We start from the raw sequence: 72089 nt of genomic DNA on the forward strand, positions 1-72089 counted from the left end.
GAGAAGAACCATTAAACGGAATACATGGTGGAGGATGAGAGAGTGAGGGAAAGAATAATTACAAACCTGCGGGTTCTAGGGTGCTGGCCACGGATTGCAGAGGAGATCAGAGGGAGAACGTTTGAGATCAAAGAAGAAGATGAAGAGACCCAACGTGAGCGCCGATTGCAGATAAGATCAAGGGTAAACATGAGAGATGAAGAAGAGGGAAAGGTCAGAGACGAAGAAGAGGGAAAATTTCTGATCTACAGAGACGAAGAAGAATAGGGAAAATGGGGAAAAGAAAATTAGGGAAAAGGCCAGAGCCAAAATGTTTCACGAGTGACCTAGGTGGGTCACCTTGAAAATTAAAAAAAAAAAAAAAAAAAAATCTTCAAAATTTTTTTTTTAAAAAAGTTATTTTAATTTTTTTAAAATAATGTTAATTAAAATTAAGTGTAAATTTAGAATTTTATAAAGGTATAAGGGTATAAAGGAAATTTTATCATTTTTAGGGAAAAAGATAATTCACGTGATATTTATCTTATAATTACTTAATAATGTGATATTTATCTTATAATTAATTAATAATTTAACATTTTAAGATAATATATATTTCACATTTTAACGCCAAATCCTAATGGAGGGAGATATTGCGTCAAATTATATGTTCGATGAGTGAAATATTAAATATGTTTTTATTATTAAAATATTAACTACAAATTTAAAGTTAATACATTTTTAGTATAAAAGATCATTAAGGTGATATTTATCTTATAATTAATTATTAGCTTAAATTTTTAAGATATGTAGTAATTTAACATTTTAACGCCAAACTCGAATGGAGGGGGATATTGCATCAAATTGGTGAAATATTCTTGAACTTGTCACTATTGATATAACTAATATATAAAGATAATACAAAATCCAAAGAGTTTAATAGATCATTTGATCGCATTACGATCGATTCGACTAATGTTGTACTAGTATCGATTGGAATTGATCTTATTAGATGTTGATTGAACCTTCAATCATGTCAAGTTCTATTGATTGTATCCCAATCAATATAACTAATGCATTAATATAATATAAAATGCTTAGAGTTCAATTCAATGTTCGATCGAACATTTAATTTGTTTGAAGTTTGATCGATTATTGATCTTATCACAATCGATCGAACGAATGCCCTAGCTAGGACCAATCGGATGTCTGATCAAACATTTACTTTCAATTGCTTCAATCATTTAATCCTATCATGATCAATCGAACTAATTCATTATGATTGATCGGATATTCGATCAAACCTTCAATTTCAATTGTTTCAAGTTTAATCAATCATTTGATCCTATCACGATCGATCGAACAAATGCACTAGGAACAATCGGATGTTTGAACGAGCCTTAATTTCAATTGTTTCAATTTGGATCGTCACTTGATCCTATCATCACTTGAACCTTCAATTTGTTTTAAGTTTGATCAATCATTTGATCTTATCACGATCAATCGAACTAATGCACTAAGATCAATCGGATGTTAAATCGAATCTTCAATTTGTGTCAAGTTTATTGCGTGACTATAATAAATTTAAATTAATTTATTTTTTTTCATTTTTTAAAATTAATTTTAATTTCAAATTAAGAGAAAATGTATAATTTTATAAAAAGTTTTGAGGGTATAAATGACATTTTATCATTTTTAGATGTTCAACTGAACCTATAATCTTCTAGTTTTATTTGTTTTTTATTTTTTTTTTTTATTTTTCTACAAGTGCATTAGCATCCACTAAATTGGACGCTAATGACATTTCTTCAGCGTCCACTTTCAAAGTGGACGCTATTGATCCATCATCATCGTCCACTCTCTGTGGACGCTGTTGATCTTGTAATTTTATTTGTTTTTTATTTTTTTATTTTTCTACAAGAGCATTAGCGTCCATTAAATTGGATGCTGATGACATATCTTCAGCATCCACTTTCTATTGATCCATCATCAGCGTCCACTCTCTGTTGAAGCTGTTGATCTTATAGTTTCATTTGTTTTTTATTTTTTTATTTTTCTACAAGAGCATTAGCATCCACAAAATTGGACGCTAATGACATATCTTTAGAAAGTGGACGCTATTGAGCTTCTAGTTTCAATTTTTTTTTTTTAATTTTTTAATTTTTTTTTATTGTTATATAGGACTATTAGCGTCTACTTATAGTGGACGCTGATAGTTTTATTATTAGCGTCAACTTTTGTCGATGCTAATAGTTATTTTGTCGCCCCTACTTGTTTTCCCACCTCTAGTATAATTCCCGCCGGTATATTAGCGTCTACTGTAAGGTGGACGCTAATAATCACCTATTAGTGTCGACTTTTGAAAGTGGACACTGATGGGTGGTCATTAGCGTCCACTTTGCAGTCGCCCCTAATGAGATCGCCCCTGATGAGTAGATTTTTTGTAGTGATTGTGTAAGTCTTTAGCCCTTAGTTGAGAAACCAAAAGGTTATCTACTAAAGCATTGATTAAGTGATGAAATTTATCTCTTCTTACAAACTTAATCTTTTGGGATAAGTAATGATTTAATATGGTATTATAGCCAAAGATCTTGAAATCAAACTTTGACTCCAGCAAATCACTCATATTTAAATTAAATATTTAATTTCATGTATTGGGCCTCACATATTCAAAGGAAGTTTGAGCCCACATGTGAGAGTGAGTGTTAAAGCATTGATTAAGTAATTAAATTTACATCTTCTTATTAACTTAAACTTTTAAAATAACTGGTAATTTAACATTGTCATGATTAAAAAAAAAAAAAAAAAAGTAAAAAAAGTAAAAAAAAAAATCAGCCTAATGTGGACAGACTGCTGCATATATATGAAGAAAAGATGACGCTTCGTTTTTTTTTTTTTTTTTTTTTTTTTAATGACATTTTTCGTTGATTTGAAGTAGCTAGCTAGGGTAATATATATACAAATATAAGGCTTGTTGGGGTGACCCAAAAATCCAAAAGTTATATTTGTCCTGAATGATCAACCAAAATACAACTCAACGGTCGACAATTATTGCATATAACGGTGACGTTGCTTCATTGACTTTCTAGGGAAAGTGGCTAACTAGTAGCTAGCTAGGCTTAGGGTGCGTTTGAGAGTGCGTTTTTAAAAAAATAATCTGCGATTTTAAACCAAATCGTAGCTTTAGGGTGTTTGGGATTGCGATTTTAAAAACGCAAATTTTAAAATCGCAAAAAAATCTGCGATTTCCATAAGCTGATTAGAGGGTGCTTATTTGAAAAAGTGCGAATTTAAAACAAAATCACGATTTCTATTAAAAAGATATTTGGCACAATAGTTACCTTTTTTAGAACGGGAATGAAAAAAATACCAAGAATATCCACTTAAAATATATTAAAACCCTTCTTTTCTCTTTTTTTTTTTTCTTCATCCTCTCTGTCTTGTTCATCCTCATTGGTAATTTGGTCATGAAACCGCAATTATATGCTAATGTTATCCAAACACTCAATTGATAAAAAAAAGTAATTTTTAGTATGTTTTACCAAACGCCTGTGGGATTTTAAAAAGTAGAGATTTAAAAAACGCAATTTTTAAAAACACAATTTTTAAAATCGCACTTATTGAAATCGCACTCCCAAACGGGCCCTTAAGCAACTTCAAAGCCTACAATTTCATTTTAGACATATTGTGGACATTATTGCATATAAATTAGGATTGTTTGATTTAATAAATCAGCTTATGACAAAAAATGGTGGACTCATATTGTTGTTGCCATTTCAATGATGTTATTGTATTCTTTAATTTGCAATTGTCTGAAAGACCACTTTTAAGTCTATCTTTTTGTTTTTTCACTAGGCAATCACCATATATATCCAAACTCTTCTCAAGGCAACAAAGTGTGTATATATAAGATTTGACGCGAATCAAATACGATATTAACAAGTTATGGTCGAGGGGACTAAGAGTGTTTAAGTTAAAAAGTACTTTTTGACAAAAGCTTCAATTTTAAACTTTTATCAAAAGTACGTTTTGACTATTTTTAAGTTTTTTAAACCCTTAAAAGCGTTTTTAATTTTTTTTTACCAAACAGGTATTTTTTTCTTTAAACGAATTTTTTGAGTATTAAGGGTTAAATACCTCAAACCTCCCTAGGGTTTAGCAACTTTATTTTTTCCCCCCTAGGGTTTTACTTTTATCACAGAACCTCCTGGGGTTTTGATAAAGGAGCAATTTAGTCCATCCGTTAGTTAACCGTTAGTTGACCATTAAGACTGACACGTGGACCAATCAGATGTTGACACGTGACACCTATTTAATTTTTTTTAAATTAACAAAAAAAAATGTTTTTTTTTTTTAAAAAAAAAAGAAAAAAAAAAGAAAAAGAAAAAGAAAAAACTGGGGGTGGCCATGGCCAAAGGGGGTGGCTCCAGGGGGTGGCCGAGGTTCCAAGGGGGTGGCCGAAACCACCCCCAGAACCCACTGGGGGTGGCTCGGCCACCCCTATGGAGCCTTGGGGGTGGCCGAGCCACCCCCAGTGGGTTCTGGGGGTGGTTTCAGCCACCCCCTTGGAGCCCAAGGGGGTGGCTCGGCCACCCCCATCCGGCCAAATGGGGGTGGCCAGGCCACCCCCATGGCCAAAGGGGGTGGCTCGGCCACCCCCAAATGGCCAAGGGGCTGGCCCAGTTTTTTCCTTTTATTTTTTTTTTTTAAAAAAAAAAAAAACATTTTTTTTTTAAAAATTAAATAGGTGCCACGTGTCAACATCTGATTGGTCCACGTGTCAGTCTTAACGGTCAACTAACGGATGGATTAAATTGGTCTTTATCAAAACCCCAGGGGGGCCCTATGATAAAAGTGAAACCTCATGGGAGAACAAATAAAGTTGCTAAACCCTAGGGGGTTTGAGGTATTTAACCCGAGTATTAAACATACTTTTAAACCCATCAAACGCACACCTAAATAGACCCTAAACCGTTTTATTACATGAGTCGAGTTATATTTTTAACACGACACATATTAACACGAAATTACTACCCTAACTAAAAATGCCTTATCATATACTAGTAATTGAAGTGATTACATGGATTTTAGCCGGCTTAAGTATAGGCTGGCGGCCGGCCGTACAACTCCCTAATTTCTTCACATAGCCTCCTTTATAAATATATTTAACTTCAATTGATGGGCTCACACCAATCTTATAATCCTATCTTTCTTGGCCAAGAAGATCATGAGGCAAGCCGGAATATATTCAGGAGTAGTCTCCGGCGGCAGAAGTGGGCCGCACTTTTTGCCGTTGGCGAGGATAAAGAAGATCATGAAGAAGTCTGGGGACGACGTCAAGATGGTATCTGGGGAGGCCCCGATTGTTTTCTCCAAGGCTTGTGAGCTGTTCATAGAGGAACTGACGCAAAGGTCTTGGACGGTGGCCATGCAGAGAAAGAAAAAGACCCTTCACAAAGAGGACGTGGCCTCAGCTGTTCTAGCCACTGATATCTTTGACTTTCTTGTCAATTTGGTGTCTGATTCTAATAATCCTCTGGACTTGGCCCCTGTGGAAAGAGAGACATTGGTGTCTTAGGGTTAGGGCCAAGATCTCTTCTTTCAAGAGCAAATCCAATGCCATTTTTTTTTTCCTTCGTATTTAACAAAGCATGTATGAGCTAAAAGCGTGTGCAGTGCTACGCCACGCGCGACGCCTCGTTTCCTCTGCTCTGCCACCCGGCCTCCACCATTGCTACCAATCTCCCGAAGCCTTCTACTGCTTCCTAGCATCCATTGCTGGCCCGTGGTCTTCATGCGTTAGTGAGTGGCTTACATTCGTTGGCCTTCAACCGTTTCCGTGTTGCCTTCCCCCATACTGCCCTCCACCGATGTTGTTTTCTGTATTTATTTTCGTGTTTATGTTGCTTTCTTGTTGTCTTTGCCTCCCGTTGTTAGATGTTACCCAATAGGCGTTGGGGTAGGGTTCAAGGGTATTTTGAGGGTAATGTCCCTATTTACGTCATTTCTCTAGAGGTTTGGATATGGTTGAAGAATCTTTAGATGGCCATGTCCCTATTTACGTCATTTCTCTAGAGGTTTGGATATGGTTGAAGAATCTTTAGATGGCCATGTCCTTACCCGAAGAATGCATAGGATTACGTCATTCATTTAATACATTTCTTCTTTTCTTTTATTTGCTTTGTTTTTGTTTTTAACCTTATTGTTGAGTTGTCCAACTCTCTGTTGTTTTTCATGTTTGTAATCTTTATTTGATCTACTTATAAAAAACAAAGCATGTATGAGTTAAAAGAATTATGTTGATTCATATATAATTGGGGTTGTTAATTTTAGGTGTATTACAACCTTTATTTTAACTTCTTTACTAATTGACGTGACAATTCATATATATAACATTTATAACATCAATTACTAAACACTTAAATTTATATGTCAAATTTTTTTACCATGTCATGCCGCGTGACACTCATGTAAACTACTCATTCTTTCTATTTGGTCAAGTTCTCGATTAAAAATTTAAAGGTAATACCATTAAAAAAATAAAAAATAAATAAAAAACCTTCCATTGAGCTTCTCAATTGTTGTTTCACCTCCCAAAGAGGAAAGTTGGCTTGACGAGCGCAGATGTGAAGAAGCACTTTTGCTACTGAGAAAGTGAACAATCATTACCAAAGGGTCTACCAATATCACCGGCCACATATATAGCTCAGGCCACTGAGAAACCAGTACAAATCCAAAGAACATAACCCACAAGGAGATTCTCTAGAGATCCTCCTTAAACAGTGTAAGATTTGGGTGCAATTTTGTTGAGAACATGAGGTCACGCAAATTTGAAATAATAATTGTATTACTCCAAGCCGTGGAAGAGGTCTTAGAATCTCATTAGTTCAAAAAAAAAAAAAAAAAATTCAAACTCATCTCTTTTCAATACCAAACAACTGTTTTCATTTTTCTCAAACTCTTTCATGTTTATATTACATCAATCAATTCTTACTTTTCTCTTAACTTTCTCTCACAAAAAATTCAAAACTCATATCATATCAATCAATTCTTATTACTATTTCAAAAAATAAAAAAAAAATAAATAAAAGAAATTGGAAGTTTTGTTTCACACATACAAACACAAAAACATACTATACGATGACAAAAAACACTCAAAACCAACTTTAGACTTGCAGATGATACAACAAATGAAAAACCAAGCCAGAGAAGAAAATGGGCAAACTCAATTCCGATGGACTTCTCTTTTATTATTGTTGTGTGTTATTTGGCAGAGAAGCTAGTAGCTGAAGCATCCAAGGATTTTCTTAGGTATATATCCAGAAGCACGGAACTTTGTAGCTGTCTCCTCTACCTTAAGGAATTCTTCTCTTCGTTTAGCATCAATTGTTGCCCTCTTTTCTTCCGCTTCCTTGTGTAAATCAGCCACTTTGTTTTTCATTTTCTCAGCATACTCTGCCTTCTTTTTATCGAATTTTTCCTGTTACACAAGAGGTTTGCCAAATGCTTGTTAATCAAGTGATTCTATCGATGGTATAATAGGTAATTCATATGCTTGAAGATATGCAAAGAAAGTTAGAAACAAAAAGGCCATAGGACTTAATCTTATGGGAACTGCAAAATGGCACTTTAGCATGATATATTGCCAACAAAACACAAATGCAGAATCTATATGACCAGATTAGGGCTTGGAGTCGGATAATTCGGTTACGAAAATGAGATTTTCACATTTTGCATCACCATGGTCGGTAAAGTCGGAATTTTCACAGAATTATTCCGCCAACTTTATTTTCCATTACTGACATGATTATGGTGACAGTCGGTAATGTCATTAAGTAAAGAAATGGAAAAGTTGGTCGGTAAAGTCGGTTTGGTTAGAAAATGTTATTTCGCCTACCAAACTGAGTTTGTTAGAAATAGAAAAAGTTTACCGCCTACCGGCCATCGGTTAAATGGCATTGGTAAGTGTCGGTCGGTTCTCGGTCGATACTCGGCCAGCAAGCGGTAGGCGGTTATTTTGCACAGCCCTAGACCAGATTATAGAGAGAAGAATAGCACCCTCCTAGTTTTTCACTTTGGTAACTTAGTAAAATAATCCATAAAACAATCACACCAAAGAAAAAAAAAAAGGAATAATCATTGTCCTTATCCGAGCTTGCAGTGTTTTTGTGCATCAGGGAGCAACAGACACAAATAATGAATGTAAACAATCCAACAGAGTTTATTACCTCAATCTTCTTGAGTTGTGCTTCTACAGAAGCTATGTGGCTGTTTTCCCATGATCCAACAGCGGAGAGCTTTTTATATGCCCTGTTGCAATGCTGAGTTATTTTAATCATGTAGAAAAAAAGTGCATCATGGAGAAAGACATCGAGAATGTATGAAACTAAATTTCAGGTTTTGATTCCTGGAATCACTTCCTTTGATTCTAGGATCAACTTGGACTAAAATAAAAGGAAACGATCCTTCTGCTTAGAAAAGATAATGCGAGTTGGCCATGGCCAGCAACTTAGATAGTTTAACCAAAATCTGGAACAATTAAACCTTTCAAGTCCACCACAAACTATATAAGTAGCATTAACTACCAAAGCATATGATCAGCTTCTTATGAAGAGCATAATGAAATTTGACAAGACAAGTAGAAAGTTTTATCAAATTTGTGGAGACCAAGAGACCTGAAGAATGTGATTTAGTGCAATAATACTTCTGCCAAACCAAAATTAACTGATAGAAAATTTGAGATGGCCTCTTACTTGTTGTCTGCCTTTGTTTTTTCACTTTCTTCCCATGCTTTAATTAAAGCAAACCTTTTCTCAGTTGCAACCTGTGCAAGCAAAGCATCTGAAAAAGCATATGATAAGAGTCATCTATCTCTCTCATAATCAAGTAATTAATGCATAAAAGCAGAACTTTAGGCATATACCTCTGTCGGCCGAACCCCCTGTACTTTTGATAACAGCAATATCTGTAACCTCTGCCATGATGAGAGTTTCAAACAGAATTAGATAAGGAATGAAGAAGCAACACACTGATGGAGACTTGAATCATTAAATGGTCTCACCTAAAAAAATAATGGAAATAAAATAGTTGGTTAGCTTTAGCTGCAAACTCTTTGTTAGCCGCAGCAAGTTTTCGGTCACATTGGTTGAGTGGCTTGCATACTCTTTGTTTCAATGAAATTCCAATGTTCTAAAACACTTGAAGAAGACAACTTTCACCCATGTTTATAGTAGAGGCTTATACTAGAACCCATTTTCTAAGAACTTATGATCTGGGGGCAATTGGTTCACATCCTAGTTTATTGGCTTTCCTTTTACTTTCAGTTTCCAAGCTTTCCAGCCACCAAATCACTGTTAGGAATCTGAATATACCCTATCAGCTGAAAAATTTTACAACAACACTACCCTTGTGTTAAATTCCTCGGGTGCTTAGCAGTCGATCGAAGACCGAATCTCTGCAAACCTCTTCGAATAAGTCATGGAGTAGCATTTGGTTGGGTCTCTCTGTGTTTGTTTAATTGGAGTTGGGAGTCTTTGAGTCTTCGTTATGGCTTATGTCTGTTTAAATCAAGTTTTTGAATAAAATTAAGAATAGAAGTTTATTTTCCAAACATATGTTTCAAGGAGGCTCATGTTTCCTCTAAGAACCTAAGATGTTACACAGTTGATATTCAGGTTCATAAGACCTTGTCTCCAATGAATTCCTACCTTTGATTATCAATGGAATGATTTCCCACATCTATAGCTTCGAAAGGAACAAAGATAAGGAACTCATTATGAACAGAGTATTGTAATGTTAAGACTTGTCATCATTTAAAATAGCATTTTCATAGGATAGTTCAATCGGCTGGGAAAGTTCGAATCGCCCCTCCCCACTCCCCTTGGGGAAAATTCCTTATTAAAAAAGAAAAAGAAAAAGGACAGCATTTGCAGTATTATCCTACTCAAGCAAATCAAGACAACCTGTTGCTTATCTCAATAGAAATACATAAGAGTGCTACTGCTACAATGGTTGTTTATTTTTTTAAAGAGCCACTGTAGTTTTACATGGTTTAAAGTTTTTAAAGAGTCTTTTGGAATGGAGTTTTGGGGTCTTAATAGATAGAATTCATAGATTTTTTGGTATTTTGGAGATGCTCTTGCATGACAATTTTGCATAAAAGCATTCTCAACTAAAAGACAACCCTCGAAAGGAACCTGGCTCTGCGAACCAAATCAACCATGTAATTGGGTAGAAGTATCATAAAATGAAATGGGAAATTATCACTTATCACAAAAACTTAAGCTTATAGAAAATGATTGATTTAATCATTTAATTAATATTTTAACATACACCGACGTGGGAGCCCAAACTTTTCCTTAATAAGATAGACCCAACAAGTGAAATATTTAATTGAAATGAACCATGATTGTGGAGTAGGGTTCTTATAGAAAATAATTGATTTAATAATTTAATTAATATTCTAAATGAAAGAATTAGGCTAAATAAGCAGATTTTTTTTTTTTAATTTTTTTTTATTGTCCTTTGCTTTATCAAACATGTAAAACCATGATTAAGGTTTTGAGGCCTCAAAATCTCCTCATTTTACAAAAAGAGTTGGCAAAGTTACGATCTAAATGGTAAAAAAATTAAAGCTTTATTGAACAAAGCAGAAAATTAGAACCCAAAAAAAAAAATCAAGGAATTGATCGCATAATAAGCAAAGAATACTAGCACTAGCAATCCGTTTGGTTGCAAACAAAAGAAATTGAGATAGAAGAAAATAATTCAAACTTAATTACTTAAAGCTCAAGGCCTAGACTTTTCCACAAACTACAAACAAGAAAACAAAAAACTACGACCCAACTCAGATTACAACACAAATATTCAATCAAAAGTTCCATTTTCCTGGCTCAGTTTTCTCAAGAACCAAACAGAAACAGAGACAAAGACAGAGACAGAGAACACATACTTTCATTAACTGCAGAAACGGCCTTCTGTTCAGGAGGTGGGATCACAGCCTTCTCTTCAGCTACGTCGCTTTGAGCTTTCTCTTCTTCTACTTTTCCCTTTTCTTCAACCGATGGTGCAGGCTCTTGATGATCAACTTTCTGGGTCCCCTCTTCTTCCATAACGTATTCTTTTAATTTAGCCACGGTTCAGAAGCACCACCCCAAAAGAGCAAAAGAGCAAAAGAAAAGCTACAGTAACAGAGTAATTGAAACAGAACACCAAGTGGCACCAATTACAGAGAAACTCCTACAAGATGGATTGGAAACAGAGGAAGCAACTCTTGCAAATGTTGCTGGAAAGTACACTTGCGAGGTGGTTGTAGTTGTTGGTAGATATAGGACTCGCTTCCTGACAAAATACCCGTTAACAATTTCCCAAGAAAAGATATTCTTTTTCTCTCTTTTATTTATTTATTTTTGAAAAATGTTTACCTTATATATGCCAATGAGATGCATTACTTTGTAAAGTCTCGATATGGCCGGCTCTTACATGATAGTAATTAATAATATTGGTAATATTTATATAAAAAAAAAAAAAAAAAAAAAATTATGTGGTTAATCTAATAAAAACAATTATGGCCCCTTCCATTTAAAAATAATAATTAAGGTCCCATTTATACTACACTGCAATTTTAAGAAAAAAATAATAATAAAATTGATTTTTAAATAACTGTATAAAAATGAAAATTAATATTTTAATATTAAAAAAATATCTCAGTTAAATTAATTAATTACACGTCAAAATCTACCCAGGCCCAGCCGGCCTTGAATTCCACGGCTTACGAAAGAGTGATAACTTTCGAAGGCTTAAGAAAGGCAACGCAATTTTCAACGAAAGGAAAGAAAGCAAGTGGAAATTTGCTTGTCAATGACAATATGACTCATGACAAACTGTCCATTTCAAAGGTTACACGTATTAATGGATATTTATTATTTATATTCCAAAGATGGTATTGGTATGTATGTATGACATGAGGCTCACGAATCACCAACATGTAACATTCATCATTTTAGTTTATTATTAATTATTTAGAAAAATCGAATGCATGACTCATCAATTTACAAGATAGTTTTTAATGTATAAATTACCAATCAGAAACTAGCTTGTAGGTAAGATTGAAACATTAACAAACAATTTATATCACAGAAAAATATTTTTTTTATGGGTTAAATACCTCAAACCCCCTTAGGATTTAGCAACTTTATTTTTTCTTTCCTGGGCTTTCACTTTTATCACAGGACTCCCCTGGGTTTTGATAAAGACCAATTTAGTCCATCCGTTAGTTGACCGTTAAGACTGACACGTGAACCAATCATATGTTGACACGTGGCACCTATTTAATTAACAAAAAAAATGTATTTTTTTAAAAAAAAAAAAAAAAAAAAAGAAAATGAAAAAACTCGGGGTGGCTCTTGGCCATTTGGGGGTGGCCTTGGGCTCCAAGGGGGCGGCCGAAACCACCCCCAAAACCCACTGGGGGTGGCTCGGCCACCCCCATGGAGCCTTGGGGGTGGTTTCGGCCACCCCCTTGGAGCCCAAGGGGGTGGCCGAGCCAACCCCTGGTGCCCAGGGGGTGGCTCGGCCACCCCTATCCGGCCAGATGGGGGTGGCCTGGCCACCCCCATGGCCAAAGGGGCCACCCCCAAATGGCCAAGGGGGTGGCCTTTTTTCCTTTTCTTTTTTTTTTTTTTAAAAAAAAAAATTAAATTAAATAGGTGTCACATGTCAATATCTAATTGGTGTACGTGTCAGTCTTAATGGTCAACTAACGGATGAACTAAATTGGTCCTTTATCAAAACCACAGGGGGTCCTGTGATAAAAGTGAAACCCTAGAGAGGAAAAAATAAAATTACTAAACCCTAGGGGGGGTTTGAGGTATTTAACCTTTTTTTTTAAAATTAAAGATGAAAAATACTCACAAAACACAATAACAAACAAAATCATGCTTTTTAAGGAAGAAGACAAAATGTTATCAAACAAAATCATTTTATTTCCCATTTCTCAGACCATAAAAGTAAAAACGATAGATGAAATTTAGAAATTTTTTTTGTCTCAAATCAACAAACGAGTACAAATTTATGATATTCTATAGTTATTACTTTATAATACATATATTCAAGGGATATATTCAATAATACCTTCTATAAAGAGCTATTGTAAACCAGCTACTTTGTGCCCACCAATCAACCATTGATACCTCAGCGTATCAGGAAAATCCTAAGTTTAAGAAATAAATACTATCGCACCAGATTATACAAAATATAACAAGAAAAATAATTAAAAAATCAATTAATTTTTTTTAAAAAAAAAAAAAAAAAAAAAAAACAAAGGGGTGGCCAGCCCCCACTTGGGGTGCCCAGCAGCCACGCAAAGGGAGGTAGGGGCGGCCTTTGGCCATGGGTGGCTGCACTATCCACCCCAACCCATCTGGGGTGGCCGGCGAGCCTCCCCATGGGCAGAGGTGGTTCGCACGGTCACCTCCAGCAGATTTGGGGTGGCCGGCGAGCTACCCCATGGGCTGGGTTGGCCCGCTCGGCCACCCCCACCCATGGAGTGGCTCGTTGGCCACCCTAAATGGGCTGGGGATGGCCGTGCGACCATCCCCAGCTCATCTCCAGCCACCTCAGATCTGCATGGGTGGTCCGCGTGGGCCACCTCTGCCCTCTTGCAATTTCTTAAAAATAAAAAATAAAAAAATGAAAAAACGTATATAATTTGGCGTTTTGGTGCCTATTTGAAATGGTGCAATAATCTTAGGTAGCCTATTCTTATTGGTAGACACAAAGGAGCTGATATTATAGAAGTTATCCTCTTCATCAATATTCAATACCTATAAGCTGCATTAAAAACTCTCTTTCATAACGCTTTCTGAATCTGCCGTTACAAATGGCACTATTAAAGTGTTATGAAAATACTCTTTTTAAAGTGCTTTAAATTAAATATGCCCAAGACCATAAATATATATGACTTTAGTGTATTTTTTTCTCACCAGAAAATGAATTATCATTCAAAAAAAAAAAAAAATTATCATTAGAAAATAAACACTAAAATCCATATAAATAACCTAAAGGACACAAATTTCCTCTAAACTGGTTCGGAAGAAATTTCTTTCAACCTACTCTAATAAGTGATAAGTGTCATTCAACATTTTTGAGTTTTTAAATCACAATTTTCAAGTAAATATGCTTATAAAAGAATTAAATCTTTAGAGTGTGCCAAACAATTATATTAGGAAGCCAAATTTTATGATTATATGATGTATCTAGACATGGTGGGATCACGCCTAATAAAGCGGGGGTCATTAGTTCAAATCTCCCTCCCCCCTGTTGTGCGGACATATCAAAATATATATATTTACACACGACATCCTCTTCATGAGGCATGGTTTCCAGCCGATTGAGGGGTAACTCAATTTGTGAATATTATAGTATATTAAGTACAAGACCTATTTTGATGGGTTTAGGATGAATGATTTATAATATTTTTTTTATGGGTTTATAAATATTTTTCTTTAAATTAGAATGAAAGAATTTATTTCAATTTAATCTATGGGCAGGGGGCAAAGGCCTTTGGTTTAGGGCCAAACATCAAAATACTATACATATATGATAGTGTTAAGAGGCAAATTGTGAGGAGGGTTCAATATTATATCAACTATGATGTGCTCTCAGATCCCTTCTATATGATGTGAGATTGGGAAGGGTTCTTAAATGAAATATATATCAACTAACTCAAATTGCATTTGCTATGTCTTACTCCAATGCTGTTGCTTTTGTCATTATATGAGATATTATTTTTATAACAACAAGGTAACGTTATTTAGTAGATTGTTATGTTATTAAATTGTATGACAGTTATATAACAGTATACTGAATAGCACTAGCTACGAAAGCAAATTTGTATCATAGGAAGATTACTGATGATCTTTTATGTCCCATTTGTGGTTTAGAAGCAGAAACTACAAGACATGTTTTATGGAGATATCTGTGAAAAAATAAGGTGTCCAAAAATTAGGAACAACCAATTTTCAAGTAATGCAACAAAATCACGCTAGCTCAAGGACTCACAACCAAAAGTAGAAGAAAGATAAAAAATATATGAGAAAATATACTTCTTACTTATGAAATATTACAACAATGGAAAAACTTGGGTTGGACCACACTTGCACAAGATAGGAGAAGGTTTTGTTGAGATATGATGGAATGAAAGGTTTGGAAACATGCCTAGGGTATATATAAGGGTTAGGGAAGGGTTCTAGAGTATTCTCACACTTAATTAACAAGATAAGTGTGACTTTTCATGAGACCAAGGAAGAGCAACGAATTTGTGCAAGAAATGGTAATAATGTCTCATGGGAAGGTGCAAGATTGCATTGGAAGATGAAGTGGGTTGAATGACGGTAGTGATAGTTAGATGACCACGATAGAAGGTGGTAAGGTGGAAAGGCTAAACAATGAGAGAATGATATGAGTCATCCATCATGTGCAAATGAGTTCCCCCACATTTAAACTTCCATAAATTCCTCACTGCATCACTAAAAACAAGAAGAATAAAATTATTAACTATAGATCCTAGAAAATACACATTAAAATTTAACATTTTTCGGTAGCTAAGGACATATGGAGTAGGTGCAATAGTCAAATACAAAAAAGGAGCATCAATCATGAGGAATTTGTGTTCATATGGGAGGAGCTTCAACAATGCATGAACATAGAAGACATAAAATTTGTGGCGGCGGTTGCATGACAATTATGGTTTCGACGTAATACCTTTGTTTATGGGAAAAAGATTAGTCCCTCTATCAATGTGGTTGGTTGTGCCACGGATTTGTTGGAGTCTTATCAAACAGCAAATTCTCAAAAAGATGAAGTGATCATAAAGGTAAACACAAAAGATCAAAGATGGAAAGCCCCTATAAAAATGACTTTGTTAAAGTAAATTGGGTTGCTGCTATGGACAAAAATAGAATGAAGATGGGGCTTGGGGTGATAGTTAGAGATGGGAAGGGAGAGGTTTTGGCAACTATGTCATCACCAAGAGATCACATCACCGAACCAGATATAGCAGAAGCAATTGCGGCTTTGAGAGCAGTCCAACAATGTCGTGAGCTAGGGTTTTATAGGGTGATCCTAGAAGGCAATGTTTTCCAAGTGATGCTTGCACTCAGGAAATTTGATAGGAGTTGGCGTCGGTATATATGGACATCTTATTTAGGAAGCTTGAGGGGTATTAAATTGTCTACAAAGCTAAAAGGTTAATCATGTTAGATGACACCTCAATAGAGCAGCCCATTGCCTTGCGAAAGAAGCGCTTACTCTCACCGTGGAGCAAGGGTTTATTGAGGAAATTCTCCCACTGTATTTTGAATATTATCATTGTAGAGCGTTGTGCTTAATTTGTTTTGCTATATCAAAGTCGCTTTATTCATTTCAAAAAATAATAATAATAATAAATAATAATTGTTTACATGTTTAAGTCATTAAGAGTAATGATATTCAGTCGACTGTTATATGAATGACATGCAACTAGAATAACATGTTGGTGAAAATCGGTCTTTAAATCAATAAACAACTTCGAATAAACAAATATATATATATATAAGGGGAATAAACAAAAATTTTGGAATGCTTGAATTAAAAAAAAAAAAAAAAAAAAAAAAAAGAGTGACCAATACATAACATATTTAATTAATTAAAATAGGATGCGAATTACATAAATATTTAATTATTTTGGAGGGTGATTCTTGGAGGTTATTCACACCATGAGGAAGGAAGGCAACTGTTGAAGCAAATATGGCTTGCTTTTGAATGATGCGAAGATCCTACTTGGAAGCTGCCAGCAATGAGAGATAAACCACGTCAAACGAGTAGGGAATGAAGTGGTGCATAGATTGGCTAAGAAGACTTTAACTCTTGGTGAGGACTAGAGTAAGAGTGAAACTTTTCCTGAATGTATTAGAGATATTGTACTAAATTTCTGAGAAATGTTCTATTTATTAATGCCAATTGATTCATTTTCAAAAAAAAAAAAATCGCATTATTCATCAAGATCTATGCTCTAATGTCAAATTAAAAAACCAGTTATCCATAAAATTATAAAAAGAAAATGATAATCATTTAATTACCGTAAAAGAATAGCATTTATCGGAGATCATTGAATCTAGAATCTAACTTTTAAACCCTGAAGAAAGATAACGAGCAATTTTCAAAGAAAGGAAAGAGAGCAAGTGGAAATTTGCTTGTCAATGGCATGACTCATGACAACTGTCCATTTTAAAGGTTATGGATGTTAAATTGTTAATGGATCTTATTTATTTATATTCCAAAGAAGGTATGTGTGACACGTCACACGAGACTCACGAATCACCAATAAATAACAATGTATCATTCATAATATTATTATTATTATTAACATTTAAAAAATTTAATGCATTACTCATCAAGATAGTAATTAGTGTGTGTAGGTGGTAGCAATTCGACAGTAAGGGTAGGCAAGGGAGTAGAGGGTTCAGATGTTGGTGAAGAAGAATGCCTTAAGGAGAGGGGGGAAGCAGGAGTGTTTGTTAGGACATGTACTTGTGTTGGGGAAGGCAAGATGATTGGGGATGAGGTGTGAACAATAATAGAATCAGAATTATTCACATGGTAAAAATGAGAAGGATCAAGAACAATACCTATAGGGGAAGGATATGATCCGTTAGGGGATGAAAATGATGCTCTACCTTGTGCAGGAAACACCAATTCATCAAAAATAACATGTTTAGAGACATATACACAATTGGAGCTAGGATCAAGGCACTTGTAACCTTTTTGGTGAGCATTGTATCTAAGAAAGATGCATTGTTTGCTTCTTAATTCCAATTTGTGTTTAGCATAGGGTCTTAAGAGGGGATAACAAGCACAACTAAAAGTTTTTAAAAATGTGTAATTTGGTTCCTTATTGTAGAGTTTGGTGAAAAGACTTGAATTTTGGAGAGTTGGGGTAGGCAGTGTATTGATGAGATACACGGCAATACTGACAGCTTCAACCCAGTATTTTGAAGTGAGGTGGGATTGAGCTAGAAGACTAAGACCAAATTCAATGATATGCCTATGTTTTCTTTCTAAAACTCTATTTTGTTGAGATGTATGTGGACAAGTGACTCGATGAAGATTACCATGTGTTGACATAAATTTAGTAAAGTTATGAGATGTGTATTCACCACCCTCATCTATTTGAAGTTGTTTGATTTTAAGGGAAAATAGATTTTCTATCAAACACTTGAATTTAACAAAGGTTTCAAAGACATCTGATTTGAGTTTAAGAGGAAATAGCTAGGTGTATCTAGATAAATCATCAATAAAAATAACATAGCATTTGCTTCCATTGATTAAAGATAAAGGAGAAATCTATACATCACTATGAATAAGATCCAATGGAATAGTGGTGACACGACTAGACTCAGTAAAAGGTAACTTTTTGCTCTTTCCTAATTGACATGAAACACAAATAGACTGACTGGACTTAACTGAAGACACAGGAAGGTAGTAGTTGTGTAGCAGATGCTGCAAGATTTGATGACTTGGATGCCTTAAGCGGTTGTGCCAAACTAAAGAAGACACCTTGATCCCAATTCGTGCAGTAAATGCTCTGACTTTATTTTTGGTGAAGTGCTATAGCCTTAATGGGTAGAGATCATCTTCACTTGCCCCTTGCAGGAGGATCCTCCCTATGAGGTTTTCCTTAATCAAGAAATATGTATCAGTTAGTTTAAAATGACAATCATTGTCATGGCAAAATTTATTAATTGAAAGTAAATTTGTTGTAGCATCAGGACAATGTAAGATATTTTTGAATGTAGAAGTTGATTTGACCTAAGATAAGAGGAAGAGTCAGTGTGAGAGATACCAAGTCTACTACCATTACCTACTGCTACTCTCTCATCACCCTCATATGGTTGCTGCAGAGTTAGATTCTCCAAGTCATTAGTAATGTGAGTATTGGCTCCACTGTCAGCAAGTCATTCATCTTCATCTTGTAGATTGTTGGATTGAGAAACCATTACAGCAAGCTCAGATGGTGGATGTCGTCCTTGGAAGGCATAATCCATGCGATGAAAGCAGTCCAATGCTTGATGATTGGAGTGGCCACATATCTGACAAAGAGGTATGTTGGATGAGAAGATACTAGGTTGAGAATTTCTCCTTGGAGTGTAGTTGCTGGGAGAATTTCTTCTTAGAGTGTAGTTGCTGGAGCTTCCAGTAATAGTTTTTCCTTGGGAGAAAGGAGGGGTTGGGAGTATACCAGAAGATCCGTTGAAAGTCAAGGAATTTCTATAATTGGAGAAAGGTTTCCTTTGGTTGTTCTTGAATCTCAGCTTGTAACCTGGCTTTTGAGCAGTCATGGCATAAGATTTTCGTTCGGCAGTGGCAATCTGATGTTCAAGGAGTTGTTCGTGTCCAAGTAATTTAGACTGAAATTCTTCAAGAGACATAGTGGCATTCTTTGTTATCATGGAGTAGGTCATGACAAAAGAATTGTAGGTGGAGCTTAATCCACCTATGATGTAGGATACAAGGTCATCATCGGTGATGGGGCTGTCGCGCGATAGCTAGCTGGTCTGCCAGAGATTTTGCACTACCAATAAAGTAACACATGGATTGTTACCTTGTCTGAGAGTCTGAAGTTGGCATCTCAATTGAGTGACGTGAGACCTTGATGGAGAAGCATAACGAGTGGTAAGGGTGTTCCATACTTGATTGGAAGTTTTACACCCATAAATAGTAGGCACAAGTGGAGCAGTTAGGGTTGCAATGAACCAACTGAGAATGCATTGATCCTTTCGTTCCTAGAGAATATATTTTGGGTTTAAGACATCCGGAGTAGTTTTGTCAGCGGCTAATGGAATAAGCTTTGGTGGGCATGACTCGGAGCCATCAATAATGCCCATCAAACCGTTGGTTTTGAGGATGGGTTCAAATTGAAAGACCCATCCGAGATAGTTGCTATCATTAAGTTTGGATTGACAAAGATGCGCGATGTTGGGCATCGTGAATGATACATCGGCAGTGTTACTGGATTGCGCCATGAGGGGGCTGTTTCTGCCGAGATAGGGGCTGTTTTTGCAAAAGAAGACGAGGTTGTTTCTGCCGAGGAAGGGAAGAGAGTCAAACCTCGAATTAAAAATTGATACATGGGTAGAGTCCAAAATAAGGTAGGATTCTATTCTGTGTTTATTTTTTTATTTTTTAAAATAAAAATTGATACCCGGTATATATGCGGCTACACTCTTTGTAAAAATACAAAAATAAAATGATCAAATATTAAAGAGTAACTTAATAAAAGGAAAAAATAATAACATATAAATAATGACTCAATGACAGGTTAGAATATATATTTATATATACCACCATTTTCTTTTTCCTTTTCTTTTTCTTTTCTAAGCCCCATTTTACATGTTCTAAATCCAAAATAATAAAGTTCAACCATAGCATGTCTTGGAAGCAATTCATTCTTTTTGGCAGATGGGGGAATGTGAAAGGCAAACCTTACAATGCATAAGCTGAATAATAATGCTATATGTATGGTCAAAGCCCAACTTTTATGTTCTTGGAAAATCGTGGGAATCAATGACAGGTTAGAATATATATTTATATATACCACCATTTTCTTTTTCCTTTTCTTTTTCTTTTCTAAGCCCCATTTTACATGTTCTAAATCCAAAATAATAAAGTTCAACCATAGCATGTCTTGGAAGCAATTCATTCTTTTTGGCAGATGGGGGAATGTGAAAGGCAAACCTTACAATGCATAAGCTGAATAATAATGCTATATGTATGGTCAAAGCCCAACTTTTATGTTCTTGGAAAATCGTGGGAATTGAAAGAGATACACTAGAATCTAATAAAAATTTCATATTTTATTCATAAAAGTTCATGTGGTAAAGTACCACATCATCTTTTTTTTGTCTTATCTTTTTTCCTTCACAAAAAATATGATATGACATCTTGCCATATAGACTTTTATGAATAAAATGTGAAGTTTTTATTAGATTCTAATATTTCTCGAATTGAAAAGCCCAAAGAATAATCAATGTCATAGACTCATAGTTCTGCTTTCCCTGTTGTTCACGTTGCTGGTTTTCAATAAAATAAAAAATTTAAAATTTAAAAATAATAATTATAATAAAAAAAAAAAAAAAGAAGAGGTCTGCCTGTAGTATGCAAGACTCTGGAAGAACAAAGAACAATTGATTAAAAAAAAAAAAACAATGACGTGTCCCAATCCAACTCCAACGCTAGCCCACTGTAAACATGACCCACCGTTTTAAAGGAACTACATAAGAAATTATATCCGGCTTTAGCTTTTAGCAGTGGCACTATAAAATTATTTTTAATGTCATATGACTCATATTTATGTAGGACTTTAAGTTGTGTATATATATATATATATATATATATATATAGATATGACCTGAACCTAACATATTAAAATTTAAAACTTGTAATTTTTGACATAATTTAAGAATTCAACATGAATTATAGTTAAAAAATTTAACTCATTTAATTAAATAAATTGAATTATATATATATATATATATATATATATATATATAATTCAATTTATTTAATTAAATGAGTTAAATTTTTTAACTATAATTCATGTTGAATTCTTAAATTATGTCAAAAATTACAAGTTTTAAATTTTAATATGTTAGGTTCAGGTCATATCAAAACATAAATATTAAATTATATATGTCAACCCTAATCCGATCAATTTAATTAAAAATGTTAGACTCTTTAACCATGATTTACTAATTTTATGTTAGATTCGTATTAATTAAATTTACGGATTGTGTCAAAAATTGTTAGGTCGTTATATGAGTTTAGCTTGACTATGTGAAAAAATTATTAAAAATTGTATTGTTCAAAAATAAATGGTGAAGATTATCTGTATTGTATATTTTTATACAAAATAAAAATCTCCAGTAGGCAATCCAAACTCATGATGCTAGCCTCTAGTAGGTCTAAAGCTAGCTACATGACTGATTAACTTTGTTCCTTCTAATCTCCTTTATCCTTTCACGTGCAAAAGCAGAGAGAAAATGGCATGGGGCGGTAGTTTATTAAATTATCTTTGAGTAAATCAATCTATCTGGAGTCATGATTAGCAGCACGCGTCGTGCGTGGCACGCCCACGCACGACAGTGCAAAAAAATTTTTTTTTTTTTTTTTTTTTGATATTTTCAAATTAACCGACCACCACATGCATTGGACTTGGGGATTTGAGACTACCTAACCTCACCAGAAATCACATGTTACAGCTTAATTTAACATGTAATTTACATTTTTCCTTCGCAGAACAAAGTAAAGGTTAGGACAACCATGGCATGTTCGTTATAACGTTAATACATGAAACCAGAAAATTATCTATGGATTGGATTTGTAGGAACAAGTTTTCCTTTAAATTAATGTATGTTTTTAGTTACATTACTTTTTTTCTAATTCAATTCAAAGAAAGACTTGGTCTGAATTTATATACATCTTTTCAAATTATAAGAAGATATCCTATATATTTTTCTCGTACTAAACCAAACTGATCTTTAATTAATATGAACATACCAATGAGTTTTAATCTAGTCACACTTTCTTTAATAAGTTCTGAAAGTAAGTAATTATATAATGTGATATACTAGAGATATCTACTCAGCTAACCCAAGTTGAGAGCCCATGACCAAGCCCAAACTGCATACCCCAGTTGGACCAAGAAGTTAACGTACCAGCACAACAGTTGCTTAAAGAACGCTGTAAGTGAGGCACAAAAAGTAATTAATACCCCAGTTTCGTCCTAACTACCAGCGAATATAAAATTTGACGTAACATCGTATTACAACCATAACTTTTTATTAAGCCATGATTTGACACCACACCTAGTGAGGGCTCTAATTCGGCGCCACACCTGGTTAAGACCGCACACCATTTATTGACAACACTTCGCCAAAGTCATACCCCGTTACTAAATGCTCCGTAGAAGGAAAGAACATGCCATCATTTCGAGTACTATCAGACAACCATTCTCTCTCTTACCTCTAATCCTTAAAAGGCATTCATCTTTACCTTTATGCATGCTATCTACTGCATATATCATCGATAATAAGGTAAATTACATTAAAAAAAAAAAAATACACATGGTCTCTTAATTATGATTATTAAAGTGAGATTAAATTTTAATTTTCTAAACAAAAGTTGTTTGTTTGTCACTTGTCGGGAGGGAAACTTGGTAGCTGCTTAATTTCTAGTACACATGCTCACACCCTAAAGCTGTACACAGCAAATGACAAAACAAACAACCTTTTTCGAAACTCGATTAAACCTCGGCCTCACAACTGGAAAGTATTCATGCTTGGTTTTCTTGAAAACATGGCACCAACGCCCATAGATTCCCATCTCTTCTTTCCTATAAATGCTCCTCACCCTCATCACCCCATTTACGTTAATTTCTTCACCTTAAAATTACTTTGTCGCCATTGCCAAACCTTGTAATTAAGTTGTAAACCTTTACCCACATTCTTTTTTCTTTTTCTTTTCATCCAATTGGGGAAATATAAAAGCCATTTATGGATGTATTTATTCCGGAAGAGTATGTTATGAGGAGGAGAAGTGAAAGAAAGGCGGCTGCCGGTGCCGGGAAAGTGTCTGAAATGGTATCTGCAGAATCAGGGAGGAGATCACTGGAGAAGGAGAAGAAGAAAGCTGCTCGGTCACCACCAACTTTTAGGCTGGAGAATGAGTTTTTAGTCTCAACCGGCCTGAGTGAAAATGTAGTTTTCAGCTGCTTCTCGGCCTAATTAATGCTGCCAATTGCATGTAACATTCGGTAGAAAGAGGCTCCCTAGAATTTTTGTATCGATTATGGTTTCCACTTTCTTAATTTAATACATATATTCCTTAGCAAATTGAGTAGTAATTAAAAAAAATAAATAAATAAATAAAAGGGTAAAAGTCCACTTATCCTCCTCAAACTACCACTTCAATGACAATTTACCCTCCAAACTATCAATTACGACAATTTATCTCATAAATTACCAAAACAATGACAATGTACCCCCAATTTTAAAAAAAATGACAAAATTACCCATACTAAAATAAAAATAAAAATACTAAAATTGATTTTTTTTTTTTTTTTCTCAAATTGTTAAGGATATTTTTGTCTTATTGAAAATTCTACAGGGGTAATTTCGTCATTTTGCTAGTATTGGGGGGTACATTGTCATTGTTTTGGTAGTTTATAGGATAAATTGCCGTAATTAATAGTTTGGGGGTAGATTATCATTGGAATAGTAGTTTGAGGAGTTAAGTGAACTTTACCATAAAAAAAAAATAAAAAAAAAAATTTTTTTTTTTTAAAAAAGCATTGAGCAATGGGAATTTATGGGATTGTGCTATTTGCTGATTAATTATATACTGCTATGGCACGTGTATGCATTACAAATTCTTCTAAATCAGTCATTTAATTAATATTTTAACAAATTTTTTTTCACTGGTGAATTATTTTAACTTCTAATAACATGCAAGATAAATCACAAATTGTTTTAAAAGCATAAACTAATATGAATTTGCGACTTTAATTATTTAATTAATATTTAATAGAAATTAGTACGTAAGAAACCATTGCTATTTAAACATGAAAACATTGATGTCTTCTTAAGTCAAAATTACAGATTATATAAGTTAATCCATTTTTACTGCGCGTTTTTTTTTTTTGAGGCATAATTTTTTTGTCTGGTAGTTTTCTTTTGGGCCGGCCTCCGTTATGGGGTCGTTTAACCGAGCCCTACTTTGTTAAAGGCAAAGCCCAATTCGCGTTTTGATCAGCCAGGCCCAGCATAGATAAAGTATAACTGATGTAATTGGGTTGGGTCCGAAGCGATAAAACTGCCGTGCATATGCCGAATGAGAGACCACATAGTTTTTATTTAAATTGGTTGGGAAATTTTTTTTTTTTTTTTTTTTTTTAATAATTTAGTCTATTCAGACTAAAGTAGGTGTGCTCAAAATGTACGTGAGAATCACATATTACTTTATTAAAATTGTACATGAAAATTACATAAATTTTGAGCATTTGTCAGTTTAATAAATTGACTAGGTTGAAAGAAGAAATAAAAAATGTATGTGAGAATACATATGAATGTAATTAATTGGGTTATCCTTTAACTTATTTTACAGGAAAATTTTATCCCCAAGAAAGATGGTTGCAAAGCTAGCTATTTGTTAAATCACCATATATCTTAAAAGCTTAAATTTTAATAAGTAAGATCTAACACATAAAATATTTAATTTAAATAAGAGATGACGGAATCACACAAGTTTAGGTTTTTACTCTCAACCACCTAAGCTGGAGCTGTAATATATATATATATATATATATATATATATATATATAAAAATCAAGATTCTAATGTATATAGAAAAGAATAATGTAAATACAATGCACAAGAAAGGTCTTGAGATTGAACTCCATCACCCTAGTTCACCGGTAGATAAAATCGAAACAAATCTTATACTAATTTGGCTTTTACCTCCAAAAAAGAAAGACAAAAGTGGGAGTACAACCCAGCAGGGTAAGGGGCGAAGAGCGTTAACAATTTTAAATGTATCACATGAATAGAATGTAATTTTATCTGTGTATACAAGTTTTTGGACACCTTTTTTTTTATAAACCAATTTTCAAGGATAATTAATTAAATTGTTTCCAAAAATTGTATCATATATTATGGTCTCACACAAAAGAAAAGCAAAGTTCATCTCAAGAATTGAAGGTCATGCATGCACATACAAATTAAATTAAAATTTACCAATATAATGAACAAGTGATTTTGCTCACACCCATTAATGGCAAAGGCTTCAAGCTAAATAATGCTAGTTTTGCTATATATATATATATATATATATATATATTATGCTTTGTAATATATGAAAAAAAAAAAAAAAAAAAAAAGAAGGAAAGAAAGATATACAGAGCGAAATGGCCTTAAGACTCCAGTACTGTTTCCATTTCCACCGGGGAGAAGTCCAGAGGATTGATAGAATTACCGAACGACACCAAATCGACACGAAAGTCAAAGATATCAGTGGCTACAATGGCGGTTGCCACGTCATCTTTGTGAAGCGTCCTTCTCTTTCCTTGCATGGCCACCATCCAAGACCTCCGCGTCAACTCCTCTATGAACAGCTCACAAGCCTTGGAGAACACAATCGGGGCCTCCCCAGATATCATCTTCACGTTGTCGCCGGACTTCTTCATGATCTTCTTTATTCTGGCCAACGGCAGCAGGTGAGGCCCAGTTCTGCCGCCGGAGACCATTCCCGAGTATACTCCGGCTTGCCTCATGGTGTCAACTCTAGCTAGCTAGCTAGCTTCTTTGTGTTGATTTGCAAGAGAGAAGAAAAGGTACAGATTGATGTGAGGATGGAGAGCAGATATCGTTGAAGTTTGCTTTTAAAGGAGGGGGTGGTGGTGGTGGAGGAGGCCAGGTTGGCGTGAAGAAAACAGGGGAGTTGCTTGCCGACCAGCCTACTAATTAAGCCGGCTAAAAATACTATTGTTAATGACTGACTACTATTGTTGATTGTAATTCAACATATTTCAGTATACATTTTGTTGCCTCCACAACATTTTGAACTTAATTAATTATATGGTCTGCCATAATATTTAATTAAATAATTAAATCAATCTTTTTATCGGTTTAAATTTGTTAGGCTATGTGGACCATAGTTTGTATCTGCTGGCTCGGTTTGCACCTGACCCGGTTCAACATTAGAGGCGCTATGATTTTTTCCTTTTTTTCTTAGACTTAGTCCATGGAGCGAAGGCTTGGGAGGAGCGCTCATGGACAAGAAATTATTTTGGCCCGTTTTGTTGTTTTGACCTAATTGGGGGTTGTTTATATTTAATTGTAGTCGCTTATGATTTTAGGGTTTTGTATGAATATAATTGACGCCTCTTATATTGTTTCTCAATAAATAGTGAAATTTCGTTCCAACTCTGTAAACATAGCCCTTAGTGGTGAACCATGTGAATCTCTGTGTTTGTGATTGCTTATTTTTGCGTTCTTCTTAGTACGTTTTGCATCCTAGTAATTCTAGGAATAGGATAAATTTATTAACAAAATTTTTAGAATAAGTGGTGGTTTACCATGGTATTTATAAGAGCAAATGTTTTAAATTCGAACTTTGTTTCAACCATTTATCCCAATATCAATTAAATATTATACTTGTTGGGTTTCATTTACCAATAAAGAGTTTGAATTCACACATAAGAGGGAGTTTTAGAATATTAGTTAAATGATTAGATCAATAATTTTTGTGAGCTAAGCTTTGAAAATAAACGGTAATTTGTCATGGTCCATTTCCAGAAAATTGCAACCTGCAAAATAATACAGTCTGAAGCCAATATGAAAAGCCAACAACATCAATATGGTATCTATTGTCATAAGGTGATTTGTTACATCAAACAATTAGTCCCTTTCTATAGTTCCTTTAATTAATATGTAGACGTTAGAATATTACTTTAATTATTGAAATTCACCATTTTCATTACTTTAAATTTTCGAGATAATATATAATTTAATATAGTATTATAGCAAATGTCTTATATTTGCAATTTGTCTCTTTGAGCCCATACTTTAAAAAAGGTGTTAGAATATTAATTAAATTATTAAAATTTATATATATATATATAATTGGTAGAATATTAAAGTTGCCTACAAGTTTCTTTTATGTTTGGCATTTTAAGGCTCGAGACAAATGATGACAGTTGAGATTAGGTTCTAACGTTCACTCAATAAAGAATATGAGTATAGTCGACCACGTTACATTATATATGTGGGATTTGTTGAGATTGCATAAATAATTTTGGTCAAATTTTATCAATTGGTTAGAAATATTGCAAGTGGGATTATTTACTCTTACAAGTAATCTTCTGGGGTGCATGCAGTACTCTTTGACCAGTTGAGTATTATTTATTTATTTATTTATTTTTATAAGTGAGCAGTGGAGTATTATTTATTGTCTAGTATTAATTATCTTTGGTCATGGTAGACTGCAGAGGATGTCCAAGTACATCAATGGAAAAAAACTAATGTCATGCTAAATAGGATTTGCACTCCTTACAATTTCATGTCCAAATAGGAGGGGACAAGAAAAATTGAAGTGGCTGTATTGTTGCTGATAATTTTTGACAAGACTCATTAATTGGATACAAACTTAACATAACATTAATTAGTGGATTAAGGTTGAGATGTCTTACTCCTTTAATTAAATAGGTTGGGTTAGAGTTGACCTATGCAGTCTTATATTCATGTCTCGACACAATCTGATATCGGCACATGACATTTAGTGCTAGTAATTTCGACATAACCCATAAACCCGACATGAAATTAGCTGACTAAGATTGAGATTTGAGGATCTAACATATTTAATTAAATGGGTTGAGATTATGATTAATTTATATAGTCTTATATTCATGATTCGACACAACCTGAACTTGATACACAAACACGAATTGTCACTCCTTAGAATGTGAAATGGCCTCATGCTTGGCTGGCTTACGCTTGTTAAGTCCTATGGACTCCCTACTTGAGCAAGAGCACCCTTTTACGGCCCTCAACCCAATATCTGAAGGCATGAGTAATAACAAGAATTCTTAACTGTAAGAAATATGGATCCATGCTAAATATATAGATTACAATTAGTAAATAATTATTTATGAGAAAAGCAAAAAAGAAAAGGAGAAAAACAAAGTTCAAGTTTGACCATAGGTGCGGCTCATGTGAGGGTGGACAATGATGGATTAAAAAAAAAAAAAAAAAGTGATGTTGAATGTTTTGAGTATTTTTCTTTTGTAAAAGGTACTTTTATAGTTTTTATTTTTTATTTTTTATGTTTTTTACAAACAAGAGTTCAAGAGAGAAAATAAGGGAGAAGGAACAAGATAATATCCAAAACACAAATGAGAACCTACCCACTTAATTAACAGCTAAATGAGCTCTTTTGAGATCCCTTATGAGCCGTTCAATCCTCTAGTTTGTAGTAGTAGAGGGTCAATTGATAGCCATAATTGTCTCCCTGTTGGGATTCCAGTTTTTTATTTAGTACAACTTTTTAAGTAGTACTTTTTAAACCTCCAAACGAGCTCTAAAGCTGCCCTCTTAACCACCAAACTAGCATTCCCATTTGGATCTAATAGCATATTTGAGATTGCGTTGGAAAATAGAGTTTTTGAAGTCACAAATAGTTTTTTAGAAAAAAAAAAAAAAAAAACCTTCAATTTTAAGCTTTTTCTAAAAATGTGTTTTGACAATTTTTAGAGTAAAAAAGTCAAATAAATATTTTTAAATTTTTTTACCAAACATGTCAGTTTTTTGTTTGACACAATTTTTTAAGTACTAAAAGTACTTTTAAACTCTCTAGCACAACCTCAAACAAGCTCTAAGTCTTTCATCTTACAAGGGGATTCTCTACTTTTTAGAGCTGATCGGCAAGGTATCTTGACAGGTGTCCCTACTTCTAGAAGGGGCCCACGTATTAACCATCTCTTTTTTTGCAGATGAGAGCCTTCTATTTTGTAAGGCCAATCCCAGACATTGGAACAGGATGTCCAGACTCCTCCACATGTATGAGAAAGCGTCGAGGCAACGACTAAATAAAGAGAAAACATCATTCTTTTTTAGTCGTAATACTTCGGAGAGGTCAAAAAAGAAGATTTTAGACATCTTAGGGATCCCTGATACCCAAAGATACGATAAGTACTTGGGACTTCCAACCCTTGTTGGCAAGTCTCGTACAAAAGCCTCCAAGAGTATTAAATATAGAGTGTGGAAGCGACTTCAGGACAAGAAATTAAAATTCTTTCCCGAGCAGGGAAGGAGATTTTATTAAAAGCGGTTGTACAAGCCATACCGACATATAGTATGAGCGTCTTTCAACTCGTGAAAAGCCTTTGCAAGGAAATTAATTCGTTAATGCAGAAATTCTGGTGGGGGCAACAATCCAATGAATCCCGGATACATTGGATGAGTTGGAAACGAATGGGGCAACCGAAGGCAAAAGGCGGAATGTGTTTCAGGGACTTGGTTTTGTTTAATAAGGCATTATTGGCAAAACAAGTTTGGAGGTTACTAATCTCTCCGGATACATTGACAACAAAAATTATGCAAGGAAAATATTTTGCAGGAAAAACAATTCTGGAGGCAAAGTTGGGGTCAAATCCTTCTTTCGCTTGGAGGAGTATACATGGGGCTTGTGACTTGGTGAAAAATGGTCTGATTCGGAGGATTGGTAATAGCAAACAGGTGCGTATATGGGGTGACCAATGGGTGAAAAGTGCAAACACTTATACTATTCACACCCCACCACGCCTACTGAATGCAAGTGCTACTGTAGGTGAACTTATCGAACCTGATTCAAAATGGTGGAACATTGAGCTTATAAATTCTCTATTCAGCCCTGAAGAGACAAAAATCATTTTGTCTACACCCATTAGCTGCACAGACCAGCAAGACAAACAGATCTAGAGGGGGACAACGACAGGGATATTCTCTGTTAGGAGTGCATATCATCTAGCTATGGAACTAGACGGCCAGCATCGACTGGAATGCTCTTCCAAAGTTGCACAGAGTCCTATTTGGGGAATCATTTGGAGTCTAAAGATTCCAAATACTGCAAAAAATTTCATGTGGCGTGCATGCCACAATTTACTACCAACAAGGGACAACTTGTTGAAAAGAAAGATAGTAGCGGATCCGGTATGCCCATTATGTAATCTGAAAGAGGAAACGACACTTCATATTTTGTGGGGATGCCCTGCGGCAAGAGACGTATGGGGGGCTAGTATTCGGCCCATCCAAAAGTGTGTTTTTACTGGTTCAAATTTTGTGGAGTTGGCGGAGCATATTTTACAGAAGGGGGGTCAGGAAGTTTTATCCACTTTTGTGGGGATTGCAAGAAGTATCTGGTCTCGTCGGAATGAGGTAATCCACGATGGTGTTTTTACCCACCCCAACACCATTATTCAGAAAACAATGAAAGCTCTGGAGGAATACATGGAGGTCAACACAAATCATGGAACTCATGTGGATAGTGTTGCTCCCGTGGTCAGGTGGTGTCCTCTGCCGGTGAATAAATATAAAGCAAATTGGGATATCGCCTTGAATAAAAATTCTTCCAGGATAGGAGTGGGTGTCGTTGTAAGGGACCATGCATGTTGTGTAATGGCTGTTCGTAGTATCACAAGAACGGGTCTGCTTGATCATCTTGCTGCAGAAACACTTTGTACGTTTGTGGCAGTGAATTTTTGTCGGGAAATTGGGCTGAATGATATTATCTTGAAAGGTGACTCTTTGCAAGTGGTGAAAGCGGTGCTTCATTGGACGAATAATGGCCATTTGGTAGAGGATGTGATCAATTTTGCACTCTCTGCGAAGCTGGTCTTGCTGCTATGTAAGTAGAGAGGCTAATCATGCTGCCCATATAATGGCAAAGAATGCCACACAACAAGTCCTAGATAGGGTCTAGTTGGAGGAAACTCCTGATTGTATCAAGGATGTTATTTTGATGGAGCAATCTGCTCTGTCAGTGAATATTTGATGAAATGCAAAAGCAATTTTACTTCAAAAAAAAAAAAAAAAAAAAGCTGGTCTGTTTGGCCAAATTTTTTTTTTTTTTTTTTACTCCGAAAATAGCTAAAACACACTTTTAAGAAAAGTTTTAAAATGAAGCTTTTTCTATAAAACTCTTTTTGGTTTTAAAAGTTCTATTTCTCAACACAATCTCAACTTGAAATTCATCCTAGATTATCATGTTAAATCATTACTTATCCAAGGTTTATTAATCTTGGTGTTTTTAGTTTATGTGTCAAATTTTTATTGAAAGTTGTAAAAGTGGTCTTTCACACCATATCAGGACCGAAGGTATTCTCTTTTGGGATAAGCAGTGATTTAATAAAGATAAATTTTATTTAAAAGAAAGTTTAGAATTATTAATCTTCAATCAAAGTTTATTAATCTTTTTCTTTCTTGATCGTGAGGGTAAAGTTTGTTTTGGGTATTTATCCAATTTCAGTGGTATCGCCAGCCCACTTTTTATCTCCTGAGCAAAGGCCCAACATCAACTTAATTTCTTCAGTCTAATTCTTTAGTCATCTTACTCTCCTATGGGTTATTGAAGTTAGATATCACAGTTTGAGTTGTAATAAAGCCCAAGCAGCTACATCCAATTCCAATGTTTCTTCTACTAAGTTTAAGCTTCTTAACTTAAACTTTTGGGACAATTTTCGTATTAGAGAATTTGAACTTTTGTTCCTCAATTGCAGTTAAATATTTTACGCGTCGAGGTGAATTTTGAACCCACAAACGAAGAAGAGTACTAAATTATCAAATTAAACATTTGGGATAATTGATGATTTAACGATTGTAAACCTGGTTAAACTTTTTATACCTTTTGTAAAAACTTAAGATCAGAAATGGAGATTTAATTAAGTGATGAAAAGAAGGGCTACCCCACGTGCATAAGTTCCCAATATTTTCTTTTCTTTTCCATCGACTTCTTAAGAACCAAACAGATCGACCACTAATTAATTTTTCTATTTGCATAGGCAGATTCTGCTTAATTGTGAACTAGATTCATAAGCATGCTTCTTTAATTACTTGAGGACCCTGGCCTACACCTTTTTTCCACCCTTTCTTGAGAGAGAGAGAGAGAGAAAGAGAGAGAGGTGTATGGGACCTTTTTATATCACGTGAGAGCTGTACACTTTGTGGCTGTCCTAGCATATATGATGATATATCTTATCTGGATTCATTTCTCACTTTCACTTTAATGACCAAAACAAATTATGGTGTGTGATGGACCTTCTCAGAGAATTACAGGACCCCTTTCAGAGTGTCTTATGGGATTTGTTTAATTGCCTGAGAGCAGGCTAGACAAAAGTAGATATCTTTGCATCTATGCTTGCTCAATATTTCTCACCTTTCACTTTACATGAGCTGCTAGCTTTAACACACTCGGCTGCAGGAAGAACCCTTTTTAAGAAGCTTGCTCTAACCTCTTCTTCCTACCTACTTTGCTAAAATGAAATTACAATGGTAGGATAGTAGGTGGATCCTAGGCCTCTACCAAACACACCGTTTGAGGGACAAAACTTTGCATGCCTCTTTATTTACAGAACTTTGCCTTAAACAGGAAATTACAGATTCTAACACAGACTCTTTATTATTTTAGGGGTAATTAGATGTACTGAAATGAGTAATTCTATTCATCACTCAATTATCTTATTCTCATCTCTCAACGATGATGTAGCGTGGTCCCTCTAACAAAAAAAAAAATCAATCATCATGCACTAAATGCTATGGAGGACCACACCACATTAACTTTGGAGATAATTGGGTGATATATTCTCCAATTAAAAGATAAAACAAATGAGTAAATCTATATATCATTCTTGTATCACCACAAAACTGATGTGACGTAGTCCCTTACAACAGTCAGTAGGTGTATGGAAATGAATTTTTTTTTTGGGTTGGCCGAGGGAGCACCCCGCACCAACTTTGTGGTGATACGTACAAGGGTGTTGTATAGCATTACTCATAAAGAAGAGATTTCCCAACTCCTCCCACTTCACCACTTCATGTGTGTCCCTTGAAACTCTTAATCCTGCGTACTCTTATTCAAGTAATAAAATATTTTACATGTTAGACTCCGCTTATTGATAGAGAGTTTGAGTCTACCCACGTGTAAGAAGAGTTGGTGTTTGTCAACAGGAGTTGCTTAATTAATCACGTGAGACCTATAAACTTTTTGGCTGTCCTATCACTACGTGATCTTATTTATCCTTGGCAATTGAAGTAGTTATCTTTGCATCTATTCTCATCTCCAACTTTCACTTTACATGAGGTGTTTCCATAGGAACAACATGGGCCAAACCAAATCATACATGGTGTGTGATGGATGGAGCTTCTTAGTGAATTTTGGGACCCCTTTTGATAGTGTCTTTACATAAGGGACTCTTCCTGCCCACCTTCACGTGACCACCTTCTGTTGTCTCTCATGTGTGCACATAACCTCATTATGATTCCATGGCCTCTCTCTCTCTCTCTCTCTCGTGGGGATTCAACCTAGTCCTTGTCTACCAAAAAGAGAAGAAACAACACATAAAGAAAAGTAATATAAAAGAGAAAAGATTTTAATTGTCTTGGTGATCTTTATATTTCTACAATCTAATCAATTATATGTAAGGACTTTATATATATCTGATCTTGTCACGTTACAGAAAAGATAAAGTGAGATCTAAGGAAACCACGTTCACGGGGCCAAAACAAATTGTGTCTTTGTTATTTGTTTATCATCTTCCTAAGTGGCATTAGAAAATTAGCTAGGTTTCTTTATTTGAGTTAAATAATTCTTTTGAGTTCAAATTAGATATATTAAATTACCACTTAATTACTTCAAAAGTTTAAGTTAATAAGAACATGGTAAATTTAATTATTTACTTTTAACATTCCCATCAACAAGGTGAAGCACAATACAGAGAATATTTAACTCAAATAAGAGGTAAATTATAGAATTAAAATTTGCATTCAGGATCTTTACTCTGATACGCTATGTTAAATCACTAATTAATTATCATAAAAAATAATAAATTTAATTAATACTTTAACAAAATAACCAGGATATATATACTATGAACTTTGAATAAAGATTCTTCTGTACCTTCTTTTTTCTCTTTTTCTTTTGGAAAAGACTAAATAGTTGGGGTGGACCTACCTTATAATTTAGTTGGGGGGTCCAAAACTTTTTAAAATTCTTATAAAATATTATTTTCTATATCATGGTCATGTCAATAATAACTTCTTCATCTCCTAAATAGCTAAATAATTTAATTTTATACGATCTACTACTATTTATATTGATGTATTTATTTAGTACTTACGGGCTCCTCACCTAAAAAATTTCCAGTGCAGCCAGTTGCATTATTATTACTGACATGGAAGCTGGCTCCTCTTTCAATAATCAATATCCATCAATTCTAGAATTGATAAAATACATATGATATGATTTTGATCAATTTGGACTGAGAATTCATAAAGTACTCAGTACACGATATGTATTTTATCAATTCTAGAATTGATGGATATTGAAAGAGGAGCCAGCTTCCATGTCAGTAATAATAATGCAACCGGCTGCACTGGAATTTTTTAGGTGAGGAGCCCTATATATATATATATATATAGGCTACAATTTTTTATGGTCCATTAATATGCACTACTTCGGTTGTTGAATTAGGTCTCACCAATTACTCCAAATTAAGTGGTAGACGAGGTACCATCTTAAGTAATGTAATGGGTTGATAATTTGATTGGACTACATATATTCCAAGGTTATGCAAGCATGACGTTGGCCTTTCCAGTTATATATGCGTAAGCGTAAATTAAAGATAAAAGACAATTAAAAGAATATAATAAGTAATTAAGAAAAAGTAAAAAGTAAAAATAAATAAAAAATAAATAGTCCTCACAATTAATATTGAGTAATCCAGGAAATAAGTAAAACTCTTTGTTTTTTTTTTTTTTTTTTAACAGAAACCTGAAGATTTCATTGATTAAAGATCACGAGTATAAAACTCTTATAAAGCTCTACAAAAATCACAGTCACATGCTATGAGGTTATAAAGTCACAAACAAAAATTTTTACAATCATGTGCTATCTATGACTTCAATCTTCCGCTAACCCATGTATAAATACAGGTAAAGAGCGGATCTGCTCTGAGCAGACTAAATCTAAGACATGGGTAGCCAAATTTCCTAATAAAATTTATATAAACTGGTTGTGAGATATAACTCTTTACACCTAATTATTCAGGCCGTGAAAAATAACCTCTCACACCTAATTATTTCTCATCACTCATGAGAGCAGATCTAGAGAGAAAAAAACCTCTTATTCCAAAAAAAAACAAAAAAAAAAAAAACAAAAACAAACAAACAAACAAACAACCAGCAGCAGTGGCCGGAGATGAGATGAATAGCACAATAATGTGGAAAGTGGACGGACGCATAGCGGAGAGGCCGAAATTACTGATCTGGTCGGAGAATACCTACAAAAAAAAAAAAATAAATAAAAAACCAAAAGAGGAGGGAGAGGGTAGGAGCGGAGAGTAGAAGGGGGCTCTCAAAACTGTTTTCTAGAATGACAAAGTTTTCTTTCAAACTGGATTGGAAGAATTTCCTTCAACCTAATTTATAAAAGTGAAAATAAGTAAAATTTACCTTCTGATAAGCAAGATAAAATATCATGTTAAGTTTTTCAATAAGATATGGAGAAGTGAGAAGGAAGGGATATGTAACATTTTAAATGCATAAATGTGTATATATAGTTTGATTAATTGTGTCTACTATATTTATTCTTTCTCTCTCTCTTTTTTTTTTTTTTCCTTTTTTTTTTAACTGAGCTTTTATTGTGTTTCAAATTTGTAGATGTAGTTGATCACACCACCAACTGCATACCATGGTGCTTGCAAGGGAAAGAAATGGAGCTAGAGTAAACTCGGAGTCTTGCTGAAAGTGCTGGCGAGATATAACTCTAATGCTTAAGTTAGTAAATTTTTTTATTAAATGGATAAAAGAATAGGAAAATGCAAGAGTAGCAGGATATCAAGAGAATGTGCCTGAAATAACTAACTTTCTCCAGTACTTATGTAGAGTGCTTTCTCCACTGACCCTAGCTATTGGTGTCGTCCTCTGTTAGGGCATGACATTGGCTAATCATGGTGCTCAACTCACTTCCTTTTGCAAGATACAACCTTTGCCAAATGTTGCTTGCTAGAATTGTGTGCCCTTGGCAGAGTGATGACGCCGAATTCTTTGCCTCTTAGCTTGGGAGGCTGCAACTTTTCTCATTTGTCTTAGCTTGTATTGTTACATACTTACCTAATAGGCTCACTTAGCCCATCGGGTGTATAGTTTGGGTTCACAACCCGACCCAAGTCAACGCTTCCACCTCGGGTTGGTCAAGTGGTTATTCGGTATATCAAAATTTTAGCTAAATTTTGAAGTTTCAAACATTTTTTTTTCTTAAATATAAAATACCAACAAGTATATTTGGTGGCATTTTTCATTCATCTCTAATTATATTTTCATATTCCCCATCTTTGATATGTTTGTTAATTTGGGACTTTACATTTAGTCGTTTCCTACAAGTGGAAGTTACCAAAACCATAAAGCTATAATTAATGGCCCCTACTTTCCCACCAGATTTTCCTTCTGATTCCCAAGATGATAGCTTAATAATAAGCCTAAAAAGGGCTTCTCTTTGCAATTTGTTGGATATGAACGTACTTAAGATGTGACCAATTGTTACATGAGCCGATGCAAATTTATGATAAAGCTTTAAAGTGGAAGCCATGATCATGAATAAGTGGATTAAGGGTCCCTCTCTGATATAAGTTGGAAAGGTTGAATCCTGCTGGCTACAACCAAAGCCCCAAAGAGGGACCATCCACCTATAGTGATCATGACAATCTTCACTATATCATCACAAGCATCAACATCTTTGTGGTTCTTACTTTTGCCTCAATGAAGGTGGAAGCCTGTGTCCTACTAGTTTCCCCTTCCAACTATTTCTTTTCCCCCCCTAACATAATCCTAAAAATGATCTTTTCATGCTGTTTTATTGGTAAGTAGGTACATCATGCCATTGACAAAGACTAAAAGTTATATCTTTCCTTCGTTTTCCTTTGAGATAAGACTTTTAGAGATAGAAGATAGAGAGAAACTGGGGGGTCACTCCGACCCCAGTCTAATTTGTCTCTGACCGAAAGATAAATGGTGTTAAAGTTTCTCCATGTACCATACATATCCAATTTTCTCAATTTTATCCAACTGATTTAGGGAGGGAATCTCCATTTCAATAACAAACTATTGCCGGGAATCCCTAAAACTCTAAGAGGAAGGGCAAATATGTGACGGTCTATATAAAGGAAGTAGGGGTGATCTCTAGATATGCAATTCTGACCCTAGCCAAATTTTGCTAAAAAATTTCACCTAATTCATCTTCAATGACTTAGGCGTAGGAGTGGCTTCACTGAATCCTAGTGATGAACCCTAACGTCTTCTCTCTTTCACAAATCTCGTCTCTGATAGGCGGTGTGAGGTTGCTGTAAGTCTTTGCACCAACATAATTAGTGGTTGGTCATAAAGTATTATAGGTGTGTTAACATTTTTTTTGGTTGTAAGGAGGATACCATTGCATATTAAGCATTGAACACGAGAATAACACATGGTGACTAATTGTATTGTAGTCAGGGACAAAGGTAGAGATTACTATGGGTAGGAGCCGAGGGCCAAAAATTTAGTAAGTATGAGTCAATATGCCAAAAACACCCTATAAATTTTGTTTCGGGGGGGGGGCGCATGCCTATACCGGCCCCTCCATTCCTCCGTCCCTGATTGTAGCCCTCGTAAGATTATTATAGAATGAAATGACACTCATGAAATCACATGTATTTTAATATGTGAAAATCACATATTCTAAAGATAAATGTCAATTTAATAGATTGAATTAAAAAAATTTATTCGGTCACAATTTGAAGAAAAACTTTTGTCTTTCTTCCATTCCAGGAAATAGCAAAGGTGGCAGTGAAAATGCAAGACATGATAAGATTGATTAAATGGAGATGAAAAACATAAGTTAAAGTATATTCCAAATAAATTAAGGACCATTCAAGAAGATCATAAACCTTTTCGAAGTCTAGTTTAGCCAAAATATATACATTAACATCCTTTGTTGTTACAAATAAGATGAAGAAGCTCTTGAACAATGGCTAATGGGACAAGCAACTGAGAAATCAAAATAATGCGTGTTTGATTCGGTTCATAATATGAAATTCATTTTGAATAAAATGACAAATTTTGTCATGTTGATTAAATTTTTACAGACTGACGTGATATTATCACGTCATCCACGTACATTCAAATTTAATTGTTAGTGACTTACGTGGCAAGCATACATGAACTTACAAACTCAAACTAGCATGATAGTTCACGTGGTACCATTACGTCAGTTATAATCAAATTTAATTGTTTAGTGACTGACGAGTTAAGTGTCTCGATCATGGGCTATCATGTTAATTTGTAAGAGATTTGTAGCAAAAGTTATACATATATAGTACCTAGCTCTAACAATATTTTTATTTATTTATTTATTTTTATTTTTATTTTTATTTTTTTATAATTTCCTCATAAATAGACATTCTTGCTTATTACATAAGCCTTATATATATATAAAGGAATGATGTGGAAATATATAGATGCATTTCACATGAATTTACATGCATATAATAATGACGAAAATCATTAATGGTTGCCATATTATAAATCTCATAAACATTGGACATGAAAAGTAATGAATACGTACACTACAGTGTAACAAAATGGAAATAGCACCACATGAAATTGTATAGGGGTCTTATTGTTAAAAAAAAAAAAAAAAAAAAACGAGAAGAAAGTTTTCTTAAATAAAAAATATATAAATTAAAAATTAAAAATTAAAAATAAATTATTTAATATCTAAATATAAAACAGGGCCACTTAAATTTATTGTCTTAGATCTCAAAATCTGTCTTAGATCTCAAAATCTATCAAACTCCTCACCTCGCCACTTAATTTTATTGTTTTAAGCTTCAAAATCGACAATTTATCAAGCTGCTGACCTTAAAATCTTTTACTCATTGAAAAAAATAAAAATAATAATAATAAAAAAAAAAAGATAAAAATGGATAAGATCTTTTATCATTGTCTAAGCAAGTTTAAGACCAACTTTCTTCAAGGCAATTGTATGGAACCCAAAAAGGGAAGACAAAAAAGCAATGGTATTATTTGTCGTGAAACCAAAAGACACACCCTCTTCGGGAGGGGGGGTTCCAAGCATGCATGTGTTGTATCAAGTTAAAAATGCACATTAAAGAAGACAACCCACAAACTAGGACCACCATAGGAACAAAGCCTAGAACCTAATTAAATTGGCGAATTTAGTTTAGGACCCCATTTAAGGGCAGTTAGGTTGGCAGTTGGGGTTCCCAAAGCTCAAATTGATATGTAAATTAACACTTTATTTTTAAAAGCTCAAGTTGAGAGAATATATATATATATATTAACTTTCATTCTTAATAATAAGATTTAACATATGAAATATTTAGTTGAAAAAAAAAAAGAAAGAGTTATGAAAATGGATTTGACCGCATGACTACTGCTCTAATACTTCATTAAATCATAGTGTTTTTTTTTTTTTTTTTATCAAAAACATATGTTAATAGAAAATAATGAATTTAATTATTTATTTTATATTTTAATATTTGGGTATGTTTAGTATACTAAAATGATGATTAATTGCCTAGAAATGAGGAATACAGGAAGGGAATTAATAAAATGAACATTCATATTCTCTTGTTTGGTGGTAACACAAAAATGACTATATTTTCTACCTACAATGGAATATGATTCCAACCAAATTCCTTAAAATACCTTTAATTATAAAAATAATATTTCCAAAAAAACCTTTTTTTTTTTTTTTTTGTCTTGTCTTGTCTTGTCTTGTCTTGGCACAGGAAAGACCATTTGTATTTGTCCGACCCCCCATGGTGGCTAACCACCCCCTTGGGGGTGGTTGGTGACAATGAAGGGTAGCTAAAGAGATGACGATGGCCTGTGGCGACGGAGAACGGTAAAATATAGTTTTTAGAGGGTGGTCGGACGGTAATTAGTTGTAGACTAAATTGGGTAGTGGCCAGCGACACGTGAGTCTAGGCGGTGGCCGACGACAAGTTGGGCTAAATGGGGGACGATGATAGGTTTCGTTGAGGGGGGGCTCAACCACTCACAAGGTAGTGGTCGGCTACCCATGAGAGAGACGACGAGCAAAGATGAATTTTATTTTTTTATTTTTTTACCTACAATAATAATTTTTTTTGAGATACTATTCTAGAACTATTTAATTCTCGAAAGAATACCTACTCACTACTTTTTTTTTTTTTTAAAAAAAAAAAAAACTATTATTTATTTCAGGAGAATATTCTCAATAATAGTGTCTGAACCAAAATACAAAATAGTTATTTTATGCTTATAGAGTCTATTGGCCTAAAGCGTACCCATAGTAGAGGCTGGAGACGCACGCTTGAGACTCACGTGGACTGTGATTGACCATGTAGCTGATTAAAGCTCACCTCACGCCCAACCCATGACCAGCTTTAAAGCCAAGTAAACAAACGCTGAAAGCAACATCTGTTACCCTCTATTCATTCTAAGCCTCACCTCATTTCTCTTCCACGTACTCTTTACCCTCTACCATACCATACACCTTCCTCATCTAACTTTAATTTTCTACCACCCAACAAAAAAAAAAAAAAAAAATTAAAAAAATTGAAAAAAGCAAAGCAAAGAGAGAGAGAACCTTGAAATGTTGCCTTGTACGACAGTCAAATACTTTTTGGATTACAAAACTAGTGCCTTCAAGATGGGATTAAGATTTTTTTTAAACTAGGGCTTCCGAAATTTTATAAAAATTTGGACAGTTTAAGAGGTAAAAATTGTAGAACTCACTTGCTCCGAGTAGGTGGGTTTGAGACTCTAAGTTGTTTCTAGCAAGTAAACCGTCTTAAACTGTTCAAATTTTTATGAAATTTAAGCAACCCAATTTTAAGGGATCATAATCCTCCAAGATGATAGGTTCCCTAACCTTATTAGAATATTCAATTGATATATACTGTGGCGATAAATGCCATATACATAACAAGAAACGTGCACTTATATCTCACTTTTATCATATTATACTGACATGGCAGTAATCTTGAAATTAGTCATAGTTATAAAAAAAATAAAAAAAATAAAAAAATTTTAATAACTACGTACTTAGAGTTTGTTTGGGATTGCATTTTTGACAAAAGCTTCATTTTTAAGTTTTTCCCAAAAAATGCGTTTTGGCTGTTTTTAGGCTTTTTGGACCCTTACCATACGAGTACCTTTTTTTTTTTTTTTTTTTTTCAAACTGACTTTTTGAGTGTTAAAAGCACTTTTATGCCTCTTAAACCCAATCCCAAACAGGCCCTTAGTATTACTGAAAACTACATTTTTATCTAACAATTATCACACATTACAGCTACAACTAATCATTGGATTAGTTTTTTTTTAAAAAAAAAAAAAATTACAAAACCTTTTATAGAATGAAAATATAATATCTAACATTTCTCATAATTATTAAATCCTGCCCCACCAACATAACATAACATGATAAAAATAAGACGAGGTGTTTGATGATTTTTGTAGGTGTTGGTTGATGTGGTCTTTTATTTTCCTTAACATTTCACCCTTCGTATATATATTTGAGTACATATCTTGTCTTCTACTTAACGTAGATTACCAAACGGCAGTTGCATTAGTTTACTCGTACATATATAGATGTTATATCTTAGGACTTAGCTAAATGTACCATGATTAAAGAATTTGATCGCTGTGATCCATATAATGAAGTGAATACGATAAAACTAATTAAAGATTTATTATTCCTTAAACTTTTACGTTTTTTCATTTATGCGATATGTCTTGGTTTAGTTTTACGTTAAATCAAATGTTGCTTTGCTACGTTTTATATACATAATGGGTCTTGGTAAGGGGTCCTACAATTTTTACTATTTTTATAAATTGATGTGACAATTTATGTAGAATTTATCATATTAGTCACTTAAATTTAATTTAATTACGGATGATGTGGCGGTTCATAAGGTATTGTATTAAAAGTTGTAATATCCCAAGAATTTTTCTAAACCGATTAGAATCCCCTACAATTTCTTTGAAATCGTAGATTTTCAAATTATAGAATTTGAGCTATTTTTAGACATCGAAAAACTCTGAAAATATCACATATATTAAAAAGGTAGAATGTTATAATTGAGAATTGAATATATTTTCATTGGGTTCTTGTTCTCGATGTGGTAAAAAAGTTTTGAACTAAAAATTATTTTTTGGTTTTTTAAAAAATAGGCGTCTCTACAAAAGTTAAGAAAACACGTTTTGGGATGAAAACTTTTTCTGGCTACCTCGATAACTTGTCACCTTTTTATATATATGATATTTTCGAAATGCTTCGATGCCTAAGAAGGGTCTAAATTTCGTAGTTTGAGAATTTACAATTTTTTTTAAAATTATAAGGAATTATGAGGGGGCCAGATGTAAATTTTAGATGACAACGGTGCAATCATGAGCTGCCTGTATTACATGCAATATCAGTAGTTTATTGGACCTTATCCAAATCTGTAAATTCCAATACCATTTTTGTTATAATTTTTAGCTGAAAAAAAGTGATCAGCATTATAAACTATTCTATAATAATGCCAAAAGTAGAATTTGTGACCCAAGGTTTAATGCCAATTTCACACGTATATATATATTTTCTAGTCTTTTAATATTTTAATTATTTTCAAAGTCATGATTTTTGTAGACCTTTTCAGTCAAAATCGTAGTGGTCTAATTGTGCTGGGATTGAGAACCTCTAGAGGATGAGAATCCAATGTACAACGAATGATGGTTACTAATATAATATTCAACTCGATCCTCCTGGCCTACCAAGAGTATCGGGTGGATTAATGTCTTGCAAAAGTATATGAAAACCATATTCTACCAGAAAAAAATAATAATAAATATATATATATATATATATATAGACATAATTTTTCTTTAAATTGAGTGGAAAATTTTTATTTAATTCGATCGACCTATAAAATTATCATAATTTTTTAAGCATATGAAGAGACAGACAACAATTTTGTAGACAGAATTAAAATAGAATTCTGGGCATATTCATAATAAAAGCATGTATACTTTATCAAATTAAATATGATAAAATGGAGTTCTTTTAATTTGGTTAAAATGTCATTTTCGAAAGATTGAGATCATCGAGGATATATTAATTAGTCAGTAGTCACAGCTGACCGTTGGGGATTGCTTGCATGCTTTCTTATCTCGCCAAGCCACCGATCAATCTTCAACGTCTACGTCGGTGCGAAATGACCATGACAGCCCCCCAATATCAGATATTGCCAAGCAAAATTCTCAAAACCTAAAATTCATGGCGGCAGGCTGCAGCGACTATATACAAAATTCACTCTTTTTCAATCTGGTTATTAATATTATATGGATGCCAACAAACCCAGATGAACAAAAAAAAAATCTTTGTATTATGGTGTCGGTTTGGCCTGCATCTTTTTGAATTAACATATTCCATTTATTATTATTATTATTATTTAATTAAGAGTGGATGAAGCATGCCAACTCAGCAGATATATAAATATGAGAGCCCTTGTTACCCGGTCGGGGTGTAAAGGACCACTTTTGTAGCCCTCAATACATATTTGACACGTAAGCTAAAATCATCTTATGGAATAAGATTGAAAACACAGGATTTTTCACCAAACCTTTCTTCTTCATCGCCGGAAACTCCATAGCCATACACAGGATAGAATCTCAAAACCCATTGAAATTTTTTTGTCCAATGAGTTGGCCGAAGGCGACGCAGGAGTAGTAGACACCTGGAAGGAAGCAAAGGGTGATGAGCCACAGGTCTGGCCAGACCCGGTGGGTCACGGCTAGAAACCCACGCGAGTCTGGCGTCTATCTCTCCTGCGTCATTCCTAGGCAAACTCACTGGACAAAAAATTTTCAATGGGTTTTGCGATTTTATCCGTGTATTCTATATAATGTTTTTGGCTTATGTGTCACTTGTTTATTGGGGGCTATAAACTTGTGGTTTTACACCAAGTCCGAATAGAAGGTTTTCTTATATATGATATGTACGCCATAAACCAAAAAAGCAATATTTCTCTCTTTATTTTTTGTTAGTATAATAGCTTTTACTATAATCCTTTATAAATTGATATGATAGTTCATGTGACATTTACCATGCACATTAGTCACTTGACACTTATCACAAACTGATAAATTAACTCATCATTTTCTTGTTGAAAACGTTGCGATGCATTAGTCAATGGCTAGAAAAAATTGTCTTGTTGAAAATTGCTTGGACCAGTAACATTCAAAGAGTTAAACAAAGCATAGATTAGATTTTGATGGCAGCAATTTCTCATTGTATCTGTTGAATAGCTCTGATACCACCATGTTGAATATATAGTTCTGATACCATGTTGAAAGAAAGATGATGTGAGAATAATAGCGGAAGCAAGATAGAGAATGAACATAAAGAACTTACGAGTGGTTCGGTGTTAGACACCTGCGTTCACTTCTTGGAACCTAAGGACTACATTGTCCTCATTAACTTAATTTATCTACAATACAAAGGTCCATATTTATAGGGTAATGTTTAAATACAATTATTGTAATCAAATTCCCTTGATTTGATTACAATCTCAATATTTGATTACAATTAACCCAAAAATAAAAAATATTTGATATCAACATAATTATAGAATATACGAAAAATATTATATATTTTTCATATATTCTAACAGTAACTATGATATTATTTTGTTAGAACATTATGCTTTATTTTTATGAAATTAATAAAAAAAGTATTGTTATAAAAATAATAATAATAATAATAATAACACTTGCAGAAAAATGACTCAGCAATTATGGATGAACCTAATAGGTTTAATACTTGTTCCTAAAATGAATGCAGGAATGTGAAATATATTTCAGTTTTTGATGTGCATGATTCATGAACCACATTGATTGGGACATTCTCTTAAAATCTAAATCTTGGGTGGGAAGGAAATGCTGGAATTGGTGTTGCTTATAATGTGCATTTGTGGAAGCCAGCCACTACCGACTCAAAATAATAATAGAAATTATATATATATAAATTTTTTGTTAATAAGAATTAATTTAAATACCGATTAATACTGTATTATTTGCAAAGTGAAATAATAATAAGATAAAAAAAAATGATTTTTAAAATTACTATTGGGTCAAGTATGGTGGCTAAAAGTGAAAGAAAGTAAATGAAAAATACATTGCTTAAGATTAGGCCTAAATACACATAAGATTCCATTTGCGTTGACAATGACACAACCAAATCATTTCAACACAATCCGACAATGCAACGTCAAATTCTATTCAACTATTTACATAATCTCTACATATTATTGACATGATATTTCCATAAATAGGTGAAAATTCACAAATAATAAAATTTTCAATAACACAATCATTATTTCTGGATTGATTTTAAACAGACCAATAAATGGGTTCAAATGTTAAAAAATTTATAGATTCAAATTCCAGGTTCACGACGTGAACAGAGTACACGATATAACGATTGATAATTTTTGACATGATTCAAAAATTTGACATGAATTTAATACAAAATTAGCGGGTTATAATTTTGAGCTATGACCCATTTAATTAAATAAGTTAGAATTGATTTATATAATTTTAGAGAAACGTTACGGTTTTTCTTAATGTTCTCCTGATTTTACGTGAATATTATTTCCTAAAAAAAAAATATAAGAGAACAATGGAGAAATTTTTTTTTTTTTTTTTTTACTTAAAAAAAAAAAGAATATCCACTTAGATCATCAGAACATCAAGAAGAACCGTAGCATTGTTAACCCTAATGAGAAGCTTAAGCTTATGTATTTTTTTATTAAAAAAAGTGTATTTCAAAACATTTCTACCAGTTCTGCCCTCATTACCAGCTGGATAACACGTGAGAAGTGAGCAGGGTAAGACAATTATGTCAGAAATATTACATAAAAGTACAAGGGCATATGTATGTCAAACTCATGCCTACTGTTCCCTTGATCCAATACAGACAAGCATTACATAGCTAACCTCCCACCTAATACAACCTTTTCAAATAATTAATTAATCCCAGAGAAGCTTCTCCTACAATATTTTAATTATTGGTTTCCTTTTTTGAAAAACAAATAAAACAAAAAAGAAAAAAAGGAAAAAGAAAAAAGAAAACCAAGTGTCATCTCTCGTTGTAAAGAGACGGCATCACAAGCTCTTCCTCTCAGATCTGCTCTGTTTTCATTTCCTCTCTGCAATCTCTTCAACGAGCTTCGAGTTCTCTCCACTCTCCGGAACTCAGTCTTTCGATGAGTCGGACTCGCATTTGATCCGCCGAGTCGACTCGCGCGTCTCTCTCTCTCTGTGCTGCTTTCTGCGATGGGTTAAGGTTGGTGGAGCTGAGATTGATCGTTTTGGCTTGCATTGAGTCAGTGTAGTTATGTGCTGTCGAGGTTCGCCGGAGCTCCGGTGATTGCGGAGGTTTCCGGTGGAATTCGCGGCGGAGCTTGGATATTGTTAGTCGGCCAGAATGTTCAGGTCGGCGAGGTGGAGGAGCGAGAAGAACAAGGTCAAAGCGGTCTTCAAATTGCAGTTCCATGCAACGCAGGTGATTCTATCACGTTTTTCGTTTTGTTTTGAAATATGTATATGTGTGTGTTTTCGTGACCAAAATTTGAGTATGATTTGGTTTGGATTTTTTTTTGAAGTCTTGGATTTGATAGTAGTGGATATGCGAGTTTAGTTTTGTTCTGTTTGGTTGCCGAGAAAATGAGCTTAACCACTAGTATGTGGATCACTTGAATTGAAGCTTTTAAATTTTGGAAACAAGAACACACGCCAAGGATGGCCTGAAAGTTCTGTTTGCTTTAATTTTTCGTTAGTTCTTGGGAATCAAACCGTGGAATGTGAACGGCATTGTAGTGGGCAATGTGATTGGAACTGTGAAATGTAAGAGCTTGTGGCTTGTGATTTCAGGTATCGCAGTTTGGTACGGATGCGTTGGTGGTATCTTTGATCCCTGCGGATGTGGGAAAGCCGACGGTGAAATCAGAGAAAGCTACGGTTCAAAACGGAACTTGCCGTTGGGAAAATCCGGTCTATGAGACGGTGAAATTCAATCAGGAACCGAGGACTGGGAAGATCAATGAGAGAGTCTACCACTTCCTTGTGTCAACTGTATGAAATAGTAGCCAAAGATGTTGAATTTCAAAATCTTGGTTTTTGTGGAGTGGTTGTTTCCATTGTGTTAATGTGTTTGTTTGGTGGGTTTCTGTAGGGGCCTTCGAAAGCAGGCACTATTGGGGAAGTTTCTGTTGATTTTGCTGAATATGCCGAGGCGACAAAACCTTCCTCTGTCTCTCTTCCTCTTAAGAATTCGAATTCAAATTCGAATGCAGTTTTACATGTTAGCACTCGTCCTCTGTTCCTCTCGAATTGATATATCTCTTGGTTATATAAATCCTTCAGAGATTTCTCTGCTTGATCTCACGATTAAAGATTGAGTTCTGTGTTAAATTGAACTCTTGTTTCTGTTTTTGAATAGGTTGTGATTCAGAGACAGCAGGAAAGTGTAGATCAAAGGTATAAATAGTCATACTATGTTTTAATCTCTTTGAAGATTACGGGCTTTGCTTTTGTAACTTATAATTGTGAGTCTGGCCTTGTTGAATTTTTTTTATAGAGAGGCGCATAAATGTGAAGATGCAAACTTAAAATCTGAGGAAAGGAGCTTGAAGACCTACCTAAGTCATGGTGATGCAGATGAAAGCATTGCTAGTCATCCTACTGAAGTAATCCAGCAAAATTAAAATCCAGTTTTCTTTTACTTCATTTATATAGTTTGTCACTGACCTTCTCCATCCCTTCATAAAAGGGGAGTAGGGAAAGGGAAGGGGGATTAGTGGTGCAAAAATTTGTTTTATGTTTTCACAATTTAAGCCCAGATATATGAAATTTCAGCAAACATATATGACTATGGAATTTATTTTCTTGTTCTTTGTTTTTTGATTTAAATGATTGATGTATTATGTCTTTTTTCCCCATTGTTTTTACAGGATGGGCCAAATGATAAAACCATCCACAATGCTGACCTGAATGGTAACCGTAGAGCGTCCAGTGGATCGGACATTACATTGTCAAGTTCGGAGAGTAGCTCTGGACTTAATACCCCACGAGAAGTTGGACTGAGAAATAGTAACATCCACCAGGACCCTTCTAGCTTCCTATCATCTCTGAGACACTCCTCGTTGCCACATCAACCAGCAGGAAATGCCTCAACGACAGTATATGAGGAGTGGTCAGGTGGTTCTGATCATGGCATAAGTACAGATGACTCAACACATAGTTCTCACGATGCCCTTCTAAGAGAAAGCTCTCAACAGGCTTCAGATATTGAGATTGAAAAGCTCAAGGCTGAGCTTGGTGCATTGGCTAGGCAGGCAGATCTGTCAGAGTTGGAATTACAGACCCTACGAAAGCAAATTGTTAAGGAGAGCAAAAGGGGGCATGATCTCACAAGAGAGATTGTTAGCTTGAAAGAGGAGAGAGATGAAATCAAGTCAGAATGTGAGAAACTCAAGGCGTTCCAGAAACGTATGGATGAGGCAAAAGTTAAAAGCATTTTGCAGTCAGAAGGTGGAGATCTGCGTGCTCTTATTGAAGAAATCAGACAAGAATTGACATATGAGAAGGACTTGAATGGCAATCTTCGATTACAGTTGCAGAAGACCCAGGAATCTAATGCTGAGTTGATTCTTGCTGTAAGGGACCTGGATGAACTGTTGGAAGCGAAGGACAGGGAAATATCTGATCTTTCCAACAAATTAGGATCCAATGAGAATGCTGAAGAGGTAAGGGGAACCCATCTAAAATGTGAGACAGATGACGAAGAGCAGAAAGCACTGGAAGACCTTGTTAGGGGCCACAGCGATGCCAAAGAAGCGTACTTGCTGGAGCAAAAGATCATAGACCTCTATGGCGAAATAGAGATTTATAGGAGAGATAAAGATGAGCTAGAGATGCAGATGGAGCAGCTTGCACTTGACTATGAGATATTGAAGCAGGAAAACCATGACATGTCGTATAAACTGGAACAAAATCAACTGCAAGAACAACTGAAGATGCAGTATGAATGTTCATCTCCTTCTGCTGCTGTTGCTGAACTAGAAGAACATATTGAGAGCTTGGAAAATGATTTCAAGAAGCAGTCGAAAGAATTATCAGATTCTTTGGCTACCATAAGGGAACTTGAAACACATATGAAAAGCTTGGAGGAAGAATTGGAGAAGCAGGCACAAGGATTTGAAGCCGATCTGGAATCTGTGACACGTGCCAAAGTTGAGCAGGAGCAGAGAGCCATCCGAGCAGAGGAAGCCTTGCGAAAGACAAGATGGAAAAATGCTAGTATGGCTGAGAGTCTTCAGGAGGAATTTAGAAGGCTCTCAATGCAAATGGCCTCTACATTTGATGCAAATGAGAAGGTGGCGGCAAAAGCATTGATGGAAGCTCGTGAACTGCGACTGCAGAAAAGTCAACTAGAAGATATGCTCCTGAAAGTCAAAGAAGAGCTTGAGTTAGCGAGAGATGATTATGAGGCAAAAAGATGCGAGCTTTCCAACCAAATAGACACGAAGACATATCAGATAGAACAGATGTTGGTGGAAATTGATAACAAGTCCAAGCAACTTGAATATCAGAAACAGCATGGTGAAGAAGTTAGCAGAGCTTTCTCTGAGGAGATTGAAATGCTCAAAGCTGAGATTAAAAGGCTCACAGCAGAGAATACGTGCCTTTCTGAACAAGAAGAACATCAAGAAAATTTGCGAGGTGAGTTGGAACAAATGAAGACATCAATTCATCAATCTGAGATGCTGGTACACAGGGGAAATGTAGACAGAAATGAACTCTTGAACACAATTGCTTTGCTTAAGAAGGAAGCAGAGAAGTCACAGGAGGAGTTAAGTAGACTGAGGCATCTCAAGGATGAGAGGGAGGCAACTGTTGAGCTCTTACAATCGGAGATGGAAATGCTTAAAGCTCAGTGTAACAATTTAAAACATTCCTTGTTTGAGGATGAAGTTGAGAAAGAGAAACTCAGAAAGCAGGTTTTCCAATTAAAAATTGACCTGAAGAAGAAGGATGAAGCATTCACCAGTATAGAGAAGAAGCTCAAGGATAGTGATGGGCATATAGCACTTTCCAATGGATCTAAACCTACTCCGAAAAATAATAAATTAGCTTCAGTTCCTCGCGGTTCAAAAGAATTTGCAAGCCTGAGGGAGAAAATAAAATTGCTTGAGGTAAATTACTATTCCCATTAGTCTATGAATACATAAGTTCTGATAAATATATGCTTATGCATAAATGACGATGCTTAGATGACTGTGCCAATGTCAAACGTTTTGCTAGACTACAATATGATTAACAGTTTTCTGTGTGGCTATCAGGTTATATTAACTGTCCTTCGTACGTACTTGTGACCCTCCTAGTCCTACACTCTGTCTAAGATGTGTTATGAATTTGTTTTCTTGATTTGGGTGTGCCAGTTGAAAGGATTCTTTGTATTGAGAATGATTTTGTCTGACAGGTACAGATAAAGCTAAAGGAAACTGCCTTGGAAACGTCGACAAATTCATTTTTGGAGAAGGAAAAGGATCTTCAGAACACAATTGAAGAATTGGAGAGCAAAATGGAAGAACTCAGTCAGAGTACTGCATTTCAAAAGGTTTGCAACAGTGCACATTATCTAATGCATCGAAAATGAGATGCTTATATTATATAGTGCTGTAGCTATTTTACTGTTTAATGATAAAAGTACCTTCTTGACCTGCTTAATTTCCTTATCATTGTTGGAGGATGAAATGAGGGTTTGCTATCAAAACCTATGTATAGTTGTGTCTTGTTTTTTGAGTTATTGTTCTGCTGAGTTTCCTTTCAATTTCTCTATCAAGTTTGAGTGCCAAACTGAATTATCTCAATAATATACAGGCCATCAAAGTTACAAGTGACATTATATCTATCAGTGACATACCTGAAGAGGAGAGAACTGCAGCTGAACTTTTGAGCAGTACAGCTTGCCCGCCAAAAGAAAATGGGAATGCCTCATCATTAATCAAGAGGTATTACTTGAATACAGAAGAGTACTACTTGCTGTTTGCTATATGGGCAACTGCAGTTATGCTAACTACAATTCCTTTCTAATTGCAAGTCACTAACATGTTTACTTAATGTTTCACCACAGCAACGATGAAATGTCGTCAGAGAAAGAACTGAAAGCCTCTATTATTAGTAATAAAGATGGAAACCTTGACGATTTAATAGCTGAATTGGCGTTGTTAAAGGAGAGGAATGAATCGATGGAAAGCGAACTAAAGGAGATGCAAGAGAGATATTCAGAAATAAGTCTCAAGTTTGCAGAGGTAGAAGGTGAAAGACAGCAACTTGTAATGACAGTGCGTAACCTTAAGAATGCCAAGAAGAGCTAGTAACATTTTCCTGATATACCGGAGCATATATACTATGTATAGCAAAGCCGCTTTGAAAATTCAGATGTGCAGTTCCAACAAAGTGAATAAGTTAAGGATCGTGATCTCCTACAATCCCCTGTCCGGATTGCAGGGAATCCCCTGCAATTGTAAGAGGCCCCTAGCCTGTTATGGTAAATGGGCTCCATCAAGAGACCTCTTACAATTGCCTGTCCGATTGCAAAGGGCAGGTAATGGGGAATTTCCTGATCCATAAGGTAATAGGTACATCAGTACAATATTGTTTTGTTCTTTTTTTCGTTCCTTCTGTTATTTTTTCTTTTTCTCTAGCAATTGCTGTATGTCTGTCCCATAAAGTATAATAGAAAGTTGTCTTGTAGTTGTTCAGCGTAGCTCAGTTTTATACTTCTGTATTGCCTCCACCCCACGCTCTTTCTGTAATTTTTTGAGAGCTTGCCATGATATATGTGACCTTTCCATTATTAATAAATTCTTTTTATATTTCTTGGTTGAGATAATACAAAGAACAGTTCTTTCTACTTGTTAAGATAAATACATTTTTGTCTATAGCACTTTCAATTGTATTCGTGCAATGCATATGTAGAATGAGTAATGCTATTGAGCTGATTGTTATAACTGGGATGAGTGGTAGTGAAAATCAGCTCCTAATTATTTTTTTTTGCAAGTGTGCTTCCCAGACGTGTAGTCGACCTACGACCTATACGCTTGTTGGTAGATGAGTGGCATTACACGGAGTGTTGTTATATGGAAGATGGTGCCTATGTGCCTATGTGCCTTTTATGGTGTTTAGAGAGTGAAATGAATGACAAAAGTTTGGGAACTGTGAGAGAACGTTAGAGGAGATTAAGTCTTTATTCTTCAAAATTTTGTATTTTTGGACAGTCGCTTATTTTCCATATTTGACGATAGTGATTTCCTTGTTCTTTTTGTTCGTTATAATTATGTGCTTCCTCTTGTAGACTTTTGTACTTAGGGACGTTTATACTTTTAATGATATGTGTTGATTAGTTATTAAAAAACAATTCCTACCATGTCATCAAGTTGTATAACATGCTTCATATACACTATACCCCTATTCCATCTGTTAGGCTGATGTGATAGTGCCCATTAGCGTTTCAATCAACCCTTATTAAAAACAAAAAACTTAGGGCTAGTAGGCATTGCTACATCAACCCAATGAGATATAAATAAAATAGAGATGTAGTATGGAGCATTACTCACTAATATAACATATATGAGGGAAAGAAAAGACCTTTTTAAATTAAATGAAGTTTTAACGTGTTCTATTAATCTTTCACTGAAAGACTGATAAATATAACTCATATCTTGAATTCAAAATTAAGGAAAATTTACTTATTTGGTCCCTTTAGTGTAAAGTCGTACCAAACTAATCTTTGATGCATCAAAAGTATTTTAAAGATTCTTAGGGTAAGTTATCTGTTCAAAATGGTTCACGTTGTGAATCGTTTAATAGCGACCATTAGATACACATTAAGATCCATGTCACAAACAATTACCGATTGACATGAGGCATATCAAATGAATCAGCCTGCTAAAATAATTTTATCCCGTATTTAAAGACATAAAATAAAAGAAGGGCCGCCCCTCATATGGTGAGAGGAGGTTGTCCCTTACTAGTTGGGAAGGGAGGGGGTGTTCGGTCGCCCCTTTTGAGGTGAAGTTGGGTGAAGGGCGACCTCCCTCATAGGGGGACAACCTCCCGTCACCGTACAAGGGGTTGCCCGCCACCCCTTTATGAGGAGAGGCTACCCCTTGACAAATAAGAGGCAATCGGCTAACCCCCCCACCCTCCCCCTTTTTTTTTTAGTTTTCTTCTTTTAATTTTTGGGGGTACAATTATAAGATCATAACTAGTTGAGTCATTAGCTAACCCATGTGTAAATCGGTGATTGCTTATAATGTTGATTTATGTATGCATCTAACGGTTTCTGTCAAACGGTTGACAATTAGAACTATTTTGGGCAGATAGCTTACCCCATGAATCTTTAAGATACTTTTAATATCAAAAGATCATATTGATACAATTGCAAATCTTAAGGACTAAATAAATAATTTTTCTTTACCAAAAAAAAAAAAAAAAAATTTTTTTCTGAAAATTAATGAAGAAAAACATCATATGCTAATCTTTCTCTTCTTTAAATCCAACCGTTTTATTTTATTTTTTAATTTTTAATTTTTATCCCTTGGATGTGATTATCCTTATGACTTGTTTACCATTCTATCAATTCATTGATAGGGGCTCTTGTAATATTAAGAACATGCATTTAATGGCTGAGAGGTGCTTTAATTTAAGCATCCTTATTTCTCAGACAAAGATCTCTGTTTGCAGGTGGGGATTATTTCATTAATCAAACATACATGAACACATGACAACATGAGCGTGGTCTCCCTCCACCAGGCTGGCTCCTTGGGCTGTGTCAATAATATAGCTGATCGTGATGGCAACTAGGCCACTCCACCCACCAATCATAGTAATTTTGGTATAGTTATCAAATTTCCCATTTGGGGGGGGGGGGGGGGGGGGGGGGGTCAGGTTCATGTACTCATCACAAGTGATTTCATCCACATGTATTGATGCCACATGTATTGATGCCGGGGGCAGATTAGGCCAGCTGCAATAACTCATAACATAGTAATGCTATAAGTAAGACTTTTGTTATTCTTTTATTTTTTTTAAGTGATGTAGCTTTCAAAATTACCATTAAATTGGGGATGAATTACTATTGAATTTTGATGTAATGGTGATTTTAAAAGTCACGTTACTTTTGAAAGATAAAAGAGTAAAATGAAGACAAAAGTCCTACTTATAACATTACTTCTTAAGGCAATATATCGGGAGAACAGATTTAACATCGCTAGAAGCTTCATTACTACTGTTGAATGCTCTTGCACTGTCATGTATAGTGAACGCTTCTTTCTTCTCTTTGAAGTGAAAATGTATGTTGGGGGGAAGGATGGGCACTATTGGCCATTTGGGATGACAATACCTATACTACTAAATTTGTATAATTTATTCGCAACCATGAATGAATCCTCCCCAACTCATCATCTACTTAAAATGGAGAGGTGTGGGGACTATCTGGCGAGGCTACTATGAAATAAGTAAGGCACTCCTTTCTCAAAGTTCTTTCCCCACCACAAAAAAAGAGAGGAGGAAAAAAAAGAGTAAGAAAGCCAGAAATAAAGGGCAAATAATTCAAATGGGCCACTTCTTATTTTAGCCAACAACAAAAAATTTGGGTTTGATTTTTTTAACAAGAATCCCACGATGTTTCCTATAAAAAAAAAAAGACATCATCGTCATCATAATCTCGAAATCATCATCGTCACCTTACCTACCATTTTCACACACATAATTCGAGCAAGTGCTTAAATTTAACAGAATAGGGGCTAACTTATTGCTTAAAAACAATTTAAAAAATAAAAAAATAAGAATGTTTAGAGAGAGAGAGATCACCTCAAAGGGATGGCTGCGCTCTCACTCCGATCGACTATATAAGAGTGGCAGCGCAACTATTCCAATAAGATTGAGGTATCTTCACGGTCATGATTGACGTGATATGTTTTAAGTGATTAATATAAAAAATTACTTAAAATATATTAATTACATTATTATGTCGACCAATATATAATAAATGTGAAAAGTAACATTACTTTCAAACTAAATAAAAAATGACAAAAATCATGTATATTAATTCACATGAAATGAGAGCATGCTATTTTTTAAAGAGTAATGGTAAGGACTATCTTTTTATCATTTTTTTATCCTCCTAAAGCTGATGTGACTTTTAAAATCACCATTAAATTTTAGATGAATTATACTTGAATTTTAATTTAATAGTGATTTTGAAAGCCACATCAACTTTAAGAGGATAAAAAGAGGATACAAAGATGGTCCCTAACATTACTTATTCCCAAAAGATGCATGATAAAGGCACAACTTTTAATTTTGGTACAATTTTAGCCAAACTTTTCTCTTATGTGGTCATTTTAAGAAAAAAAAAAATAAAAAAATTCTGAAGCAATAACATCCTATGTGGTTCTTTTTTTATTTGGTATTTTTTTTTAAAAAAAAAATTGTATTTTTCTTCATAATAATGACCCTTTTTTTTTTTTTTTTAAAAAAAAAAAAAAGAAAAAAGAAAAATTAGTCCTTGTGGTTTACCTGATTTACAATTAACTTCTTGTGGTATCAAAATGAACTTAAAGGTCCTCAAAGTATGCCAAAAAAATAATTTAGTCCCTACGGTCAAATTCCGTCCATTAATTTAACAGATTATGTTAGTGTGACACTGACTTAAATATGACAAGTATCACAATTTTATTGGTTCTAACGTTTCATATTATAATAATCTGTTAAGTCAGTGAACGAAATTTGACCGTAGGGACTAAATTATTTTTTTGGCATACCTTAGGGACCTTTGAGTTTATTTTGATACTATAAGGAGTTAATTGCAAATCAAGTAAACCACAAGGACTGATTTTGTATTTTTCCCCAAAAAAAATGACAATTTTTATGAAGAAAAATACCATTTATTTTTTAAAAAAATTCCAAATAAAAAAATGACCACATAGGATGTTATTTCATTTTTTATTTTTTATTTTTATTTTTAAATAAAAAATAGGAGAAAATTTGTGTCAAAGTTGTGCCAAAAAATTGTGCTTTTATTAAAAAAACACTCGGTTGAGGGCGTTGACAAAATGATACTATTTTTTTGAGTAAACAAAATGATACTATTTTAATTACAAAGCAGGTATAACGAGAAATTTGGTGGAAATTTCAAGAAAAAAGAGGTAAAATAAAAGATGGATCAAGTGAGGTGTCAAAGTATTTCATTTATTTGATTGGTCCGATCCGATTGATCACATTTAATTTAATTAAGGCATGTATATGGGTATTCATATATAATATATGGACAAGGTCCATATATATATATATATATAGAGAGAGAGAGAGAGAGAGAGAGTATGTTCAGGGATAGATACACTAAATATATAGGTGGCTTACATAACTACTACAATTAAACAAGTACAATATGAAGAGGAAGGAGGATTTGCACGGTTTGGAGTCTTTATTTATTTATTTTTTTAAAGTTATTTGTACGGAATTGTTGTCATGAAATTTTCAACTACTTTTGATTTCAATAAACATGATTAGGTGAAATACTCCATCTTTGTAAGTTGTTTTGCAAGACTTGTAATATTAAGAAATTAAAAAAGAAAAAAAGAATATTAGAGGGTATTCAACATAGGACAGTTTTTTTTTTTTTTTTCAAACTAGTTTGTTAAATTGACGTTCGTTCTTACAACGTGTATTTTTTCATGTATTTTTAAAATTAATACTTACAAAAAAAGAAAAATTAATGCTTAAAAGAATTACATGCTTTAAGACAAATGTCAATTTAGTTGACTGAATTTTGAAATATTATATAACACCCATTGAAAATCTATAATAAACTCATAGAAAAACAAATTAGAGGTGAAATTATAAATAAAAAACTTAAAAGAATTGTGACAATGCACGCTTGGATCAAGAAGGAAAAATTTATATGAGTGAATCTCAACTAGTCAGGTCCACCTGCGAAGCACACAAAGTGAAAAATGCAGCTATTTTTATTTTATTTTATTTTATTTTCAGTCCAGAAATGCCATAGTGGCATAGACTGCGCAGAGGCTACAATGGTACGTAGTTAATACCTATATGAAGGTAGTTTTCTTTTAAATTTAGTTGAAGAATTTTTTTTTTCTTTTTTAAATCCGGTCTATTAAATTGAGTACAAAGTACTTGATTCTCATCTACATATATTTTAAAAAATGCACGTGAAAACTGCATGCTCTAAGAATAGATATGAGTTTAATATATAGAAGTTGGAGTCAGATTAATAGAAGTTTGAGAAAAACTTTGTCCATATTTTGTAGAATTTTGCAAGGTCATCTAATAATGATGTAAATATATAAGTTATTTTCATTTTATGGTGGAAAGACTATATATATATATATAAGTTCTCATTTTATATAGTCCTCCTTCTAACATTAATCTGGAATAGAAGTTCTTTTAACCAGTTAGGATAACAACTCTATCCATATAAGACAAAGGTCTAGTTCTAAGTTTGAGATTTTGGAGTAATGCTACAAGTCCCTCTTGTGTCTCTCTTGAGTCACTCCAAAAATGATTTGACTATTAAAATCACCATTGGACTTATGATTGATCATTACTGGGTTTTGATCAAATTATGATTTTAATAGCTACATCATTATTGGAGAGATTCAAGAGAGACACAAGAGAGACTTTTAGAATTACTCGAAATTTTGAAACAAAGATTGAGATCAACTTCCCTTATTTTCTTGAAACGGAGAAGATGCATGGCTTCCGGACTCTCACATATTTAAGCATTTATCTACAAGCTGTTTTTATCAATGTGTAATTAAGCAATAGCTATCACAAAAATTTGTTAGAATTATATTATGGGATTTGATTTTATAAGAGATTTATTTGTAATATTCTATAGTCAAACTTGATTGTATTCAAATATGATTTGATTTGATCTCGTTTACCATTTTGTATTCTCTCCGGTCTCCACTATCCTATAAATAATGATATTTTATAATAAAACCGTACCACATAAAATCTATTTTCTCTATTTCTCTGTCACCGTTCTATTTTAATTTCCATCGCCTTATGTTTTTCTTTAAAATTAATGTAAACTTGGAGATGAGATTTGTTTGGATTAATATAGGGGTCACCACCATCTACAGTTCATATACACCACGGCTAGCTAGCTACGTGCCATTCCCTTTTGTTTGAGTTATTTTCTTTCTTATTATTATTATTATTATTTTTGGACGTTGACTGCTATCTTGAAGCTTTGTTATGCATGATCAAAGGGTCTGAAATCCAAATATATACATAATTAGGAAAATTTTGCATATTTGATATGTACTTGTTGGCATTTTCTTTTCTAATGAATAAACTTGTCGGCATTTTAAATGATGTTGGAGATAAACTTGAGTTTATTGAATACTTTATATGCCTATGATATCACCCAGTGCTTTGCTCACCTGTTTTTGGGAGTCAAACTTATAAACACAACAGCAATATTCTGAAAGCTTTTAAGGGTCGGTTAATTAGGCTATGCGGAGTCTGTTTGTGTTTAACCTGGTTTATAATCAATTTCGTCGATGTTGGAAGTGCTACGGTTTAAATGAAATTTTTTATGAGTTCGACTTTAGGGTTTAGTACAAATGTAATTGACGCTTTCTGTATTGTTTCTCAAGAATAGTTTTTGTTGGTTATCTTGTGCGTGGCTTTAATATTTTTCTCCGTGATTCCGCTTATGAGTTATCTTATACGTGGCTTTGATCTTTTATCTTTAACAATAGTGAGACCATGCTGAAACTCTGTGGACATAACCTTTAGTGGTGAATGGGTTTAGCCCCCAATTTCGCATCAAAAACGCATTTTTAAACAAAATCATAGAAATTTATTATTTTGGAGTGTGTTAATTAAGTAAACAAAATGACAGGTAAGCAGTGCATTTTAAACATTGCATATATAATTTCATAAACGGAACCGCAATTTTAGAAGTTGAATTGCGATAATACTAACGCAATTAACTGAAAAAAGACTGAAGACACTGAAAGGCTATATATTACTGCATGCCTGGCTTTTATATAATGAATGAATAGAATATTGTCTCTCTTTCCTTCTTCCATTTCCATATATATCTACTCTCTCTTCACATCTAAAAAAAAAAACCCTAGCTAATACAAACAGAACTTTCTCTCTCTATATATATATATATATATATATAAAATAAAACAGTGAGGAGAAGCAAAATTGAATCAGAAGACTCGATCAGAAGCAAAACTCAATCATTTCACATTCTACGTCGGATCAGTCCATAGACAATCAATAGAGCCATCATAAGGGAATGATCCATATGAGGCTCCACCACCAAAGCCAAAACATCATCGCCCAACAGTACCCCAGAAGATGCCTGCTTTGGTTTTGCCTGCATCCACAAATCCGAACACAAGAACAAAAACATGTAAGCAACCTTTAATCTCATTCACATAACCTTAATTTCAAAACTAGAACAATAACAACCAACCGTTATATATATTACTGCCATATAACAGTTACGTCATCCCAATCCTATCACAGTCGTATATCAGTCTACTGAACCCACCAAACAACCTGAATATCTACAAATTAAGAAATCTACTCACCTCTGCAACAATATCTCCATCAATATTCACTATTCTAAATGCTGTTTTTCCAGCCAAACGAACTATCCAGAACTTGTCACAACCGACAGTAACTTGGAAACCTAAGTCTCCCTTGAGCAATATTCTATAGCACTTCTTAACTTGAAACCATGGCTTCTTTTCGTTTATATAAGAATCGTTGCATCTATATCCATCCCACCCTCCAAAAGCTAGAAGTTTCTGCAAAATAATTACAAAAAACAAAAACCAAATTTTCTTTTAATTAAGTCTTCATTTTTTTTTTTTTTTTTTCTGAGCAAATTAGTTGAAAATTCAGTAAGCAATTAATATACCTTCCGTCGTATAGTAAAAAGAACTTTGCCTTGGAGATCCATGAGATGAACTTCATTGCTACCTTTCTTGTCGTAGTTGTCGACACGATAAACAATATCACCATTTGTGTTGTAAACAGTGCACCCATTTGTCTGATAAACAAGAGATTTCATCCATACAGTAAATGATTCTCTCTTTGAAGTCATGTGGGGAGAAAAACTTGGAACTTGAGGGTACACTTTCGCCATTGATCAAAAGGAAGATACTTGGAAAAAAAAAAAAAAAAAAAAGTTTGGAATAATGGTACAGAAACCTGTCTGAGAGCTTGTTTATATACTCCACCATCCTTAATGGATATATAGAAACTAAGCATGGTGATTAATTAATATATATTTCTATTATTCTAGTAATTTAATTGGCTACATACGTAGCCTTTTCGTTGTTTAATTGGGTTTCTAGAATAGTGAAAGTGCACTAGCTAAATAACCTAGGAAGTGATTGGTTGCATTGGGTCAACTATGATTAACAAACGTTTTGGGCATGTCTGTTTAGGTATACATAGATACTTTTCAGTGTATTTTGCAAAGAGCAGTCTTCTATACATATTCCTTCTGAAAATGTATTATAAAAAATAAAAATAAAAAAAATAAAGTGCAGCCCCCCTTTATAAATGTGTTCTTTTTTAAACCTTTTATTGCATAGTTTTAAAATGTTGTGAAAGTCGGGCCCTTTGGGTGGGTAAAGGGTCTCCTAAAGGACAAAGGAAGCGCCCTGCAAGTCATATGAAGCTAGCTTCTATATATATTATACTTAACAGATCGAGATTGACAATTTTTTGCAATTAGGGAATAAAAGGGGCACACATTCCTTGTGCATTATTTTTATCCATAGTTGCTTTCAACCTTATCAAACCCTTTCTAATATGCTTATCTAATCATTCAATTATAATCATCAGTTGCTGGCCACCAAATTAATTAGGTCATAGGCTTACTTTTCATGAGTGTAAGCTGACATAGGTTTGGAAAGAACTAGTTTGCTGCAAGTTTATTCATTGGCTTACTTCCTTTGAAAAAATTATCATATCAGAGATCTCCTGTGCAAAAATTAATGGTGAAAGGTTACAAGATTGGAGAAGAATTCTAGTTACTTTTTTACTAGAGGGATGTTTCCGGTTAATTTTTGTAGAAAGATCTCCAATAATTTTTTCACCGCCGGCAAACCAAACTCATGATTCATAGTGATCACCTGCCATTCAAAACTAATGGGTGCAAATTGGTTTACTATGATCCAAATACCAACTATATAGACGAATTCATTCTGTAGAAGTTTATACTAAAATGAAATATGGAACCAAAAAAAAAAAGGCAGAAGTAGATAAAGAAAGAGACAAATTTGAGGTGGTTCGATCTTAGAGGCCAATGTCCATCATTCGAAGGTGTCGCATAAGACTACGCTTTGATTTTATTAACATGTTACATATAACCCTATTTATAAAGAAAGTAAGGTAAGCGAAAGGAAGCTAACTAAGAAATTAAAGGTAATCAAATCTTACCGAAGCTATCTATGATAAATACTATAGAAGAAAAATGAAATCAACACAATATGAAAAATATCCTCTATTTTAACACATTATTCCTTTTATCAAGCAAAACAGCAAATTTTATTTTATAATTTCTCTCTCTATATATATATGATACAATCCTATGTTTACCCTAGTTGTTTCTTTTCTTTTTTAGTATATATATGGATTACCTTTTGTCATGCAAATATGAGCACAGATTCTAGTCTCGTCATTGTGTCGAGGGTGCATTAAACTAACCAATGAATTCACAAGCCAATTAGTCTTAATATATAAAGTACGGCAACAAAAGAGACCTCTCATATATTGTTTTGTGCCATTATATAATTGTAGCATTGCTGACTAGCTGGCTGCATAGAGGGAGGAAATTAAGTCTATTAAATCACCATAATCTCTAAAGCATATTCTCCTTAGTAAACGAATCCTAACACGTGAATTATTTATAATTGAAACTGGAGATAAATGATGAAAACAAAGCTCAAAATCACCAACATCTCAAAAGCTTAAGTAGATTAATTTAATCATTTAATTAATATTATAAATTCCATTATTGTATCCTACAACTTGGGGGATGACTGCTTTGAAGAATCTTGTACATGCATGCCTTCAATTTTAGATATATATAGATAAGGATGAATGAGGTGATATATATGTATATTGTATTGTATTGAGAAAACCAAGTGGGGGCAGGAGAGTGACACAAACAACAGTGATCTTATTATGGAATATTAATATATACCCCAACTTGATACGCATTGCCAAAGTCGGGTACCTAACATGCAATTACACCACCTGCATCTCTGATGTGTAATCCCAGTAAAAATACAGTGATTTTGATGCAGATTTACCTAATGCAGCCTATCAAATGTATTCATTGTCACATAAATAATAAATGAAGTGGGGATTTTTATTTTTTGTTAATATTTTTTAAAGGAAGCTTATCCTGAAGGATGAAAGAGATCCCTTTCTTTTCCAGAAGTGGGGAAAAAAAAAAAAAGGATTCACCCACCCCCGGGCGGCAGCAGCAAGAAGAAGATGAAAGAATTCTATATGGACTATGGAGGCTGTAATAAAAGAGTATATTGTGCTTTCAATGGGAGCACAAAGAGTATAAAATTGTTTTAACTATGGAGGCTGCCTTTGTGCAAGTGCATGTTATCGGGGTATTATAACTTTTATTACGAGTTTTCTTATAAATTGACGTGAATTTAATTAGTTAGTGGTTAACTTGTTAATCCTATGTGTTAGTTCTTGTGTTGGCTTAATTCAGTTCCAAAATACAGAGGCTACGGTTCACGAGCTCAAACACTGATATAGAATGCTCAGAATCCAATCTCCACCGTTCATAATGTAGATTCATGTGTTATGAACGTCCCTGCAAAATTTCAGCTCAATCGGACCACAAACGCCCATCGATCGGGGCTGTTGATCAAGACTGGACAGCATTTCCAGAATGCTGTTTCACCCATGTCCGGACATGCCTTCCCCGGGTCCGGATCTCATTTCCAGAAACTCAAATTTTGCTCCGCAAAGCCGTGTCCAGACAGCCCATTAACATGTCCGGACACCCCGTAAGTTTGAGGCCCAAAAACGTGATTTTAAGTGGTTTAAGTCTAGGGTTTTGTCGGGGGTATATATACATCATTATAGAAGATAGAAGTACGAATTTTCACCCCCAGAGAGTTCGTCGGAGGCTGTGCTAAGAGAGATCATATGTGGTGAGCGTTAAATTAAATCTCTTAGAGTTTTAATTATTCCTTTGATAAATCTACGGTTGAGAAGTCTATCGGAAGGGTCCGGTAAAGGAGAATCACGTTGAAGAAGATTGTGAGCGCGGAAACGAGTTGTAGGCTTGTCGATCTTACAGAGCCAAGGTCTTGCAAAGGGTTGTAAGTGTTCCTAGTGTCTGTAATCTCTGGATAATCTTTTGATAGTGATTTCCTGGGTTTGGCTGCCCCGGAGAGGTTTTACTTTTAGATCGGTTTCTAAAAGGTTTCCTCTTCGTAACCAAAATATCTGTGTCTGCCTCTTTATTGCTTTATATATTTTGGGTGATTGAATTGTTTATTACTTCATAATATTAATTCCGCATAAATTGTGATAAACAAGTTTTTGGAGTCGGCATAGCGTTTTTCAATTGGTATCAGAGCGGGTTCACTCTGTTTGGATTAAATTCTTGAGTGAGATCTGTTGACTCATGTTTGCTATAAATACTTCTCAAGGGGAATATGATCTTATAAACTCCTTCAACAATTTGTTGGAAAAATTCACTCTTTTGAGACATTAATACACAAATTGTTTGGGGGAGTTTCAAGATCTTAAACATGTGAATGAATCTATTGTTACTAAATTGTCTGAATCACATGCTTTAATTGATTCTTTAAAATCTGAAAATTCTGTTTTAGGTTCTAAAGTTGATTTGTTAGAGAATAAATTAAAAGAGTCAGAAACTCAATTGGAAAAATTCTCTAGCAATTCCCTTGAGAATATGTTACATACTCAGAACTCTGATTGTGATAAATCTGAGTTAAGTTTTGATTGTCATGTTGCTTTGTCTTCTAACAATGATTATACTTCCGAGATAATATTTGTTAAATCAGAAAAAGTAGAAGACTCTGTGGTTAAAAGAAAAACAGCAGCTGCCTCGACCTCACAAGGTAAGAAAGTTAAGAAAATTCATATTGAATCTTGTGTATCTTATCCCAAATATAGAGTCGTCCATCCTCCTAGGAATCTACCTCCTAAAAGGTTTATCCCTACTTGTCATCATTGTGGAAAAGTTGGTCACATTCGACCCAACTGTTTTAAATTGAAACCTCATGTGCATAAAAATAAAAATTTTGTTTCTAGGAAAGATTATGAGGGTTTGGTAATGATGATGGGAGGTGTATCTAGAGTAGACAAGTTTGAAAATGTTCACGTCTCTACACCTTTATTGAATAAGGTTTGGGTTAGGAAGGATTATACCATTCACCCATTGAGGGGGAGTGGTAGTGATCTCACCTAAAGTTAGGTGAGTCAATAACATACCTAGGATTGATTGTTTTGCTTATTTTTGAATATCCTGGAGCGTGTTATTTTTCTTTGCTTTGCATTTTTTTTTTGTTTTTGCTTTATTGTTTATGCACTGCATTGTTTTTGTTGTTACACTTTCTGTATGAAGAGTATATACATGATTGTTTTGAGATTCATGTTTTGAGGCATATTCATAAAGGATTTTTCAAGAAATTCATATATCATGATCTTTGAAAAGCTTATAGATGAGATGTTGTGTGCGGACCACCAAGATTTTTGTCTACTTGCTAATCAAATGTTCAGGAATGTGTAATGTCTTGTGAAGACCTAGAAGTAATTATTAAACCAAATCATTATTTTGTAGTGGGACCTATAAGATGTGATGAAAGTTTAATGCTAAAGGACATTCATGTCTTGCCTGTTGTAATCTCAATTCAAGCATGTTGTTTTGTTTTGCATTGCATTTTTCTTTGTTTTGCATTTGTTTTTCTTTTGTGTGCATTTCTTTTGTGAAAAATTTCAAAAAGGCAAAAATATGTTACTTTGATTGTTTCCTTTTCTTTCTTTTGTCTTATGCAACTAGATAGTCCATTAATTTCTCATGTTGCGTTTTATGGATGTAATTCCTCACGTCTTGGAATGTTCTTAATATGCATGAGATGAAAATTTGTGTCAATGGACTTGTTTTTGTGGTTACCTAAAGCCTGAGCTTATGTGGTACATTTTGCCTATGCTTTATCTTTTGTGCACATTTAAGCTTAAATTGAGGTTTTGTTTCACTTTATTTGTGAGGTCTGTTAGGTAACCATATGAGGTTTTTGACTAGTAATATTTTTCAAATTGATCATATGCTAGTTGAACCTAGGGCTTAAAAATTCCTGCTTTCTCTGTTGTGATAAGCACCAAAAGTTTAATGACACTTTCTCAAAGAGAAAAATAAACAAAATAGTGAAACAAATAAAATCAAAAGATCATATTCCAAAAGGAATTTATTTCACTGTGTCAAACTTGTGCAAAATATTTTACAAAGAGAATTGTATAGGATGAGAGTGGCTAGGTCCTAGTATGATAAGGTTTGACTTTTGATTTGATATACTTGTCAAAACCTCATGGTGGTGAAACTTTCTCCTCATTTTGTAAATTGAAATTTTTTCTCTTTGGATGGCTTACCCACACACCACACAAGCATAGGTTGAATGAAACATTTTCTTGGCTTGGGTTAAGCAATATGAGTTTCTAGCCATTTCTAGTATCATGTATGTTTTGCATATTTGGAGCATGTTTGGGATATTCATTGTGCAATACATGAGTCATTAATGTGTTATCATTTGTGTTCATTTGACTTTTGAGGGGGAGAAACATGTTTCGCATTTTTTAGCTTCTTGTTGATTATTGAGTCATATGTTGAGGGGGAGTTTTTGGTGATGTGTGTTCATGATCTTGCATTCTACGTCATTTTTTTGTGATCATGAGTTTTATTTCTGTATTCCTGTTCCACATTTGCCTTAATATATTTTGTGAAGTGTTTCAGGAAATATGAAGACCTTTTGTCATTCTGTGACAAAAAGGGGGAGTAAATATGGGGAGATGATGGGATTGGCTCGGCATTTTGGTTTTGTCACTGAATTGCCAAAGGGGGAGTTTGTTAGTTCTTGTGTTGGCTTAATTCAGTTCCAAAATACAGAGGCTACTGTTTACGAGCTCAAACACTGATATAGAATGCTCAGAATCCAATCTCCACCGTTCATAATGTAGATTCATGTGTTATGAACGTCCCTGCAAAATTTCAGCTCAATCGGACCACAAACGCCCATCGATCGGGGCTGTTGATCAAGACTGGACAGCATTTCCAGAATGCTGTTTCACCCATGTCCGGACATGCCTTCCCCGGGTCCGGACCTCATTTCCAGAAACTCAAATTTTGCTCCGCAAAGCCGTGTCCGGACAGCCCATTAACATGTCCGGACACCCCGTAAGTTTGAGGCCCAAAAACGTGATTTTAAGTGGTTTAAGTCTAGGGTTTTGTCGGGGGTATATATACATCATTATAGAAGATAGAAGTACGAATTTTCACCCCCAGAGAGTTCGTCGGAGGCTGTGCTAAGAGAGATCATATGTGGTGAGCGTTAAATTAAATCTCTTAGAGTTTTAATTATTCCTTTGATAAATCTACGGTTGAGAAGTCTATCGGAAGGGTCCGGTAAAGGAGAATCACGTTAAAGAAGATTGTGAGCGCGGAGACGAGTTGTATGCTTGTCGATCTTACAGAGCCAAGGTCTTGCAAAGGGTTGTAAGTGTTCCTAGTGTCTGTAATCTCTGGATAATCTTTTGATAATGATTTCCTGGGTTTGGCTGCCCCAGAGAGGTTTTACTTTTAGATCGGTTTCTAAAAGGTTTCCTCTTCGTAACCAAAATATCTGTGTCTGCTTCTTTATTGCTTTATATATTTTGGGTGATTGAATTGTTTATTACTTCATAATATTAATTCCGCATAAATTGTGATAAACAAGTTTTTGGAGTCGGCATAGCGTTTTTCACTATGCTCTTAGTTGTTTAATTCAGTTTGTAAGAAGATTGTAATAAAAGTTGTAATACCTTAGATTGGCATTTGGGTCCATATTAGATTTTATAGCACCTAACATTGTATGTAGTGTCATATGATTTAAAAATTATAAATAATGTAAGAACATACCCGGCCAACATATATATACGCCGTTCAATGCTCCAAATCTAACGTAAACCGTGAAATGTGAAATGTGAAATGGAAAGGATCAATAGTTTTTCGGCCTTGGTCTATCAAGTTATCAACAAATAGTACTTAATGGTATATATATATATATTGAGTGAATATTGTTCAATGGGATTTGAATCCAGGTGTCCATCTATGTGGTAGACAATTATATCACCATGCATATAAATTGATACTTCGAAGTTATGATTATGAAACCGCTAATACTTTGAGAGAGTAAGTAAAATTCTCCATTTTTTCTATCTTTATGGGGATTCTTGTTATTTCAAGAAGAGTCTCTAATACCAAACTTCAATAGTGAAAACAACTTGAATTTTAGTGTTTAGAAAGGAGGAATAATTGATCTTTATGCCCTACCCAAATTATATTTTTTGAAAGGCAAAACAAAGGGTACAAACAGGGAGGGAACATGTTTAAATTTTTAACCAAGAGGGGTATATATATATGAATAAGAGCCTAAGTCTAATTTTAATAAGGTTAAACTTAATTTTTAGGTCAAAAAATACATACATTTAATTATATATAAATATTTGAAGAAAAATTTTATAACTATAAATATATACATATTTTTAATATTATTTTTGCGTTCGTGTATTATTGGTCCCCCAAAGTTCCCAACAAAAAGAAAACAAGAAAAGTAAAAAAAGAAAGAATTGAAAAATCCAAAATAGTACTGCATATAGCGACTGAAAATAATTCCATCGGATCAATTATCATAAAATATAATGCATATTCCCATGATTAGATCTCCTACACACTTTGCTGATCAGCATGGATTAAAGGTATTATTAAAAAAATCATTTATATATTAAAAAAATGAAAAGTTTAAGAGAAAAGAGAAGATTATTACTCACGATATTAAATTTAATGAGCATCCAATGAACAAGAAAACGTGTATTAATATTTTTGTCTTGCTTCGTGTGAAAAAACGGTCAGCAAACGTAATAAAAAAAAAAGAAAAAAGAAAAAGAAAAAAAGAAAAAAGAAACAGAGCTACAATATATATAATAAAAAGAAAAGGGATAGACCTCTATATCGTGCCTGCCTCCAAATTAAATTAATTAAAGAGGTTGTGTGGTTTAACAACGCTTTTTGAAGGATTTTTTTTTTTTATGTTTATGATGTGACTTAAAAGTGAAAGTAGTTTTAATTATTTGTTTTGTGAATATTTTATATTTGGAGCTGTTTGTTAATACTTTTATATTTTTTTTAAATTAAAAAAAATAATAATAATTCAAAAAGTGTTGGCAAACTAGACGGTTCATTTTTTTTGGATAGTACCTTTTCAATGATAATCCAAGAAGATGATATTTAATAATAAAGATATATAAAATAAATATAGTAGCGCAAGGCTTAATTTTAAAAAAATTATTTCAAAGTTGTATTATTGTTGAGCTTGGGCGTTGATCTGTCAACATATATATATGTAACTATCATATGCATTAAACAATGTCGAGTTTATTGACTTATTCTTTGAATAAATGTATAATCAAATATTTAGCAATAATTAAATAGATGTGTTGATCCATATTTGAATAATTCAGAACAGAATAATAATATAAAACTGTTGATCCAATATATCATATAGCTATACTTCGTTTGCAAGGGTATATATCTCTCCCCCCCCCCCCCCCTCCTTTTTTAAGCAAGATAAATATTATTATATAAAATATAAACAGTACATGGAGTACAAGAAATTAGTACAAAACCAACAAAAACAAAAGAAGGCCGGCCAAACACAGGCAGCCTGAACCATCCAATACAAACTATACATGCATGGCAAAGATGATGATGATGAAAAAAAAAAAAAAAACTAGAAATGGGCCAAAGCCCAGTCTAGTCACCTTAAAGCACTAGGATCAGCAAATGACATGTTGATTGTTGATTGTTGCTTCTTGTGTGTATTATAGGTAATTTATATATAGATGTATGCTTCTTGTCTATTTGCTACTCTATGCAAATAACATGTTGATTGTTGCATTAAATATTAACACACTGAAGATTCAATTAGACAATGAGGAACAATTCATATCACATGTTCTCTTTTGTGCAGTTGGGAACATTGTAAGGACATTTAACAAGCAATAATATATCCATATTGTTAGTTAAGGTTTATTGGCAACTATAAAATAGATACTTCCATATTTGAGAAATATTGTTGGCTTGATCTATGACAATGACCAATGACATATATAAGTTATAACACCTCGGTCTCATTGGGAAGATGAGAAGAAGCCCACATAGAGTGAGTAGTTTATAAAGATAGTTATGGGTACTAAGTCCCACATTGCCTAGTTACTAGGTGAAACTGAGTTTTATAATAAATTCTAGGGAAGCTCCAAATTGACTAGTCTTTTTAGAGTAATAGCGTAGATGTGGCTAGCGCTTTAAGATGGGGAGTTTGTAACACCCCGGTCCTATATTGGGAAGATGAGAAGAAGCCCACATAGAGTGGGTGTTTATAAAGATAATTATGGGTACTAAGTCCCACATTACCTAGTTATTATGTGAAATTGAGCTTTATAATCAATTCTAGGTAAGCTCCAAATTGGCTAGTCATTTTGAAGTAATAGCACAAATGTGGCTACCGCTTTTCCTTAGGTCGTTACATAAGTTATAGTGTTATTAGATATGTTGATTCTATTACGCTAGCTAGTTTTACTATCTTGGTTGTGTTATTACAGCCGACATTTGCTTTATGTTTATCACAAAGGTAGAGTATATGACAGCAACAGAAGTAGTATACAAGTACTACTATTGCGATATAATACAAACAAAAAAATGATTCTCTCATTGTTAGTGAGAGAAGCTCCTCCTTCTCTCTATGTAGAGAAAACACTACCTCATTCTTGTGAGGTTTTCTACTACCGTCAGTTACCTTCCCTCCTCCCCTCTCCCTTTATTTCCTCTTTGGCTGTAATTTTTTCCATGGTTTCCTTGTTTTTCTGTCGCCTGCCTGCATAATGTTTTTGCTCCATCTTCTGTTGTCCACCGCTCCGCTGCCCTAGGTTGTCTGCCTCCTTCCTTGTTTGGGCGCTCGCCACTCGCCGCTCACCGTCCTCCATGCTGCAGCCCGGACCTTCCTTGGTTCATAGATGGGTTCTTTTAAAACCCAATCTACTTTCCTCAGGCTAACCTACACGCACCACTCCACCATCACCACCGGCCTCCTAGCTCTCCACCTCCACCTTGCGATCCGTTGCCAGCACTACACGTGCCGGAGCGTGAGCTCCACGTGCTTGAGCATGGATCTCATGCACCAGCGCGTGTTCCCCACGCCTCGGACAATAGACTCCTCCGGCCGCTCCTCCACCCTCATCATTACTGTCACTGTTGGTTGTTTGGTTTTGTGTTACATTTCCGCTTGCTGTTTTTATTTTTTTGTTTTTTCCTTTCTTTCCATGTATTTCCTGTTATTTTGTTTGGGTTTTGTGAGTTTTAGTCTCCCTATGTATTTAGGGTTTAATTTTGTAGTGAAGACTAGTGCTTCTGGAGACAGTATTCCCTTTTCATCGGCTCCAGATTCGGATCTTATCAATGCCTTCCCTATATTGACTTCCTTCATGTGGTCGATGTTGTTCTGTGCTGGGGGTGCAGATGGGTTTGGACCTCATGGGTTTCTTTCACCTGTAATTAGGGCTTGTAAACCTCTTGAAGTTTATGACTCTTCATGCACTCTTTTTGCTGTTAAAACCGCTTTATGCGGTCCCTTGAAGAAGACCAGGCTAATTATTTGGCCCATTTCTTACTTTGTTTCGGTTCTTGCACTATTAATTTCTGTGTTTGGGTTTTTGTAGGAGAGCTCTCCCCTTTTCGGTATTTTGATCACTTGTAACCATTTCCTAACTTGATTTAAAAAAAAAAAAAAAAAAAAAAAAAAAACT

General features: G+C 34.3%; 5 protein-coding genes across 5 annotated transcripts; 2 read left to right on the forward strand and 3 right to left on the reverse strand.

Moving 5' to 3' along the window:
* The first annotated feature begins 5206 nt into the window (after positions 1-5206).
* On the forward strand, positions 5207-5557 carry LOC132174349 (nuclear transcription factor Y subunit C-1-like). The gene has a single exon (XM_059586019.2). It carries the CDS (start codon positions 5207-5209, stop codon positions 5555-5557), a length of 351 nt encoding a protein of 116 aa, XP_059442002.2.
* Positions 5558-6943: 1386 nt separating this feature from the next.
* Positions 6944-11284, reverse strand: LOC132175767 (remorin). Its single transcript, XM_059587814.2, has 5 exons — positions 10931-11284; positions 8903-8953; positions 8733-8820; positions 8208-8289; positions 6944-7459 (listed from the first exon to the last, which is right to left on the reverse strand). The coding sequence occupies exons 1-5, from the start codon at positions 11088-11090 to the stop codon at positions 7259-7261; spliced, it is 582 nt and encodes a 193-aa protein (XP_059443797.2). The 5' UTR covers positions 11091-11284; the 3' UTR covers positions 6944-7258.
* A 14697-nt stretch (positions 11285-25981) lies between these two features.
* Positions 25982-26341, reverse strand: LOC132174347 (nuclear transcription factor Y subunit C-1-like). Its single transcript, XM_059586017.2, has one exon. It carries the CDS (start codon positions 26339-26341, stop codon positions 25982-25984), a length of 360 nt encoding a protein of 119 aa, XP_059442000.2.
* Positions 26342-46992: 20651 nt separating this feature from the next.
* Positions 46993-52818, forward strand: LOC132176037 (Myosin heavy chain-related protein). The gene is made up of 9 exons (XM_059588150.2): positions 46993-47403; positions 47772-47972; positions 48073-48201; positions 48340-48377; positions 48478-48586; positions 48851-51094; positions 51382-51519; positions 51783-51913; positions 52036-52818. Exons 1-9 carry the CDS (start codon positions 47326-47328, stop codon positions 52277-52279), a joined length of 3312 nt encoding a protein of 1103 aa, XP_059444133.2. The 5' UTR covers positions 46993-47325; the 3' UTR covers positions 52280-52818.
* A 7380-nt stretch (positions 52819-60198) lies between these two features.
* On the reverse strand, positions 60199-61110 carry LOC132176725 (protein LURP-one-related 4-like). Its single transcript, XM_059589009.2, has 3 exons — positions 60883-61110; positions 60551-60769; positions 60199-60333 (listed from the first exon to the last, which is right to left on the reverse strand). Exons 1-3 carry the CDS (start codon positions 61108-61110, stop codon positions 60199-60201), a joined length of 582 nt encoding a protein of 193 aa, XP_059444992.2.
* Between the last annotated feature and the right edge of the window lie 10979 nt (positions 61111-72089).

Source organism: Corylus avellana, chromosome 3 (assembly GCF_965113065.1).
Source record: "Corylus avellana chromosome 3, dhCorAvel1.hap1.2, whole genome shotgun sequence".
NCBI lineage: Eukaryota > Viridiplantae > Streptophyta > Magnoliopsida > Fagales > Betulaceae > Corylus > Corylus avellana.

Excerpts from the sequence above, each read along its gene's own strand:
- LOC132174349 (XM_059586019.2), top strand. The coding sequence starts at position 5,207 with ATGAGGCAAGCCGGAATATATTCAGGAGTAGTCTCCGGCGGCAGAAGT.
- LOC132175767 (XM_059587814.2), bottom strand. The coding sequence starts at position 11,090 with ATGGAAGAAGAGGGGACCCAGAAAGTTGATCATCAAGAGCCTGCACCA. Across the intron at positions 8,821-8,902 it reads AGGGGGTTCGGCCGACAGAG|ATGCTTTGCTTGCACAGGTT; the intron begins GTATATGCCTAA and ends ATGCTTTTTCAG. Across the intron at positions 8,290-8,732 it reads AAAACAAAGGCAGACAACAA|GGCATATAAAAAGCTCTCCG; the intron begins GTAAGAGGCCAT and ends GCATTGCAACAG.
- LOC132174347 (XM_059586017.2), bottom strand. The coding sequence starts at position 26,341 with ATGAGGCAAGCCGGAGTATACTCGGGAATGGTCTCCGGCGGCAGAACT.
- LOC132176037 (XM_059588150.2), top strand. The coding sequence starts at position 47,326 with ATGTTCAGGTCGGCGAGGTGGAGGAGCGAGAAGAACAAGGTCAAAGCG. Across the intron at positions 48,587-48,850 it reads TTGCTAGTCATCCTACTGAA|GATGGGCCAAATGATAAAAC; the intron begins GTAATCCAGCAA and ends TTGTTTTTACAG. Across the intron at positions 51,520-51,782 it reads AGAGTACTGCATTTCAAAAG|GCCATCAAAGTTACAAGTGA; the intron begins GTTTGCAACAGT and ends AATAATATACAG.
- LOC132176725 (XM_059589009.2), bottom strand. The coding sequence starts at position 61,110 with ATGGCGAAAGTGTACCCTCAAGTTCCAAGTTTTTCTCCCCACATGACT. Across the intron at positions 60,770-60,882 it reads TTTTTACTATACGACGGAAG|AAACTTCTAGCTTTTGGAGG; the intron begins GTATATTAATTG and ends ATTATTTTGCAG. Across the intron at positions 60,334-60,550 it reads ATGGAGATATTGTTGCAGAG|GCAAAACCAAAGCAGGCATC; the intron begins GTGAGTAGATTT and ends TTGTGGATGCAG.